At 42.3% G+C, this 51,046-nt stretch overlaps 1 protein-coding gene and 1 pseudogene across 1 annotated transcript; both read right to left on the bottom strand.

Moving 5' to 3' along the window:
• Nucleotides 1-370: 370 nt before the first annotated feature.
• LOC114686381 (arylacetamide deacetylase-like 4) lies at nucleotides 371-11,827 on the bottom strand. Its single transcript, XM_028861059.2, has 4 exons — nucleotides 11,504-11,827; nucleotides 8,935-9,151; nucleotides 4,449-4,512; nucleotides 371-1,553 (listed from the first exon to the last, which is right to left on the bottom strand). Exons 1-4 carry the CDS (start codon nucleotides 11,669-11,671, stop codon nucleotides 782-784), a joined length of 1,221 nt encoding a protein of 406 aa, XP_028716892.1. The 5' UTR covers nucleotides 11,672-11,827; the 3' UTR covers nucleotides 371-781.
• A 7,583-nt stretch (nucleotides 11,828-19,410) lies between these two features.
• On the bottom strand, nucleotides 19,411-28,945 carry LOC114686378 (annotated as a pseudogene).
• Between the last annotated feature and the right edge of the window lie 22,101 nt (nucleotides 28,946-51,046).

Here is a 51,046-nt window from a genome sequence, read left to right as displayed (position 1 = left end):
GAGAGAGAAGAGAGAGAGAGAGAAGAGAGAGAGAGAGAGAGAGAGAGAGAGAGAGAGAGAGAGAGAGATATGAGAGATGGATACATACATGTAAAATGACAAATGCTGATGCAGATGGGGGGATGTAGAAAAAAAACTCATATATTGTTGGTGGTAAGGTTAAATTAGTGCAGCCACTACAGAAATCAATATGGAGATTTCACAAGAAGCTAAGAAATAGATCTTCCATGTAATGCAAATATACCACCCCAGGGTTTAAACCCAAGGGAGTCTAAGCCAGCATACTATAGACACAATAGCTCATGCATGTTAGCTATAGCAGTATGTACAAGAGCTATGATTCTTATCAACAAACAAACAAATGCATAGAGAAAAAATGTCACACACACACACACACACACACACACACACACACACGACATACATACATGGCTTGAAAATAGGAGGGAATATAGGGATCAATTTGGGGATTTGGAGTGGGGAACAAGACATGGTATGTACATCAAAGAAAAGCAAAGTTTAGAATATGTGTGTATGAAATGTAACAAAATTCACTATCTTATACATTAAAAGAATAAAAGAAAGGATTAAAAAAATAAGACTCAGCCCTAGCCTCAGTTGTGGCAAAATTCTCCTTGGCCCTTCTCATTCAAGGCACCAGGGATGATGTGATATGTCCTATCTTTTGTTCCTTGATTTTTTTTTTTCATCTTTCTTCCCTGCTGCGGATTAGAGTGGGGTCTTGTGCATGCCAGACAATTGTTCTCCCATCATGCTGCAGTCATAAGCCCTTTATATAACTGACCACAGCATTTACGACATCCAAGGAACAGGGGAAAGAGAAAAACTTATTATCAAAAAAAATAGCACAGCCATGGAAGCCATCTACATGGTACCAGGTCACAGGGACCCCTTGGTCTTCCAAGCGCTTCTTGTAGAGCAAAGCATCATCACGGATAAAGTCCCACTGAAGGGTCACTATGAATGCCTCAGGAACCTGAGCAATGATTTTGTCATCTGCTATGAGGGGAGAAATATCTGTATTCAGAGTGTGTTTGGTTTCTAGATAGGCAGCCTCATTAAAAGGTGCCGGTGACTCGGGTTGCTGGTATTTGCTCCTGAACATTTTAGGGATGTTGTCAGGGCCTAGCCATTTCTCATACTTCTTCCAAACACTTGGGGGCATACAGGCACCTGTCAACATGGCGTCTTTCCAGGAGGGGTCAATGGCCAGATATTTACAAAGACAGTTCATCATGAAGTCTTTGGTGAGGAATGGAACATTTGCATTCTGCAGCTTTGATGGGGATTGGAAATACAATGTCTGGAGGACTGGATAAATCAGGATCTGAGCCCGGATCTTGGGAAGATCTGCTCTGCCCACCAAGGTCTGGGAGATAATAACTGCAGCCGCGCCCCCAATGCTGTCTCCGCAGAGCACAACCTGGGAGGGGTCCACCCCATAGGCTTCCGGAGACTTCAGGAAGTGAATGGAGGCATTCATGCAATCCAACAGAGAGGCGGGATGATGGTAGTAAGGAAGCTTTCGGTACCTATGGAAGGAAGACAGAGGACAGCACATCAGTATTGTGTAACATGAATCTTAAAAGGTCTTATAAATAGAAAAAAAAAAACTGGAGCCAGATAATGGGGTAAATTCTGAAAGATCAGAGAGGCAGAACAAGCCACACAGCCAACCTCACCTTGCTAACTCCTCAGCTGATCTTTTTTCCTCAACTGAAAGCCTCTGAATCCTCACTGGAATGGATCTCAGCTGAACTGCTCAAAAGTCTCTGGTTCCTGGTCCTCGCTCCTTAAGTGCTTTTCTGCTTCCTGCCATCACTTCCTGGGATTGAAGGTGTGTGTCCTTCCCAAGCAAAGACAAGAGATCTCAAATGCTGGGATTAAAGGTGTGTGCCACCATGCCTGGCTCTGTTTCCAGTGCGGCCTTGAACTCACAGAGATCCAGAGGGATCTCTGTCTCCCAAGTGATAGGATTAAGGGTGTGTGTCACCACTGTCTGGCCTCTATGTCTAATCTAGTGGCTGGCTCTCTCCTCTGATCCCCAGATAAGTTTTATTTGTTAGAGCACAAATAAAATATTACCACAGCACTGCAGAAATTTCTGTGAATTGCATCCTCTACTCACCCAAGAGTCTACTTGATTAAATCTTCCACATGACCCTAGCAATTGAAGACACTCATCCCTATTTCCCCCATGTGAGTTTGAAGAAGCTGCCAAAATTCAGTTACTGAATTTTATCCTGTTAAGATTCCCTTATCTTGGCATAACCTTGTGGTCCTAAATGGTTATGTAATATTGCCTAATATCACATGGTTCAGATGACCACTTAAAAGACTTCTTTGTTCAAATCTTAGTGCCCAGGTGGTTGATTCAGTTGCCATTGAGAGATTATCATACCATGAAGTTTCTAACATTATTAATGGTTCAGTTACTGGTGGAGTCATAATTTAATTCATTTTCCAGTAGTTATCAGAAGTTGTACTGCTTTGGAAGTAAGCACTTTTACCCTCTGGGATATCTTGCCAGCACACTTAGCCAGTGAGAACTATGAGTGAAAAATAGAACAGAAAGAAAACGTATAGTTTGGCAGAAAAACTGTAAACTTAGAGGATGAGGTTGTAAAAGGGTTTAGCACATTGAAAAACAAATCAATGGACTATGGAGACAACTTAGTGGGTAAGAGTGAATGCTGCTCAATCATAATGACTGGAGTTCAGATCCCAGCATGAACAGTGGGTGTCCTGCAAATGCCTATATCCTCAAGGGATCTGATGGCCTCTCCTGGCCTCTTTGTACAACCACAACCACATGTGTGCATGCACTCACAGATATACACACACACACACACACACTAAAATCTTAAATAAATTTAAAAAATCAATCAAATGCTTTTTACTGGAGTCCTCCAGGGCTTCTTAGATATTAGATCTACCTCATCCTTGACAGACCCTCCAGGATAAAATTGTAAACTCACTTGAGAGACTTTTGCTTGAAAATATAGTACTGCCAGGGTACCCAGCTTGCACTAGTCCACCTAGAAAACCGTCTTCCCGGGACTCATTTCCTATTTTTAGTTGCCCAGACACTCAAAGTCCAACATGGCCATGTTCTAAGGGAGCCCAGGTAGTGTTGCAGCTGATGGCAACCAAGGCATCATCCACAGAATACTGGGCATGCAAGCCTGTGAAATGTAGTCACTGGGTTGTGGAGGCTTCCACCCAGGTTCAAAGGTAAGCCTGGGAGGCCAAGTAAAGCATGAGGTAATTGGTGTCCCTGCACCATGCCGATGAGAAGGAATATGTAAACCTGCGTGGTAATGACTAAGCTCCAGTGGAGACCTGAGGAAATAGGAGATGCCATGACTTTGAGCAATATGCCAAAGAACACCATAGTCAAAGAGCAGATGGAGGCTGAGGGAAGCCAAGTAGACTTCAGCCAGCAGGACTATAGAACTATGACTGCCCAGATCCTTTGGAAATGAAACTGGAATTGGAAGACTGAATGTTTGCCCTGCTGTGGTTTTGTCTTTCTTGGTCCCAGCTTTTCCCTCTATGACACTTAATTAGTCCTTTTGTGAATGAGGATGTTTGTTCTATGCTGTTATATGTTGGAAGAATGCAATTTGCTGTTTTAATTTGTGACAATTCACAGCTGAGAATCGGGCCAAGGTTCAGAAGACTATAGACTTGAACCTTTTAACAGGGCTGAAACTATTAAACTTTGGGGACTCTTGCACTAGATGCATTTTATATGATAAGTTGACCATGACCCTTGGATGTGCAGGGGTGGGATACTATTATGCAGATATATAAAGTACCCCTCAAAAAGTTTATGCTGGCAACTTATTCCCTGGATATGGATCAAATCATTGAGATGTAACTAGACTGTGGAACACTGACATCATTGATAGAATAATTCATTTAAGGGTTTATAATTTGATGGCATTATTGGAATGTGGGCCTAATTGTAAGATATAGATCTCTGGGGGTGGGCTGTCTTTGAATGGTACCTTGTCTCTAGCCCTTTCTGTCTTTGCTTCCTGGCTACCACAAGGTGAGCATATTTGATGTATTATGCTCTCTTGCTTTGAGAATATTCTGTCTTACAGAATAACAGTAAAGCAAGTTGGTCATAGACTGAATGAAGTTTCTAGAATTTGTTGTAAAAATAAATTCTTCCCCTTTTAAGTTATTTCTTTGTTATTTGCAATAGCACGAAAAAAGTGAATAAGAGTAATTAATTGCCATCATTCAATTGCCTCACTCAATTCTCAATGATGAGTGGCTTTCCAGACCTTTCCTCATTTGTATGATACTATAGTCACATGTGAGAACTTCTCTAGGGGCAAAGACATCTAGGACTGCCACTCCTTGTATTTTCCCCTGCTCTGTGGATAAGCTACCCACCGTCTGAGACTACTCACCCCACTGACAGCAGCACTGAGTCTGTCTCTCGAGCCAGGAAAGTACACAGGTTATGGTAACCGTCTGCAAGAGAATACCAGGTATAGTACACTGTATGAAGAGTGCCCAGAACACCCCACCACAGCCCCAGGGAAGCAGCTGATATGAAGATCATGGAAATGATACTTCTGTTCCTAGATGTGTCCCCTCTGAAGTGACTCAGGCCACCAGGACAAGGCAAAGCCAGACATCTGACTTAATTTCTTGAATGTTGGGTGCATACGTGGACTTTGAGGCTCATAGTTTAATTTTACAGTGGGGAAACTGAAGACCAGGAAACTTTGAGGTTCTAAATGAACAAAAACAAGGATAAAGCACTTATGGAGGATTAGCCTGGGAATAATAAGAATTTCATATATTGAGCTGAGTATGGCAGCACATGCTTGTGATCCCAGCTCTTGGAATATAGAGTCAAGATGATCAGGAGTACAAGTCATTCTCAAATGCATAGTAAATTGGATGCCAGTCTGGGCTACAAGAGACCCTACCTCAAAAGAGATTCGTGTATTTATTTGATTAGGAAACAAATGATGAGTAGATGGGCAATTTGGATTAGTATGGTGCTACATTTGAAGTTCTAGGAGGTAGGTCCCCTGGCATTAGTATGTAGTGTATCTTTACACAGGTCCCCAAACAGAACTTCCTTTGATTTAGCCCATTCCCTTGGTATACAAGGACCCTTATCAGTCTGTGTTCATCTTCTGTCCAGGCTACCACAACTCATTGGATAACAATCTCTGAGCTGTGCCAAGCAGGCATCATGAAACTCTAAGTGACCCCAGACAATTCTAATATTTATGGGTGCTTATTAGGTAAGTACATACCAGCTACATTGTTGGGCAGAAGATCAAAGTAGACTTGGAGGCCAACACTCCTGAGAGGAGAGGGTCTGATCTGAGCTATCTAGTCAGCTTCTCTGTCAGTGACTCTGCTCCACAAGGTCTGAAGACTGCACATCAGCTTTATCTGAGGACTTTTAAAGTAGGGATGGCTGGATCCATCTAGGAGAGGAACTGCGTCAGGCTAGGGAAAGGGTCTGTGATGTGAGTGCCCTTAAAGGCTTCAAGAGGAGTTTACACAGACAATATGGAGACTCTGCTAACTCTGTCCTGAATCCTAGGACCTGCCTAGACATCTTTTTCTTCAAGTCCTACATGTAATTCCTGTTTCAGAGCTTTGCATATGTTACTTGCTTTTTTTAGATTTATTAGGACAAGAGTGAGACAGATGAGACATCACAGTGGGTGCTAACTCATGGGGCCAGGTAAACAACATTTGATGTAGCATTTTACAAAGTCAAAATTAGTGCCCAAATATGCCATGATGAGCAAACTTTCAGAATTATGTTTTGTTGCACCAGGGGTCTCTGGTAAGGTCAGTGGAAAGAGCTTACATCTTCTCCTCCTCCACTTGCCCACGCTTCATTTACAACTCATAGAGAAAAACATAAGGAAACTCTTTAAAATATCCATACAGACAAGGACATTTGGAGCAAGGCCCAGGTGCTCAGAAAATAATGTCAAAAACTGACAAATGGGATTTCATAAAATTAAAATTTAAAAAGTTTCTGCACAGTGAAGGAGACAAATGTAGAGACCGCCTACAAAATAGGAGATCTTTCCTAACTGTGCATCTACTGGAGAATTACTATTTAAAATATACAAAGAGTTTTTAAAAACTGAATGAGAAATCAGCCAAGCCAGCCAATCCATGGGCTAATGAGACAGACAGTTCAGAACGAGAAATACAAATGGCCAATAAACATGAAAAAATGTCCAACTTCACCAGACATCAGAGAAAAGCAAATTCAAACTTCACTTGAAATCCCTCTTCACCTCAGTCGGAATGTCCATCATTAAGACAATAAACATAGAAACAGGTGTGGTGGTGCATGCCTTGAAACCCAGCACTCAGCCAAGGCAGAGGCAGGAGGATCTCTGTGACTTCAAAGCCAGCCTGAGCCACATAGTGAGATCCAGGATAGCCAGGGCTACACAGTAAGATTCTGTCTCAAAAAAGAAAAGAAGAAAGGGGGGCAGCAAGGAAGGAAGAGAGGGGGAAATGACAACAAATACGAGAGAGGATGCATGCAGACAAGGGACCCTTGAACACTGTTGGTGGGAATATGAACTAATCTGCCTAGTATGGAAATTACTCAAAACATTAAAAGTAGATCTTCTATATGGCCCACTTGTACCACTCCTGGGTATTTAGCAAAGATGCTTGCACACCAGTGTTTACTGCAGCATTATGTACGATACCTAAACTAGGAAGCCAATCTGGGTGTCCAACAGCAGAGGAATGAATAAGGAAAATGAACTACATATACACAGTGGGATTTGAAGTTATGCTGATTGCAGGAAAATGAGTACAACTGGAGATAATTATATTAAGTGAATTAAGTCAGTCTCAGAAAGGCAGATGTCACCCATTGCCTTTCATTTGTGAGTACAAGGTTTTATATAGATTTATAATATATATCTATAAAATTGGAAATTAAGTTAAATTTAATTAAAGTAGCCTAGGGAGCAAATGAGACTAATGAGAGGTGTGAGAGGGCAGAAGATAGTGGTATACAGAGGGGTATGCTCAAAGTCTATTATATAGCCGGGTGTTGGTGGCGCACGCCTTTAATCCCAGCACTCGGGAGGCAGAGGCAGGCAGATCTCTGTGAGTTCGAGGCCAGCCTGGGCTACCAAGTGAGCTCCAGGAGAGGCGCAAAGCTACCAGAGAAACCCTGTCTCAAAAAACCAAAAAAAAAAAAAAAAAAAAAAGTCTATTATATAGTTGTATAAAAATGGCCTTATGCAATCCAGTATAATTAAATAAAAACTAAAAATATTTAGAATAAGCTCCTACTCTTGGCTCTTTGTAGAATTTTCCCCCCTAGTCTTTTCAAATGAGTTTGTTGTTTTAATTATGTGGATTTGTGGAGGGGTATCTGAACGTGGGGAGTGCAGTGGTCAGAAGAAGGGGTCAAGTCTCATGGAGCCAGAGTTGCAGGTGCTCATGAGCAGCCTGATGTACTCACTGGGAGCCGAACCAGGCTCCACTGTAAGAGCAGTGAGTACTCCAAACCTCTGAGCCATCTTTTTCTTAATATTGTTTTGAAATGTAATATTCTTGGTCCTAGTGACTGACTTTCTGGAGTCCTTTGTCTTTCAGTCTAGGGTCCAGGCCTTCCTCACCTCACCCAGATCTCCAGTTATGTAGCACTGGCTCCTCCCATCCCTTGGTCCTGGCCTCAAGGCTCACTTTATTGGAGAAACTGTTTGATTAGAAATGATGAGGTGCTGTGACTCAGTCAGTTCCTATTCTGGGCCTACGTTGTCCCATCTGAAACCACCACCCTCCCATTTGTGTTCTGCAAGGTCCAGTCTCCTACTTTGGCAGGTCAATGAGGGGAGGGACTAAGTCTTGTTCTCTAGACTCCGAGACTCCACTGATAGCTACAACACAGGTTTCCCTTACACTCTTGATGTTTCCACTCTGGGTGGGAGAAGACAGAGAGCAAGCAAGGAAGCATTTCAGGGACCAAAATCAACATGGGCAATGTAAGCTTTGTGACAAGATACCATGAATGGACCCATTATTCCAGGGTCTGACTTCAGAGTGTCAGAGAGAATCTCTAGATAAAATGTTCCCTTTTCTCTTCCCAACACCCACCCCCATCTACCCCTTCTTGTTCTTTAAAATATGTGGCCTATTTTTTCATGAATTGTTGTTACATACATGTATGTATATGCATATATATTCATAAATATTAATACAGCCTGCTTGGTCTGTATAATGCTACTTGTATGTATGTTTTCAGGGCTGTCCACTTGGTATTGGATGACAAGAGACATGCTAACCTAGATTGAGGAAAGCCCACAAGGCCTCAACCCTACACAAAACACTACAGGGAGTTAAAGAATGCTGAGATCAAGAGAAATAGTCTTTTCCAGGGAAGAGAACATCAGTTGGTTATCCAATGCCAAATGGTCAGCCCTGAATTGTATTTTTAAAGATCTGTTTGGTGTGGGAAGATGACCAGCCAGATTGTTGACAGTGGAGCAGTGGGACCACTCTTAGATACAGGGCTGGAGGGGGTGAGCAAGGGAAGATGGGTTTGGACCAAGATGATCCAGAAGATGTAAGAACAGTAAATGGATTTGGGACCATTGTGGGACAAAGGAGATGGGAGGTTGGCATCATACCTAAATCCCTGGAAGTCCCACTAGGCAATCACTGCCCTTGCCTCAACAGAGATATCAAATTGTAGAAAACATTGTCATGGAGGCAACAGTCCCTTTGGCTGACATGACCTTCAGTCTTAATCTGCCTCTCACAAAAGGAGCTCCAATGGCTGCTTCCTTTGACTCCCTCCAAAGAGATGGAAAAGTGAACGGGGTTGTGGAGGTTGTGAGGCCCCTCTCTTTTCTGTACTACAGGGATGTTTCTCACCTAGGCTGCCCAACACGGCGCCCCCTCCATGGTAGAAGATGATGCCTCTCCGGGGCTTGGAGGAGGCTGCTTTGGGCTGAAAGAGCCTCACAGGGATTGTGCCGAAACGCAGGTCCTTCACAAACACACCAAGGCTCTTCTTTGACACAAAGGTGTCTTGCATAAAGCAGAAAAAGGAGGGCATGGAGCAAATGTTCATCTTCTCAAGTATAGTCCCCTGTGGGAAAGAGAGAAGTTGGGGGCTTTCATGACTCCTCTGTCCTTTCCACCTTTCAGACACTGCCCATGCTGCTGTCTATCTCAACTGTGGACTTTCCATTTGAAAAACTCCCATTTGAATGTGGTAAAACTGGTTTCTCCCAAGATTCATGAATATCCAAAGCTGTTCATGAAGATCTAGGGCATGGGAGATGTAAGTAGTAAGGAAAGAAGAGCCATGCCTCCTTGCAGACAGAATTTCCTGGTTGCCTTTCTAGAAGAGACCTGTGGCCCAATAGCTTGCTTCTATTCCAATCAGATCATTTTTACCATGCTGCATCTGATTTCCATGCAACAGTGGAGCCTTTGATGATAGCTTTGCCCATTCCTTCAAAGAGTATGAGGAAAGCCATTCTTTCTGGTCCTAGTTCCATATGACTCTGCTAGTCTCTTCTTCAGAGTCCACAGCAAAGCCTAGGCTTGGTCCAGAACTTACCACAGCACCCTCTTCACAGTCTTTGCAGCTATAAAGCCTGTGTCCAGCCCTTACTGCTTCCCCAAACTTTGTAAATCAGGGAAATTGGTTATACCCTTCCTTATAGTTCCCTCACTCTTGAAGTAGAGAGCAACTATCATCTGTTTCAGGCTTGTCTGATTGGAATAAAGGGAGTAAGTTTTAGAAATCATCACAGAATAAACCTGGCAAAGGTTGGCTGCCTTTCCCTTCATTTCTTGACCATCAACCATGTCCTTGGCAGTGACACCATGATACTCTTTAAATGTGACGAACACAGTTGATGAGGATGGGGCTACCAATAAGCCTGAGGTCATGACCACTGTAATTCCCAAGGGGACAAAAAGTGAGCCTGGAACCTAAGAGCTATGTGTGTCTTTCCATAAGAAATAGATCAGCTTTGTGACCACTGTAGGGCTGAGGCTGTCACTGAATTAATGAGTTAGCTATCACTTCTTAACACATTCATGGTCACTGAAGCAAGGCATAGCAGTAGACTTCCTTTGCCATATTTGATCCACATTGTACTGGCACGTGCACTCTTCCCTCTGTAGGAGCAGCACTGATGACTTGAGAGGAGAGTTGGGGCTTTGGATGGTCCCTACACAAAGCTTCCACAGTCTCTACTGGAAAGATGGCATTTGTCGTCTTTCCTTGGATGTACTGAGGGCAGCAGAGTTCATGAGCCTGGTCGTCTGGGAAGTTATCTCAACATATTCCTATACAAGGAACAGAATGACCTAGATTTACATCCATCTGCACTGATGGGAAGCTGCACGAACTCAACAAATACTTCCAGAGTTCTGCTTAATAAACTATTGGGGTTTATTTGCCACACTCAAATCTTAAACTCCTTTGCCTTTTTAAATTCAACTTTCTTTGTTTAAATGTCTTTTTAAGTTAGAAAAAATCTTATTTTATGTGAATGAGTGTTTTGCCTATATGCATGTATGTATAGCGTGTGCATGTTTGTTTCCCATGGAGGCCAGAAGATACCCTGGAATTGGAATTAAAGATGATTGTGAGCCACTATGTGAGTGCTAGAAACTGAATCCAGGTCCTCTGCAAGAGCAGCTTCTGCTTCTAACCACCAAGTCACCTCTCCAGTTTGGTGCAAAGGTCTTCTAAGCCCTCAGGCTAACCACTTCTTAATAGTTTGCACAGTAGAAAGCCTCCACTCCTTGTCCCAGGTCACATAAAGCTATTAATATATCAAGCTTTTTTTAAGTTAAATTTTCTTTTGTGTATTTAGTTTCCTGTAACCCAGGACTGAACTTAAGACAGGATAAGACTTTTCTTCTGCCCTCCCCAACTCTATAACAAACTAAGTTTAACTAGCAGCAACCCTTGCTTGGGAGATATTAAAAACCCAGGCTCTAGCTCCTGAAGGCTGTCCCTAACCATTCCAAACTGATCAAAACCATAGACTCTAACACACCTCATGGGCTCACACATCCCTAACTGAAAGCTCTTGTTTTACTGATGAGGATTCAGAAGTATTTTAGCCAGCCAGGTAAGGACTTACTGACCCATGCTGCTTGACCCAGACAGTCACCAAAGACTCCACCTTCCCAATCTAATATCTGGCATTTGTAAGGGTCTCAGACTGTTTCTCATTAGAAATCAACTCCCTGGTTTCTTCCCTGCTGCTTATTCTTGTTGAAAGTAAAGAAAGGGTGCATACAGCTCACTTAATAGCCATGTTGTCCTTAGCAAGCCTTCAATACCATGCCTGGCATAGCATTACTGACTAACACACACTGGCTGTTAAACTATGTGGATCTTGGCAAAATTCTTTCCTCAGACTGAAGTTCTGTCTACCCTGGTGGGAAATGATTATTAAGAAACAAAATTTACCCATGTTATTGTCAGATGAAAGAGATAGTGCAGAATCCGAAACTTCAGGGGGTGCGTGATGGTGGGAGGCACGTCAATAGTAAGGAGATGGTCGACGAGAACCCACACGTGGACTCCCAGGACCAGGAGACACACAGTAGCGAGGAGAAGTTCCATCCAGGAAAGCATGGTGCTCTTTCTTGTTCCTTCAGAGTGAGCCGAGGAAAACCTGTGCCCTAGGAGGACTTCATGGAACTTCTCATCCACAAACTCAGGCACCTTATAACTGTCAGAGAAGCACCATGGCCTAATCTCACCTTTTCAAAACCCCTCTGGATATTGGAAGTATCCCCATATGATCTGATTGCAACAGATCCCAGCCCAGAGAGGTTCCTGCCCAGCAGCAGTGGAGCCCTTGTACCTTGTCCCCAGGTCATAGCTATCCTTCATCACACCACCCAGAAAGTCACCAACCTGGTTACGAAATGGACACTATTGAAGAAGGGGTTGTCTGGAAAATGATGCCAAGTGGCAATCAAGGAATCAAGGACAATTGAGAAAACTCACTGAAGTCATGTAAAGTACTCTGTGACTCTCCTCTCAGGTGTGAAATCAGAGATTAGAGAGGTGGTATATGTGCCAAGGTGAACCACAATGAGGAAGGGCAGAATGAGGTGTCGAGAACAACCTATCATATCCCACCCTCACCTCTCCTATGTACTCACTAGCCTTATTTACTTAATATCAGAAATGGGTTTCAAAATTGCTCCTTGTATTAGCCCTGACCTTATGTCCTGCAGTCACATATTTTGAGGTCTAAGGTCATGCAGTTATAAACATATCGCCCTAACCTGGATAAGCCAATTATGAGAGATGTTAAACAATGTTCATGTGAGCACATTTTTGTATGTCTGTTTACACACAAGTGTGTATTCATAATGTCATATATATGAGTATGTGTGTGTAGAAGCTGAAATCAGGTGCTGTGCTCAATTGCTTTCTACTTTATTTATCAAGACATGGTCTTTTCCTGAATCTGGAGCTCACTAATTCTAGCCAACTTGACCTGGGGATCCCCTGAGTCTACTTTCCTACCATCATACCTGCATAAATGTTAAGTGATCAGAGCTCCAATTCTCACATTATGCCTTATGAGCTGAGCCATCTTCCCAGCACCAAGAACAGTTTTTACAAGATAAAAGGAGAACTCCAAACCCTGAATCCACAGCCACTGCCTTTGTTGGGTTTTTAAGGTTGTGCACCTTCTACCTGCCACGCCCTGGTACAGGTTTTCCCCTCCTCTTGGGACTATTATTTTCACTGCAAAAATCGTTTTGTCTAAGTAAGCTCACAAAGCTTAAAATACTCATTAATATGTTACATTTTAAAGCAAGCAGAGAATAATGGTCTTTGTAAGGTGTATGATAACATGCTGAAGAGTATGGATTTCCCTCCAGTAGCAACAATAAGACAGGTTTTTCCTCTTCTGATGTTAGTATTTCTTGCTGGTGGGTTAGAGAAGGGAGTAGAGGGACAAGGTACTATGTGATTGCCTTCTTGCTGAGACACAGGTAAAAAAGGACCTATGTTGCACTAAGCATATTTCTAGGTACCAAGTACACATGAATGGACGTACAAGTTGCCACTGGCAAGGTGCTGATGCTGGCCTTCAAAAGATGTATCACTTAGAATATCAGGTGAGCATCATTCAGGTGATGGTCATTGTGCATGTCATCAAGCTGAGTTAATGTAAGGATCTTGAGATAGGATTGTGGTGGAGGGGATGGAGAGGAATGCACGCAAGGAAGAGAGAGAGAGAGAGAGAGAGAGAGAGAGAGAGAGAGAGAGAGAGAGAGAGAGAGAGAGAGAGAGAGAGACTACACAGAGATAAGGAAGGAATGCAGGCAGGGGAGAGCCGAAATGGGAAGAGGTGCTATGGCTATGAGCCAAACCGCACTGTGTCCTGCAAGAAGCACAAAGAAGAACAGGAAGGAGGGCACCAGATCCTACACACCAGTGCTGTGCTTGCCTCTCTCCTGCGCTCTCCCTCTCCTTCCCTGCACTGGCACCTTGAATGTGCGTGGCAACATCCTAGAAGTTGTAAAGGAAGTGGAAGAGGAGAAGGCCCGTGTTGGGCATTTTCTCTCGCTGCTTCTCCCATGTGATTAGCTCTGTTCTGCCACAGCCTCCTAGGCATGATGAATGGAAAAGCCTCATTCTAAAATACATCTCTACTTCCTTAAGTTGTTTTCTTGGGTATATTGTCACAGAAGCAACAACAACGACTATTAGGGTGTTGGTCTCAGAAAAGCTGTGGTTGTGCAAAAGGGACAGCTACATGGCTCCAGTGTCATCAGTTCGTTACATCTGGAGAGCAATGGGGCTTGGAGTTTCCATAGGTGCATAGAAAAATCAGGCCTTATGTAAACTACTGGGCCCCCTCCACCATGGAGTGCAGAATTCATTCCCTTTTCTTGTGATGAGAGAGCTGTGTTAACCACGCAAGGGCAAAGATTTTTCTAGTAACCAGGAGGCTCTGTATGCTCACTAGTGAAAGAAAGCTAACATGTTACTTCATTTTCAGCCTGTTGCCATGGTGCACACCATTATTCCTAATGCTCAGGAGGCAGAGGGAGGAGAAACTTTGCAATTTTGAGGCCAGCCAGAGATATATAGTGAGACTCTGTCTCAAGAAAGGAAAAAGATTTCCTTTTGAGACAAAGGTTCACATAGTGTAGGCTGGCCTCCAACTCAATATGTAGCCAAGGATGACATTGAAAATGCATTTCTTGAAATGGTCTGGAGACCATCTGGGGACATGAATGCCTTTTTCTTTTAAAGAAAGAAGCTGGCTGGCTCCCAGCACCCATGTAGCAGTTCATAGCTATCCTCACCTACAGTTCCAGGGAATCCAGTTCACACACACAAATATACAAGCAAACACGCATGTATATAAAATAAAATAATAAATCTTTAAGAAAATAGAAAAAATCATTTTTATATGCCAGATGGCCTCCAGAGCTTCCCAGAACAACCTTGGATCTGACCACTTAGTAGCTGGGGATCTAACTTTGAATATCTAACAAAAGTCTTGAGCCCAGGAAAAGCTTCCCATAGTTCACCTTTTTTTTTCTATCCCTCTCTTCTCCTTCCCCTGTCTCTCTTTCCTAAAAATGCCCTTTTAATATTATAATCATGCCCAAGGGTAGCTAAATTGGGGATGGGGGTTTGTCTGAACCCAAGTGAGTTGGCCTGTCACCAGTGACCTTGACCTTATTAACAAAGCCGTATAGCCTCCTTCCATGGGAATATGGCCCAAGATGTGTTGTTGTTGAGCACAAAGACTTCACTATTGACATTCTGACTGTTCTTTCATATTTATTCATATAGAATATAAGTTAAAATTCAAAAAAATGTAAAGACATTTTCTCTCTTCTGTAGCAGTTATCTTAGAAGGTCTTATTAATAAAATCAAACCTGAGGCTAGTTATTGGGGTGAACACTGGAAGGTCAGAGAGACAGAACAAGCCACAGCTAACCTCACCTGGCCAACTTCTCAGCTGATCTTATTTCCTCAGACTGGAAGCCTCTGTGTCCTCATATCTAAATGGCTCTCAGCTCAGCTGTGCTGCTAGAAGCCTGAAAGCTTAACTAGCCAAATGCTTAACCAGCCAAATGCTTAACCAGCCAAATGCTTCTAGTTTCTGGTTTCCATGCCTTATATATCTTTCTGTTTTTGCTATCACTCCCTGGGATTAAAGGCTCACTTCTTGGGATTAAAGGTGTGTGTCACCATGCCTGGCTGTTTCCAATGTGGCCTTGAACTCACAGAGATCCAGAGGGATTTCTGTCTCTGGATTGCTAGGATTAAAGGTGTGAGTACCATCATTTTCTAGCCTTTGTATCTAGTGGCTGTTCTGTCTCTGACCCCAGATAAGTTTATTAGGGTGCACAATATTTTGGGGAATACAATACCATCACATTTCCCCTCTTTTGTCTAAAATTTAAAAAAGCTTATAACTAATACAAGAAAAGTTATATCCAATAAGTATATACAATATACACAGTCAAGATTACATTAACAATGTCTAGTCCATTAACATTTGACAGATTCAGGCAGAAAATCCCATTAATATATAACAATGTCCAGTCCAGTAACATTTGTTAAACTCAGGCAAAACAATTTCATTACTTGTCTTATTTAAAACAAGTAGTTCCTTTTTAAAAGTATTTTTTCTTTTCATCATAGATTCGGTAATCTACCTTTTGTCATTTTTATATCTTCCCCTTTTTCTTTTTAGTGTAGATTCAGTGATCTACCCATTTATCCTATTATTTCTTTATCTTTTTTTAAAACAAAAACTCTGAATCTAATCTCCTTGTTCAGTTTTTTTCCTGACCATTAACAATTAACAACTTATAACCAACTATCACTAACAATGACAATATCTAAAACTCATTAAATGACCGAAAAACTCCCATCCCATCTCTTGGTGGGCATCGTTTTCTCAAAATTACTTCCTATTTTCTAGGGGTAAAGACATCTTTAAGGAATCCTGAAAAGAAAATTTTGGAGTTAATTAACAAGTCCTGTATCATTTGTCCAGTCGCCGCATAGTGAGAAAGTTCAGGGCTTGTTTCAAGTCCTTGTTTAAGTAGTCTGTCAGGCTGGATCATCTTACCTAGCCATCTCGAAATTGTCCTGAGCAGTTTGTAGTCCAAAGTCGATCTTTCTTTGGTGTTAATCAGCTTAATGGCTTTACCATAGTCCATATGGAATCATCATTGTGGGATCCTGTGATCCTTTTGAAGATTCCAAAGTCGCTGTTAGGCATGGTCATGGTTTCCTGCAAATTTTTTTTTTTGTGTGTGCCTCCTCTGTGGTTTGGAGTGATCACAGTTTGATAAATGTCTATCTTGGAACTACGAATGGTCTTCCCTAGAAGAGAATATCTTTACAGCAATTTCTCCCCATCATTTGTCTTGCCAAACTTTTCCAAACTGACCTTTGCTGATGCTTTCTTGTAACACGATAGTCCTGGCAATTCTTCTCTGAACCAGCAGTAGTAAATTCTTCATCCCAGGTAGCAGCATCACCACAGTCACCAACACCATGAGAAGGAGCGGGCAATTCAGAGCAGCAGCCGCTGCCTCCATGGTCCCACCACTGTTTGTGGTTTGGCCCAGGCTGAAGCTTCTCCCAAGCCTCCTAGGCCGGCCTCAAACTCGGGATCCTCCTGCCTCTCCCTTCTTCAGTAAATCCTACTGGCTTGTGCCACCACAACCGGCCGAGTGTAGCTCGGGCCTGAGCTGGGGCCCACAAGGCCACAGACAAGCAGCTTTTTCATGAATTCGTACCATGAATGTTGGGCGCCAGATGTAGCATGAATCTTTTTTTTTTTTTTTTTTTTAAATCATGCCAGGTATAGGTAACTTTATTCAAGATTTGACAAAAATGATCCCCAAAGTAATATAAATTTAGACACTTTAAAAAAGTCTAGATGTAAAATTTCAAAAGAAAATTGTTTCAGTTTCAAATCAATTTCAAGTCAAAAGCCAGACAAATTTTACAAATCATAAATACTATTTTCATTCTTAAATTCATTATATTTTCAAAGACAGGTCACCAACATTGCTTTGTTCTTTGATACTGGCCATCTGGACTCAATTAACATGATTTATATCTTTTAAGTTCTGAGTTCGTACCTATCCTGAATATCTTGATATAATTAAAAATATAAATCCAGAAACCACAGTTCTTCCTTCCAGAAGGATTCCAATTATTAAATATAGAGGAGAGGAAAGAAATAGAAAAATCACCATTTGAACACCACAGTAGTAAATGCCACAAGCAAGGCCTGCCAGGAGACAGGAGAGGCAAACTCTAAGCAGAAACAGGGCATTTGCATAGTCTCAAAGTACCTCTAGCAAACACTCAGTCATTACAAAGGAAAGCAGGGTAAGCTCACAGTAGAGAGTCCTAGGAGACACCACCTCAGCAGAGTGCTCAGAGTGCACCACAGAGTGCACCACACCGGCAAAACCCGACGACACCGGCCATCCTTCTGACACAGCGTCACGGAGTGAAGACTACCAAGACGGCACGGCTAAACGCAAACTGGGATCTGGAACGATTGAGAGGATGCTAATAACAAGATTAATAAAATATCGACTTTTAGCTTGCTACTTTAGCTAATATTAAGAGCACTATAAAAGATTCACTCTTTAATTTTGACAACTGTTTTAGTTAGGGAAGATGTCAAAACAAGGGGGTGAATGGAGGGCACACAGGAACCCTACTGCTTTTACGACTCTTCTGTAAGTTTAAAACCATGTTAATAGTTCAAAAAATAACTTAAGATATATACATATACACATATATGTACATGTGTGCATAACGTGTACAATATGTAAAATTGAAGAATGTGCAGAAATTGGCATCTTGGGCAGCATAGCTAAGCAAAAAATGTGTTCTGAATCTGTCACTGTCTTGCTGGCAACACAGTTTTAAGGTTTCTCCTCTTAAACTTTTAAGTATAATTGTCATATTTTATAGAAAACTTTTCTTTGGAGGGTGGTTAAGTCTCACTACTGGCTAGTCTGGCACTCACTCTGTAGACCAAGGTGGCCTCAAAATCAGAGAGCCATCGCCTGCTTCTGAATGCTGGGGTTACAGGTGCGTGCCACCATGCCCATCTTAGAAACCCTTTAAAGACATTTCTGTATTAGGCCAAAAATAAGAGAATCAGGGCTACAGCTGTAGTTCAGTACAGTGCTTGCCAGTATACACAGCCCTGAGTCTGATCCTCAGCACCACAGAAACCAGGCACACACCTGAGACAGGAAGATCATAACTTCTAGGTTGTCCTGGGCTACATACAAAGTTTAAGGCCAACCTGGGATGAAATTCTCTTTCAAAAATAAAACTTGTAGATATAAAACACACACATCCCATAAGTAGGTAGGTAGGTAGGTAGGTAGATAGATGATAGATAGATAGATAGATAGATAGATAGATAGATAGATAGATAGATAGTGTGTGTGTGTGTGTGTGTGTGTGTGTGTGTGTGTGTGTGTGTGTGTCACTATGTACCCCTGGCTGGCCAGGAACTCTCTGTAGACCAGGTTGATCTTGCACTCAAGAGATCTACCTGCCTCTGACTGGATTAAAAGTGTATACCACCAAACCCAGCCAAATAAAATCTTTTAAAAACAAGACTCCTGGATAAAATCATGACATCTTGAATCACTTATCCTATTAGTTTTTTGAGACAGGATCTCATGTGGCTCAGGATGGCCTTAAATTTCATTATATAGCTGAAGATGACCTTAAACTTGCAATCTTCCTGCCTCAACTTCCCAAAAGCTGAGACAGGTATATACCACTATGCTTGGTTTATGTAGCATGAATCTTAAAGAGTCTTATTAATAAAAAACCTGGAGTCAAGTATTGGAATGAACACTGGGAATACAATACCACTCTTCCTTCATATTCACTCTGTGAACAGGGATGGTAGAGAATGTTGCTAGATGCAGCAGTGGACGTGGTTAGGGCTGCAAGCTTTCAGTCAGTAGACCTTTATTTCCCTCTTAGTCTATATTCCTGTACTATGCACTCACTCACCATCTTCTTCCATGAAAACTGGAGATCAGTTAAGGTTGCAGCTGGAGCAGAAGCCTTCCTTATATTATCTATCTGTCTATCTGTCTATCATCTCTCTATCTCTATCTATCTATCTATCTATCTATCTATCTATCTATCTATCTATCTATCTATCATCTATCTATCTATCTATCTATCTATCTATCCATCCCTTTACCTCTCTATTTCTGTCTCTTACTTTGTCAGTCTACTGTGCTAGATATTTAATTCAGAGCCTTATGTGTGGCAGGTAAGTGTTCTTCCACTCATTCCTATGTGTAACCCTTCAAATTCCCTTTATAAAACTCACAATGGCATTGATTATATTCTAGGAACAAGAGAAAGAAAAAAATCTTCTTATCAAACAATAGCATTCATCCATGAAAGCCATCCTCCACATTGTACCAGGTCACAGGGACCTTCTAGTCTTCTAAGAGCTTCTTGTAGAGCAAAATGTCATCTCAGAGAATGTCGCAGTGGATGCTCACCAGCAATGCCCCTGGAAGCTGGGCAATGCCCTCATTATCTGTTACAAGGAGTGAAACTCTTGTGTCTAGAAAGTGTTTGGCTTCTAGATAGGCAAACTTATTAAAAGGTCCAGGAAACTCAGGTGCCTGGATTTTGTTCCTGAACCTTTGGGGAATATTGTCAGAGGAGAGTCATTTCCTGTATTTCATCCAGGTGTCTTGGGGAATGAATCATGTCAATATGGCAGCTTTCCAGGAGATGTCAATGTTTAGATACCTAAGAAGGCAGATCACCATGAAGTCTCTGGTGAGGAATGGGACATTTTGGTTCTGCAGATGTGATGGTAACTGGAAATTTATTGTCTGAGGACTGGATAAATCAGGACTTGAGCCCAGATCTGAGGAAGATCTGGTCTACTCAGTAAGGTCTGGATGATGATGGCCACAGCTATACCTCCTATATTTTCTCCAAAGACCACAAACCTGGTAGGGGCCCACCCCGTAGGGACTTCAGGAAATGAATTGAGGCATTCTGGCAATCCTAAAGACCAACAGGGTGATGGTGGTCAGGAAGTTTTCGGTACCTAAAGAGGAATGAGGACAAACAGCATACCAATATGTGGAGGGGTGGGTGGAGTCCATTTAAACATGGTCCTCCGTGTACCTGAAACTGAATTTGATTAAATCCTGAAATGACTGAACAAGTTAAGAATAGTTATTCCTCTCCTTTCCCCTATGTGAATCTGCAGAATTTGTCCAGTGTCAAAACAGCTGGGATTCTCTATTCAGACCCACCCAGTGATGCCCACAGATGATCAAGGTCAGAGAGATTAAGGAACCTGTTTCTAAGCTTCATAGTCTGACCTGGATTGCTGGAAGCCATCTGGTGGCAGGCGTGAACTGACTGTGGCAAGTTGTCCTCTGACCTCCATATTTACACCACAGAATGTGCACACACACACACACACACACACACACACACACACACACACACACAAAATAAATAAAAACAGAAAACAAAACATCTGTCTTTAAAAGCAGAAAAACCCGAATTGACAGAAGAAAAAAAAAAATCAAAATCAAAAGTCCTGCTGGTCTGCCTGTCTACAGAGATGGGGAGTCAAGGTTAATGGCAAGGTTAAGTTGCTTGTGTTCAGAGAAGAGAGAGTAAAGAGAAAAAGAGGGAAGTGATGAGGAGAGGGGAGGAAAAGGGAAGGGAAGGGAGGAGAGAGGAGGGGAGGGGAGGAGGGGAAGGAGAGGAGAATATCTCTCCATCTTCAGATTCTCTCAAGCATCTCCTCCCAGGCACTGCTCACTGATGTCCTTTGGTAGTACAGATCCCCTCCTCTGGCTGAGTCATTTCACTAACCACTGTATCACAATCCAGGTTTACAGGCCAGATCTATTCAAACATCAGGCAAAGTGATGTACTGAGCAGTATCAGAACAGATATTCATGCAGCCTATGCATAGGCCTGGTTTGTTAGATCTTCATTGTTTCGGAGGCTTTTGGAGACATGGATTCTAATGGCAATGTGGAGATCCACTGTGGGTAGGTTACTGGATATCAAAAAATGCTGCCTTTCTCAAAATCAACAGAAAGATTCAGTCTTATCCCAGTGATACAGCTGCCCTGTGCACCAGCCTGTGGATGTCAAAGTTGAATGTGTTTCTCAAGAGTCAGATGTGAAAACTGAGGATTTAAATTCTCCTTCCTCTCTTCTCTAATCTGTGTCCTGCTGAGTGGTTTTGGTTTCTTTGAGAAGGGTCCTAGACTGTAAAGAGATGCTGTGCTAGCTAGCTGTATGTCAACCTGAAACAGCAAATGACGGTTTAAAGGTGGGAACCTCAAGTGAGAAGATACCCCAACTAGTTCAGCTTGAGAGCAAGGCTCCAGCTCATTTTCTTGAATGAGGCTTGATGTTGGAGGGCCCTGACTATTGTGGATGGTATCACCCTCGGCTAGTGGTTCTGTGAAGGAGGGGACTGTGGGAGATCAATTCCAGCCTACTCCCACCTTTTCTAGGGTTCTTAGGAAGAAGAGAGAGGGATAAGCAATATCAGGTAGAAAGAGAGACCTAGCTGATGAAAAGAAAGACAGAAACACAGGATAGCTTTGGGAGGGCCTGAGTCAATACCTAATAGTCTCATCATTTATTGAAAAGGGCTTTTTATAATATGGCAAGGGGAGAAGATCAAAGAATACCATACACCCAAGTGTAGACCCTTCCAAACACCTGGTAAACACGCCTATAGCCAAATCATCTCACTTAACTAAGATACACCCTGGTGGCCCTTCCATCCACTCAAAGGTCTACTGAGTTGTTTGTTTGCTTGCTTGCTTGTTTACAGCACCCTCATAATTGGTCCCTACACAGTGGACTTTTAGTGGGTAGATTTTTTTTTTTACCATGCAATAAACTTAATCATGACCTTCAGCCAGTTTGGGCTGCCTTTATCATCTTTGTTCCCAACTCTAACTGACTGAAGAGATACCCTGAGTCCTGGACTCCTTATTCCTTCTACATCCTTTATACATAGCTTTATTTGTACCTATATGTTTTTAGAAAACATTCCTGAGGGGTTGGGGGTGTAGCTCAATTGGTAGAATGCTTGCCTAGTACACAACATTGCATAAACAGGGTGTGGTGGTGTAGACCTGTAATCCCAGAACTTGGGAGCTGGATGGGGGGAGGGGTACAAGGGACAGAAGTTCAGTGTTATATAGTTATGCAGCTATCTGTGGAGTTTGAGGCAAGCCTAGGCAAATAACAAGATGAAGGGATGGAGGGAGGGAGGGAGGGAGGGAGGGAGGGAGGGAGGGAGGGAGGGAGGAAAGAAGGAAGGAAGGAAGGAAAGAAGGAAGGAAGGAAGGAAGGGAGGAAGGAAGGAAGGAAGGAAGGAAGGAAGGAAGGAAGGAAGGAAGGAAGGAAGGAAGGAAGGAAAGGAGGCGGAGAGTAGGAAGGAAGGGAGAGAAGGAAGGGAAAAAGAAATCTTGTGATTACAACTGTTTTTTAAAGAAATTACAAAGCTTTAGGGGGAATGGAGAGGAGGATATAAAAGAACAAAGTGTAATTACATATCTGTGTGAAAGCACCACGATGAAAACCATCAGTTTGTATGTTACCTTATAAAGTGAGCTTAAGAGCTAGAGAGATGATCTCAGTTAAGAGCAGTTAAGAGCACTTACTGGTCTTGCAGAGGAGTAGAGTTCAGGTCCCAGCACCCACAAGGTAGTTCACAAACCACATTTAACTCTAGTTCCAGGGTGCTCTGATACCTTCTTCTGGTCTCTATGGGATCCTGAGTCTGCATATGGTTGACATTAACTCATACAGGCACACACATATACAAATAAATTGTTTTAATATATAATTTATTTTTATTTTATTTCATTGGTGTTTGTCCACATGTATGTCTGTGTGGTGATATTTTATTTGTGCACCCCAATAAAGCTTATCTGGGGATCAGAGGAAAAAGTCAGCCACTATATTAAACATAGAGGTCAGGCAGTGGTAGCACATGCCTTTAATCCTAGCATTCGGCAGGCAGAGATCTATCTGGATCTCTGTGAGTTCAAGGCCATACTGGAACAGAGCTGGCATGGTGGCACATGCCTTTAATCCCAGGACTAGTTAACCGTAGAGGTCTGGAGGTCTAGGAACAGACAGGAAGTGATAAAGCTGGGAGGAAAGAGGAAGTGAGATGGCAGGACACAGAAAGATACATAGGAGTGAGTATATGGGAAGTGGCTCTCTTTGGGGCTGACGATTTCCTAGTGGTAAGAACTTGTGGCTTGGCTTGTTCTATTCCTCTGGTCTCTCACTTTTCACCCCAATATCGGGCTCCAGGGTTTTTTTTTTTTTTTAATTAATAAGGCCGTTTAGCAATTCATCTTACATGTCTGTGTGAGGATGTCAGAAGTCCTGAAACTGTCCAGCTCTGTGGGTAAGAGTGTGCCTTTGAAAGTGTCTTGTCCCTGGACACTTTCAGACTCTCTTCCTTCTGGCTGGCATTGGGGGGAGCAAGTTTCCACTATTACCCTCTCCTACCAGCAAGTCTTCAACGTCACTGCTGGTCCACAGAAAGAGCCCAGAACTGACACTTAATAAAGCCTCTGAATCGAAACATACCCACTTCCCTCATGGCACTTCTCTCACTTATTTATCACATCGATGAAAAAATTCAAACACAAAATAATAGTAGAGAGGTGGAGTCATTGCTTTGACTACCTGATGGTAGGCATGGCTATAAAACCTTAAAAAATGTTGTGGGGAGGGATTTGGAAAAGTTTAGAGATGTGATTGAGAAAGCCCCAAAGTGCTGCAAGTAGTGCTAAGCTGGAGATTATAGGGCAAATTCCAGAGACCAGACTGTTTATAGCAATAGAGACAGGAAAGAAAGTTCTCGTGAGGTTTTCAGTGGAGATAAGAACTGTTTGGGGTTAGACTGGGGGCTCTTTGTGTGATATTGTGGCAGAGAGATTGTTTCTATCTTGCCCATATTCTGGAACTTTGCTGGAGGTTAAATTTAAAGATGGTCAACTTACCTGATGGAAAAACTTTTAAACCAGCCCAAACATTCAGGCTGTTACAACTGGATTACTGCTGACTTCTCTTAGCTGCACTTTCTTATTTATTTGTCTGTTTGTTTATTTTAGTTTTTTGAGACAGAGTTTATCTGTGTAACAATCCTGGCCTTGCTTTATAGACCAGCTTGGCCTTAAACTCATTGAGATCCATCTGCCATTGCCTCCCAAGTGCTGGGATTAAAGGTATGCATCACCACCACCCAGCCTTTTAGCTACATTTATAGTGAGAATTTGGAACAAAAAAAAAGATAAAAATAGGATTTGAAGATAAAATGTGCAGATTGGTCAAAAAGTAGCTTATTGAAAATTGTGAACATAGAGTGTGGTTGTTAAAGAGAGTGGCATCATTAAAAATAAATTCAGTTGCGACAATGGGAATTGGTCAAATCCACATCACATGCTCCAGGGTGTAAACTCAAAACTCATCTGAAAGACTCACTCTTTAGAAGAGAGCATCACCAAGTGCCCTTCTCAGAACGGGCCACATAAAGTTTTCTCAGGGACAGTTAGCTATTTTCACCCACCAAGATACTCAGACAACTGCATTCATGGTCTCAGCCACTGTTTGTTCTCACAGCAGGCCTTGGCACCTTCCATAACTCATGCTTGCATACTTCAGTAGTTTCAGGGTTTGGGAGGCTTCATAGAAATTTCAAAGGGAATTCTGGGAGACTGGGTGATGTATGAGAGAATCAGACTCCCTGCAGGAAGCCCCCGAAAGGGTAATATCTGAAGGTATAATAGTAAAGCCTAGGCTGTAATGGAGGTCCAGAGATGGTGGTGATGGCAGGGATGTGAAATGAGGACAGAAGAAAAGTCTAGCTGAAAACCAAAGCCACCCCAGTAGAGGGGCCGCGAGAGCGGCTGCCGGCAAGGAGACAGAAACAGAGCTGCAGAAATCCATCGGAGTTCACATCACACCACCAGATGGCGTAGATGCTGGACACAGAGCTACAGGATTTATCATTTGCCTGTCTTTCAGTCTTATTTTAAACCCATTTCTCCTTTCTCTACCTTCATTTCCTCCCTTCTGGAGTAAGAATGTTTGCACTATGTATGCCATTGTATATCAGAATCATAAACACTGATTTTGAAATCTTGTAGAAACTCAAGGCTAAGGATTTGGCCTGCGTTTCAGAGACAGCTTTGTACGTGAACTTTTGAATAGCTCTGGGACTACTAGGAAATTGGCGACTTGGAGGAAATTGGAGGTTGTCTTGATGTACTTTACATTTTGAGATTACCACCATAAGCCTTTGGTACCCGAAGAGGAAGGATTGTCTTTTTCATATGAAGTGTCCCCTACACAAAGGTCATTGGGAAAGCTCAGTGCCCTGCTGGCAGATCTAGTCACTGAGAAGTGATTGGATCACAAGGATTTTGATGGATGAATTCACCGATGGATTTAGAGTTTGATGACTTTGCTGGGAGACAGTTGGAGGTAGCTCACTGAGCTTGTACCTTGAAGAGAACCCCGTTCTTAGCCATCCAGTCTCTCTCTGCTTCCTGACCATCATGGGGTGAGCAGCTATACTCTGCCAAGTGTTCTTGCTGCCATGATGCTTCATTGCACCAAAGACGCACAGCAATGGAGCAAGCAGACCGTAGACTGAAACCTTTGAATCCAGGAGTCAAATAAATCCTTTCTTCCTTCACTTTCATCATTCAGGTAGAAGTCATTGCAATGAAAAAAAATGAATAACCAAGTGTCCCAGGCCACTCACCCCACTGCCAGAAGCACTGAGTCTGTCTCCCGAGCTAAGGAACTGCACAGGCCATGGTAGCAATTTGAAAGAGAAGACCAAGTGAAAGTCAGCTCACAAGGAGCATCCTCCACAACCCCAGGATGTCACCTGCTATGTGGCCATGAAGTTGAGGTCCTCCGTCTGTCCCTATTCTTACCTCCTCTGAAATGACCTCACCAGCTCTCCCTTGGCAAAACCAGCCTTAAGATTCTGAGTATCTGAGCTTCAGTAGACATGGGGGCTCAGCTTATGCAGGATGGGGAAACTGAGGGCCAGGAAGGGTCAAGCTTCTGAAATTGACAATGCCAAGACTGGGAAAACAGGATTGACTACCTGGAAGTATCAATATTTTCCCATATTAGTATTAATTGGGAGATAAACAATAGTTGGATAGTGCATTTAAAAATCTATCTTTATTTTTATTTATTTATTGGTTTTTCGAAATAGGGTTTCTCTGTGAAACTGCCCTGGCTGTCCTAGGACTCTCTCTGTATACCAGACTGGCCTCGAACTCACAGAGTTCTGCCTGCCTCTGCCTCCCAAGTGCTGGGATTAAAGGCATACACCACTACCAACAGGCTAAATTTTATTTATATACATGAATTATTTTCATGTCTTCATGAGTTGAGTGTGTGTCATATGAGTATCGACAAAGGCCAAGCTGGAGTTACAGGAGGTTGTGAGCCACTCTTGTGGATTCTGGGAACCAAATCTGGGTCCTCTGCAGGAAGCGCTCTTTACCACTCTCCAGCCCCCATGAATGGTACCTTCTAATCAGTAGGTTGGTGCAGCTGAAGTTTTAGAAGGTTTGTCTTTTAGCATTAGTGCGTAGTGCTTCCTGGCCCCGTGTATTGAACACTCCTCTGACTCAGTCCCTCTGGGCCCAGCCATCAGCATGCAGAGACTGAGCAGTCAGTACACATCTTCTTGGCCCACTGGATCAGCATGATTGCAGTGGGAAGCCTCAAAACAGGATTTTAAAAATGATACCAGACAATTCCAGTATTAGGGGGGCTTTGGGTGAAAGAACAGACACAGAGGCTTAGGTGACACAGTCTCAGCTCTCTGGGCGTTCAGCTTCTGTGTCTAAGGTTCTTCGTACATAGTCTCAGTCTCCTGGCAACTAGTTACAATAAAGATGCCCGGTTCCAAACCAGAGGGGGCTGAAATGACTCAGGGGTGGCCCTGGGTATGGCTTAAAAAGTTTGAACTTTTAAAAATTAGACTCGCGGAGAGTTTAACTCTAGCCAAGGGAAAGACCCCTACTCACCCTGACCTGGGCTCTGGGCCTATGAACTGTCCAGCTTCACTCCCTGCTCGGTCACCCTGACATCTTTCATTCACTCCAGGTCCTCAAGTTGGTCCTGGTGGGGAGTTTTCCACACAAGCCCCTCCTTTGTAGACTTCACAGGAATGGAGCAAGAGTGAGGCAGGTGAGGAATCCCTGAGTGCTGAGGCGAGGATCCACTAGGACCCTCAGTCTTCAAGATAGGTAGTGCTTTCAAATTTATTTCTCTGTAGATGAATAGTTTTGCCTGCATGTTTTCCACATCTGAAACCACTCTTCTTTTGTGTTCTCCTGCGTGGTCCATCCTTGTCTGTGGACTCCTAGGTTCATATGTCAGGGACGGGGTCTTCTTGTTTTCCAGTGTGTTCCCTGAGCCTGGGGAGGGTCCGAAGCTAAGCATGTGGTCAGTAAATATCTGCTTTTACCCTCTCCAGTTTACCCTCTACTGGCAACGTGGGGGTGCAGTGGGATTCCTAGTTGCTTCTGATGCGGGAGAATACACTTGAACACATCATAGTTTGTGACTAAGAGAGAGCGTCATGGCAACACCTCCAGCTGTAGAACCACTGTGGATATTTCCACCACCAGGTGGCAGTAAGTGAACCTTGTGAGTCAGGGAGAAGGGAGGGGAGAAATTGCTCTCTCACAGGGGAGAATTTGGACATGTGTGTGCATGCAAGCACTCATTCCTCCAACCCATCCAACTACACATCTACCAATTCATTTACCAATGACTTCTTTTATGTGGTAACTTGTCTAAACTTCCATTTCCTCATGCGTCAGTTTTTAAAAGGTAAAAATGATAGTTAAGATGATAGGGGTCTCTCCCAAACCACAGAGGCGTCCGTAACAAGGACAGTGAAGGGAATTTAACAAAGCAGCCTCAGGGTGAGACACAGGTGACCAGTTCAGAGAGGTCACTGGGGGACATAGGAGAGGCTGAAGATAAGCAATGATAGGTTTCAAGCTGTATCTTCAAAGATCACCCTGGTTCATCGAGAGGTGTAAAGTAGAGCTGTGACACCATCACTGGGATATAGAATGGAAAGGCCAGGCATAGTTGGAAAGGTCCCAGCAGGAAAGATACCAGCAGAATTAAATAAAATGCATGGAATTGGGATCCTTGTGAGATAGACTGGATAAGATGATGGCTGTGAGTAGGAAGGGGAGGAAAGGGGAGTGGAGGAAAGGGATAAGAAGGAAGGGAGGGGAGAGGAAGGGGAGAAGAGGGGAGGGGAAGAGAAGGGAGGGGAGGGGAAGGAGAGGAAGAGGAGGAGAAGGGAGGGGAAGGGAAGGGAAGGAGAGGGAAGGAAGAGGAAGGAAAGGGGAGAAGAGGGGAGGGGAGGAGGAAGGAGGGGAATATAGGGAAATGAATAAGTCATACCCATTACCCTGGAAGCTTTGCTTGGACATTGTTGTTCACTGTTAAACTGAGACTACAACATAGATGTGACTCTCAACTTTAATCTATTCACTATGGAAGGGTCTTCAACTATTGCATGTTTTGACTCCATTCTGAAAGGACCTTGTGGGAATGTAGTTGAGGTTATGCAGGTCTTGAGGTACTTCTTGCCCCATGCCCCCGGGATGCTTCTTACACAGGCTGCCAAGCGCTGTACCTCCTCCATGGTAGATGATGCCTCTTTTAAAAGAAAAGAACAAAGAAAATCTCATCACAGAAGTTGTAGCGTGACACAGTGAATCATATGGCAATCCCTTTAGTTCATACATCTTTACTTGCAATTGCTCATTGCAATGAGTCATTGGTCTGGTTTGAGGCCTCTGGCTTCTGCTACACTATGGATACTGGGCCCTCAATGGGACTCTTGGATATCCTGTTGTTGTCCTGTGTCATGCAGATCCTGCAGCTTTGGGTCTGCAGGACCGGCCCCAACATATATTCCAACAGATGTAGATGGGATGGATGTTGTGATGGACCAACTCACAGTCCCAATTCTGGGTCTAGGTGGTTGCTGGGTTAGTCAACCAGTCAGCTCTCCCTCATCCTCACCACCAGGGTGAACTCTCCAGCACTGCCTCAGCTAGTTAATTAACCCTATGCAGCAATGAGCAAGAGGCAGGGCTGGTTCTCCTGCTCTCACACACTATGGACTGGCTTACTCACACTATACCACCAGGGCCAGCTCTACTGTACTGCCCAGACAGGGTGCAGGGCCCACTTTCCCAAGTCCTGCAGCTGGTGAGGGGCAGGGTCAGCTCTCTTGCCCATCATAGGTAGCGAGGGGTAAGGAGGGTGAGCATCTTTCCCTTGCTCTTGCCAGATCTCCCTCTCTCGTGATCTCAGGGAAGGCTCACCCAAGCTGCTGCTAGCGGGTCAGCTCTACTGTGCTGCCCAGGCAATGGTGAGTGCTGGGCCAGCTCTCCTGTTCTCATGACCTCAGAGCCACCTTTCCTGTCACAGGCAGTGAGGGGTGGGGGTTGGAGAGAGAATTTAACTTTCTTAATGGTTCTTGCCACTTTCAAAAGAATCCAGTATGAATTATTTCTGTGAAGTATCAATTATGAAATTTTTTACCTGTTCTTTTAATTACACTGGTCATTAGTGCAGTAGGAACTAGAAATGACTAATAAAGTTACCAAACATGTTGGTTTGGTTGAATTGACCTATTTGGGAAAAAATCATTTTGAAAATGTGTTGGGGGGATTCTGTAATTTGAAAATTTTCTTTTTCTTCTGTTTAAAACTATAAGAAGGGCTGAAGATAGGGTTCAGTGCCTGAAAGGTTAACATACTCTTGTAGAGGACCCAAGTTTGGTTCCCAGCACCCACATCAGGCAACTCCAATTTCAGCTCCACTGATGCAGGTATTATGCATGAACACACACACACACACACACACACACACACACACACACACACAACACAAACATGAGCATGCATGCACCCAAACCCTTGAAAAATTAAATTTATAAAAAGGAAAGGAGAGAGAAAAACAACTGTACCAGATCATTCTATTATAATGTCAATATGTAATTGTATTTCTATACATAAAACAAAATGATTTTTAAAATAATAAAGAAAAGAAGAAACATATGAGCACAGTTTACTAATCCTCAGGTGTAGCTCATACCTTTGAATATTCACAGCCACAGTAGGATCTTGAAGTGTGTCTCTTTTTCTTAATGCCCACTCTCAATTTTGACTGTATACCTGTTGTTTAATAAACTCTGACTATATTCCATACTGACTCATCCTGAAATTTGTTTCTGTGATCTGAGTTAAGATCCTACTACACGTCAGCGGAGTCTCTGGCAGGAACTCCTTAGGCTGCATAGATCACAACAACTAGCTTTATTTTATACCACCCCTGATATCCTTCTAGGGGGAGGGCTTCATCTGAGATCATTTGAAGCACTGCATTTTTCCTTGATCACCACTTTCCCTAAAGCATTTTCTATATTGCATTCTTATGTCAAATGGAATCATCATGGATACTTAAGGAAACATCATGGTAAGGAATGATGCACCAAGACTCTAAGTCACTCTGATGCTCGCAAGAGAGCTACCCAAGAGCTGGTTGAGATAAGTCAATTGTGGATTAAAGGACACAGAGAAGGTAACCTCAGTAAGCCACACATGCTGCATTCTAAACACATTTAGATGATCAATGATTTAGTTCATTTAAAAGTTTCAAAAGTCCATGTCTTCTTTCCATCCTTCCTCCCTATCCTTACACACTAAGTGCCTGTGCAAAGCTCAGAGTCCCATGAAGAAGGAGTCTTCCCAGCACTGTGTCTAGAAACCTCTTTGCAAAATTACACTGGCAGCCTCAGTATTTCCTCTTAAACTCTGACTTTTACTATTATTTTGAATTCATATTCAAATGACTGTTTTATTAACCCCCTTCCATTTTATTCATTTCTTCAATGTTTCTTATAACTATATCCTAGGAAAAAATTCCCTATGTCATAATGTTCTTCTAAAAAATTTTTTGAGCTGGGTGTAGTGGTGCACACTTTTAAAACCAGCATTTGGAAGGCAGAAGCAGGTGAATCTCTGTGTTTTTGAGACCAGCCTGGTCTACATAGTGAGTTTCAGGCACTCAAGTCTATGTAGTGAGATCCTGTCTCAAAAGAAAAGTTTTAAATAAATGGGCTGGAGAGATGACTTAGCAATTAAGAGTACTTGTTGTTTTTATAGAGAATCTAAGTTGGGTTTCCAGCACCTAAATGGTAGCTCACAACCATCAATAGCTCCAGTTCAAGCCTAAATGAAATTGCACCATATGGAGTGATAATGCTCCCCATGAGAGTCATGCATTATCTAACACAAACCCAAGAACAGGTATGGGAAATCTCCCTTTAAGTTGTAGGTCAGGGGAGTCCAAGAGACTTCCCAAACAATATAAGCTATCGCCAATATAAATATAAACAATATAACAATATTTACATTGTCTTTGGTTGTCGCCCAGAACTTGAAGGTAAGACCCTATTGCTGAATACACCACAGGACTTGGAGGAATTGAGTTGGAAGTGACCTAGGAGCTTCCTCCCTGAGAATTAGCTCTCATGGTATCAGAACATGTTATGTCAACTGATGAAGTAGAAAAGCAAACAGTAGTCCTCTCCAACTGTAAAGCCTATGAATTGCAGCAATGACTGGCCTGGCAAAATCTCTCCAATGGTGCAGTAGTGGTTGTTATTTCTTGTGGATAACCAACAGCTGTCTAATTGGAGTTTAGGCTCACTCAATATGAGGGACTTCATGCTTGGTGTAAACCTAGCCAGCTCTCCATGATTGGAGAGGTCATAGACCTTAGTGGAGAACCTACTACTGCTGCTTTCCTAAAAAAAAAAAAAAAATGTATTTCTCACTGTATTCTAAATACTTATCCTTATACCTACAGTTAAATGTAGCGCTCATCCATCATTAAAAAACTTCTTGTAACACACAGAGACCATTACAGGAACCCACAACTGGTCAAAATTCTGAGAATAGGTGATTGTTGAATGTCAAGTTGATACAACCCCTAAATCTAAGGTGCAGGGGAAATGTGGAAGGGTGGTGGTGGAAAGATTGTAAGAGACAGAGGACCAGGGTGTGTGCTGCTAGACATGGTCTTCTAGGCATGACAGGGAAGCTGTACCCATGAAATCTCAACAATATGATTGCCTAAACAAGATCTACATGATGACAACAGCAATTGACATGCCAATATGGGTGGGGTGGATTTCACAAGGCTCCACCTAGATAAAGAGCTACAGGCAATCAATGGCTGCTGAGAGAGGGAGGATGAGTTTTCTCTAGGGATGAGACCCCTGATAGGTTATCTAATTCCAAGTGGTCAGCCCTAAACACACGTACATGTGAGCAACACCAAATGGACTCAGTAGGATACACACACCACACACACACACACACACACACACACACACACACACACACCATGAATTTAAGAAGGTGTGAGTGCCATGAGAGGAGCTGGAGCAGGGAGGGTAGGGACAGAAATGATGTAAATGCACCCCTAGTATTCATGTGTGAAACTGTCAGAAACAAAAAGAAATTAATTGAAAAGTAAATCTCTAGAAATTGTATAGTGTATATTAATTATAGACAAAAATAGCTTTCATTAGGACATTTAATGCTTGTAAAATTTTCTTATTCTATTCTACTCCCATTGCCTACTTCTACTGATCACCTTCTTCCCAACTTCTATTTTCTCTCTTTTATTTCTTTGTGATCCAATGAATTTCATTAGATATATTTTCAGGAATGTGGGTGAGTAGTTATTTACAGGAGCAACTTATCACTGGCTATATCACTAAAAAAAAAAATGCCTCTTCCCAGCCCCATGTACACTAACAACCTCAGCAAGGGGTGGGGCCTTGTGAGGCCCTCCCCTGTCCATGTTGATGGACCCAGTCTTGTGGAGATCTTCTCACAGCTGCTGTGAGTGTTTTTCCACTTCTGGTTCTTACATTCTTTCCAACCCTTCTTCCACAATGGTCCTAAGCTTGGGATAGTATGATATAGATGTCTCATTTATGGCTAAGCATCCAACAATCCTTTATTTTCAGTATTCTGACCAGTTATGAGCCTCTGTAGTCATTATTGACCATTGCTTCTCCTATCAATATATAGATATACACAAGCATAGTTATAAAAAGTAATTTGATGGGCATAGCATGTGTATTTATCAAAACAAGATGATAGCTTACTCAGTAGGGTTTCTGACCTCCTCAGCCTCTGACTTTTGGACAGGTTTTGCAGTACCAGATATGAATTACCTCCTGTGGAATATACATCAAATCCAATCAGGAGGTGACTGGCTACCCCAAGATTGGTTACCCATGCCACTATAGCACTAATGGGTACATCTTGCCTGGCAGGTTGATAATGTGACACACAGGATCCATAGTTGAGTATTACCATTAACAGTTCTCTCCCTCAGCAGCCTTCAAAAAAACTTCCATCATTCCAAAAACTAGACAACATGTGTGCCCTTCTTATTGGCAACATTTACAATGTAAGAAAATTCACCCTCTTTCCGACTGATTCCATCTTTTTAAGGTACATTATTTTCTGTGCATTCAAAGAGTAAAAAGAAGGGCTCCTCTTTCCTTGTCGTGACACCAAAAATGCCTCAAGATAAGATTTACTCTCTAACATTATTCCTGCTTATGATACTAACAGGACATCCACACAATATCTTTTGTGACAGTCTCTTCAAAGGTCTCACAAACAGTAGGATCTCAGTTTGAAACATATAAACAGACTCTACAGGGCTTCATTTCACAAAAGGTTCAGACACAGCCACTGTGTGGCGCTAGCCATCACTTTAAGCCTATTCTCAAGAGACACCCTGTGGCTCATATACTCACTAGATTTCCAGGGACGCCTCCAAGAAAATTAAGCACCTAAGGCAAATTCCCAGTAGATGGCAGTAAAGGGATGGCCAGCGACATTTAGTCCAGGAACTCTTTCTTGGATTCTTTTGGAATATTTCCTTTAACTTCTTTCTTTTAAATACACAAGTAGGTACAAGGGCAACAGTAAAATGACTATGGAAAACTAGTCTTCTACTCATGAGAACTCATCTTTAGTTTTCATTTCATGTAACTGGACAACTTTAAAGCAGTTGCCTCAGGAAAGAATAATGCTTTTCTACAGTGTAAGCTGGTAATGAGGTAAAGGAGAAAGTAGGGGAAATTAGCCTCGAAATGGAACTGTAAACTGCAATACAATTTCCCACTTAAGATTTGTTCTGTAAAATGGAAAGTAAATGGTCTGACATTTTTCTTTAGTAGAAATAAACTCCTGAGCATAGTCTATGTCTAAGCCCCGCTTAGGTACCTCTCCTATGCTGTTCCCTAAATTTCAATTGTATGATGCTATAAAAAGAAAGATATTTTCAACTTAGGACTGATTACACATGGGTCACTCCTACAACAGGCCTGCTCAGGCAGCCGACTCAATTTTGTCTAGAACAAAAGAATCATTCATTTGACTCATATAGAAATTGTCACCTGGTGATGAGGATGGATTTGTGTTACTGGCTACAAGTCAATTTTAGTAGAAAAGGACACCTCAGGGCTGAAGAGATGGTTCAGCTTTAAGAGCTGTTGTTTGCCCTCATAGAAGTCTGGAGTTCCATTTCCAACACCCATATCAGAAAGACTGTAATTCAAGCTCCAGGAGATCTAATGCCTTCTTCTGACCTCTGTGGGCCTTTGGTATCCAAGATTTACATTTCGAATCAAGCTGATGTCATATTATGCATTAAGTTTTAATTATTTTTAGTAACATGGTTCTGAGACACCTGACAGTGGTAATTAGTTTTTCTGGTTTTGGTTTTAGCCAGGATTAATTATGACAATCTTCTGTGTATTTTACTGATGATGTGATACGATATCTCAAGTAATGATACTTTCTTCAAGATTTCTTATCAATCAATGATTCTCTTGATTTCCAAGCTCAGAACCCCCTGGATCAGGCAGGCTGAGAAATTTGATCCCTGAGTAGATATGCTCTCATCCCTGCTCAACTTGAAGAACTTTGGAAAGTTAACCAACTTGGTGTGTATGTGTGTGTACATGTGTTCTTTGTGTCTGTGTACATTTGTATGCATGTCCAGAGGCTAATACAGATGTCTTCCTAAATCATTTTCCACCTTATTTTTTGAGACAGGGTCTCTCACTGAACCTGAAGGACATCAATTTCACAAACTAGCTAGCCAGCCATCTCCAGATATCATCCTGTCTCCACCTCCCAGCAGTGGGGAATACAAGGGCACACAGATCTGCTCAGCTTTTATGTGATTACTGGGGATGCAAATGGGTCCTCATGTTTTGTAACAAGGACTTTACCAACTGAACCATCTTACCATCCCCTGAATAACTCTTTAGATTAAGGGATAAAAGGTCTCTAAAGGGGGAAAGGTAGCATAGAAAGGCAAGGGAAATTAAGGGGACATGGGACACAAAAGGAGATTAAAAAAAAGAATATTCTGGATCCAGTTCTTGTCTCTCATTGGCTGAGAGTCAAGAATTCTAATACTATTGTACTGTGGAATAATCCCTGTGTACACATTTGTTGCTGTGATTGGTTTAAGAAAACAGCAGAGGAATTCTGGGAAGTGGAAGGCTGAGGCGGACAGATGCTGCCAGCCAGTCGCCGCCATGAGAAGATGTTAAGATACTGAAAAAACTGGCCGGGTTGTGTACAGCCAGAGCACATCAGTTTTGAGGAACTGCTCAAGGTCTTCTGGGAGAATTATTACCCGACCCAAGGTATGCACCAAGGCAATGGCTATGGCACCCAGTACCAATCATCAGTCTATCTCATCTCCAATGCACAGATGGAAGCAGCCCTGAGATCCAAGGAGGAATACCAGAAGGTCCTTTCCAAGAGTGGCTTTGACCCCATCACCACTGACATCCAAGAGGGCCAGGAGTTCTACTGTGCTGAAGACTACCACCAGCAGCACCTGAGCAAGAACCCAGATGGCTACTGTGGCCTTGGGGGCACTGGAGTGTCCTGCACAATGGCCATTAAAAAATAATTTCTCTCCACGAAGTTGGCCCTGGAGGTTACAGCAAAACCATGGTTGCTGGATGGAGTGGCACTGCTGTGATTCACATCAGTCGATTTCCAAAGAGCGCACATCACACGGAAATTTACATTAATCTGGTTGTCACTGGGGTTTGATTTACCGGAAGTGCTATGACAAGCTGTTAAATTATAATTTGTCTTCTGATCAGTCTGGGTGGAGGCTGAGCATGACATTTTAGTGGATCTTTTGGGATCTAAATGGAGATAATAAATGCCTTGTGTCCACTTGCTTGGGCTTGAAGGGATGCTAAGGGTTCTGAAGCAGGGAGGTGGTTGGGAGGGCAGGGGGTACTGGGACTCCTTGGTCTATGCTGACATACCTCCCTCCACTCCCCTGCCCTTAGGTGCTTAATTCAGTAATGTCTACAGGCTCCATGAATCATTTGCTGAAACACTTCGCTCCACTGACCCTAGACGTATGTAAGGGGTTTCTCTCCCTCCTCCATCCTCTCTCTGGAAGAAAAAAGACATGAGTGACCTTAATGAATTCTAACATTCTGCTTATAGCTATGAAAAAGCTATAAGCAGAATGTTCTAATAAAAATCTTGTTCTAATAAAAATCTACAGTTGGTAATAAAAAAAAAAGAAAAAGAAAAAGAAAACAGCTGACTGTCTGAAAGCTGAACAGGATAAAGTTAGGTGGGAGAGCCAAACTGAAAATGCTGGGAGGAAGAAGAGCAGAATCTGGAGTCACTAGCACATGCAGAGAGAAGCAAGATGGGCATGCTGTGCTGAGAAAAGGTATCAAGCTATGTGACAAGGCATAGATAAGAAACGGGTTAATTTAAATGTAAAAGTCAGCTAGTAACAAGCCTGAGCTATTGGCTGAGCATCTGTAATTAATATTAAGTCTCTGTGTGATAATTTGGGAGCAGGCTGGTGGAACAGAAAAACTCCTACCTACAAACGCACCCAATGTGGGGCCAGAATTTCCACATAAGACCTGACAAAGCTTAAAAAAGGAGTCTAAACACATAAAAATAGAGTCAAGTGCAGCTTCTTGGTAACCAACTTTTCTCAGGTAGGCTCTGTTTGCTAGCAGCAAGCAGAGATGCAGCTCCTTTAAGAGCTGGCTAGCAGCAAAAACTTGTGTGGCTCTTTTAGGAGGCCCTGATACTAAACACTTATGGGGTTTATGAGCAGTGGGCTAACATACTACTCGGTGACAGTGTGGACCCAAAATCTCTCCGGGGTGGTAAATGTGGCTGGCTCCCACAGGTACCTCTGTCATGAAGCTAGGCTCTCAGGGAACCAAGTAGGCAGAGCCAAACACAAAAGCAGGTGGAGGTCCTAGCCATGCCACTTAGTAGTTTAAAGACTCATGGGGTCAGAAAAAGATTATAGATACACAGTAAAGACAGATCAGATTAAAAAACAAAACAAAACAAAACAAAACAAAAAACCTCTGAATGGGTTACAGTGTGTTTGAAACTATCCATAGGCTTGGGAGAGAAAAAAAGAAGGTATAGACAGTCATAAAAAAGAAATACATAGTTTTAAAATAATATGGTAAAGCCCTTAAAAGGAAGTAAAGTGATATAAAAGAAATAAGCCACATAAAGATGTACACAGAAAGTCTAGATACTGTATGTTATTGTGTTGTCTTTGAATTTTTTGACTGCTGAGGAAAGAGTGATAGCTGCTAAAAGACATTTGGTTATAAAAAGCTCCTGGATTAAGCCAACCTATATATTTTAAAAATGCCTTGACTTCAAAATAGAAGTCAAAAGATACGTTACTTTGGAGAAGAGGTTATACTTTTATTTCCTCAGGAGATAAAAAGCTGTAGATTTGTTCAAAGATGATGAGGTTTGACTGAGAAAGACCCCCTGAAAATCCTGGCTACAGACATAAAGAAATAAATCAAGAAAAACTACAATACATGTGATGTATATTTTACCTACTCAAACACAAAACAAAAAATCATCTTTAGCTGAATTGTGTACAATGCACAGTCCATACTTGTATTAATGCAGATACATATGTTACCTTTAAAAGTTTATTTTCAGAACAAGGGGACCAGACACCAAAACAAACAAACAAACAAACAAAAAACAGCTGGCTCAGGTGATCCAGCATCCAGAACAACTTCAGGCTGCTGACTGAGATGATCCAGCCTCACAGAATACTCCAGCCAAAACTTAACAATTATCCTGATTTTCTCAAGGTTCTCCCAAAGATTCCAAACAAAAGGAAGTAGTCTAAAGAATGCCATCCATATTCCTAAAAGATGGTTATGGATGTTTATTATCATTTAGGGAGGGGCTGGTTACAAATTGCTATTGATCTTAGTTAAAAGAAAAAAAGGCTAGGCAGAGGAATTAAATTCAAAGGTCTCTTTCTAAAGAAAAATGGGGATATAATATAAGAATGATGAGATAAAAGGGTAAATTATGAGCCGGGCGGTGGTGGCGCACGCCTTTAATCCCAGCACTTGGGAGGCAGAGCAGGCAGATCTCTGTGAGTTCAAGGCCAACCTGGGCTACCAAGTGAGTTCCAGGAAAGGCGCAAAGCTACACAGAGAAACCCTGTCTCGAAAAACCAAAAAAAAAAAAAAAAAAGGTAAATTATAATTATTGAATCTTCTTTAATCCAAAAACAAATATTTATTTCAAAATATTTTACATTGGTATGGATTTTGGTTTATTGATACAAATTTAAAGCTAATTTTGTTATACTGTATGTATGTTTATACTGTTGTTTAGGATATTATATTTATGTAACTCATTTAAAATATAATATATAATTAAAAATACAGATTAATAGACATTTATAATAGTCAAACATATACTCATGTTAGGTATGTTTTCAAGGTTATACACAGCTATATTTAGATAGATAGATGGTCTTCAAATACTTCAAAGACCTACAGAATATGGTATTTAATATGTTTAATAACCTAAGGCTTTTCATGATGGTGAGACACATTTGCTCCTGACAGCATCAATTTACTTCAAAAGAATATGATGGGCATTGAAGAACCTCCATATGGAGTTTGCTTTCTTTATGGCAAAAGCTAGACATTTGGGCAAAGAAACTGCCCTTTCCTTGATTGCTGACAGAATACTGTCCAAACTGGACCAGCAGGATGTAAAAAAGGCAACTGCCAAACTTTGTCAATACAAGGTAGGACAGTCCTTCAAAATTCCCTGCTTTGAGATGGAGAGATGGCTCAGTTGTTAAAAGATAGGCTCACAACCAAAATTCCCTGCTTCTCAGAAATGTCTGTCAGATATACTAGGCCTGTAGGCCAAAATTGGATGCCCCAATGTTATAGAAGAACCTATCGTGACTGTCAGGCAGCTAGATGTCCCTGTTGTTAGGTAATATTTCACCCTTCTTGGGTCTTTGATCATGTTGGAGACTAGATAGTCATAGTTAAAGTTTTCCTTAGTTATGATAAAAGGTAAATTAGGTATAAAACTGTAGAGTCACAAAGATAAGATAAATAATAGAGTATATTCTCTAAATTTGCCAAATACAAATGGACTGGATATTGTAACTGTAATTCTTACTTAATAACTGTTTTGTTGTATATAATTTTATTATGTTAAAGTTAAAAACCTTTCTTTTTAATTAGACAAAAAGGGAGAAATGGTATGGAATATCCCTTTGTACACTGTGAAGATTTGTTGCTGTGACTGATTTAATAAAGAAGCTGACTACCTGATAGCTGAACAGGATAAGGTTAGGCAGGAGAGCCAGACTGAGAATGCTGGGAATGAAAAGGGCAGAGTATTTGTAACTAATATTAGGTCTCTGTGTGGTAATTTGGGAGCAAGCTGATGAGAGAAAAACTCTCACTTACAATGTTTAGCTGTTGAGCAATCCACTGCAATCCACTAGCACAGAAAGATTATTGGAATGGCCAATGAAATGCACTTATACACCCAGGTTAAGACTATACTCTCACGTTCTTGTGAAGTATAATAATTATTTGGGCTGGTGGGGGCAATTCTTTTTTCCACTGGTTGTCAAGGAGTTTATGTGCTGGAAGAAATAGAGTTGCAGAAGGGAATGGGTGATGAATAAGTGGACCAATTTTTAGGGCAGTAACACTATTCTGTATAATAATAAGACTGTGATGGTGGATATATGACATATATATCTTTGTCAAAACCTACAGAAGCAGATAAAGCAATGAGTAGGTCCATATTCTCTTTTTATTTTATTAACATTCCTTTCTCATATGGAAACCACTCAGTATGTCCACATCAGTCATCACAACAATCCCATTAAAGAGAGCAACTTCTGTTTATAAATACACCATTGCACTCTGCCTTATCTTTAGTGGTAGATAACCAGTTTGAAGACACTTAGGTATATTTTTCTTTTTCTATTTTTTCATGCATGGTATTGGATTCCCTTCAGTGTTTAGTTTTTTGTTTTTCTTTCCTTTGCCTAAAAATTCCAAGTTTGCTTCAGGCTAACTCATCCTGAAATTCTTTTAGGCTACATAAATTAAGTAATGAGTTCCTGACTACAGCTACATAGATACCCCACCTCCACCATGGACTGGGGAGAACTCAAGCCACTGAGAAGACCATTTGGTTGCTGTTAAGATGTCATGTCTTCTCAGCTGGTTTTTCCCCTTCTGCCTGTCTCAGCTGATGGCTTTACATGAAGCTCCCATTTGGATGTGATAAAGAAGGGCCAGTTACTATGAAGCAAAGAACTTTCTAATTGTAGTAAGAGAAATGATTTATGGCAATGAGCACAGAATGAGATTTGCAATAGCTGGTTGCTTTTTCTGTGGTTTCTTGAGCATCTACCACATGTTTGGCAGTGATGGCATGAAATTCTATAAGTACTACAAACACACTTCACAGGAAGCAAGCCTGTCAGTGATCCTGAGGTCATGGCAAATTGATTCCTAAGAGGCAAAAAGTGTGGCTGGAACACAGTAGTCACTAAAATCTCATAATAATAACAACTGTGAACTCTATAGCTACTCTACCAGCTGGGGGTGGGGGCTATAGCAGTGAACAGAGCTAGCTATCACTCAACAAATTCATGTACATGTAGGTGAGAAAAGGGAGCAGATGCTACCAGGCAAATCAGAGAGCTGTAACCTGCTCTCTGGACATCCCATCTCACCGGGGGCAACACTGATAATCTTAGAAGACACCCTGGGCCTTACATGGTTCCTGTGCACAGCCCCCTGAAGTTAACTTCATCCTGTCCTCCACTACTCTTGTAAACATATTGGACTCTCTGTTGCCAAACATTTAAGCCCCTAGACCACAGTTAACTGTACTCAAAACCTGAAACTCTCCCTACTTTATTTCTCTACAACTTTATTAGTCTTTGATACATGGCATATAAACCCTCTGGTCTAACTCTTGACCTAAGGTTCTCAATGTTCATAGGTCTCATAAAGCTATTAATATAGCCAAAATTGGTTCTCAGTTATTCTGTCCTTTGTCTGGGAGCCTTAGGAAAGACAAAGGGTAAAAGACAATTTTTCATCTTCCTCAGACTCTGTAATAGACTAAGTTTTCACTGGTTGTCTCCAACTCCCTTCTAGGAGATGATAAAAGCTAGTTTTATGGTTTGTGACTGATGGTTCCAACTGTCCAAAAAGCTAAAAGACCATCAACTCTGAGATCTGTCAGCATGTTGGACCCCAGAACACCAACAGAAGGCTCTTTTCTTACTAAAGAGCAAAAGGATATATTTAACCAACTCAGTAGGGACTGAAAGATTCATGTTACCCTAGGCATGGTCATTATGAACTACTCATTGCCAACTCAAAGCATACAGACCCCAGATGATTTCTTACAAGAAATAGACTCCATAACTTCCTCCCTTGCTAACACAACTCCTGAGTGGAAAGAGAAAAGATAGGACAGTCAGTTTATTAAATGGACACAATACTGGCCATTGTCTAGAACACACAGAGTCTGGCATATCACTACTGAGCAGTGCATACAGGCCACTCTGTGTGGTAATCGACTATGTTGATTTTTTGCAAAACACTTTCCCCAAGGCTTGAGTTTGTCTACACTCGCAGGACATAGTCATTAAGAAACAAAATTTACCCATGTCATGGTCAGATGAAATAAATAGTGTAGAATCTGAAACTTCATGGGATGTCAGATGGAAAGAGGTGCATCAATTTTGAGGAGGTGTTCTAAGAGAACCCATAGATTGAACTCCAGGACCACAAGACACATGGCAGCAAGGAAGAGTTCGCTGGAACCCAGTGAAAGCATGGTACTCTTGCTTGTTCAGAGTGAGATGAAGAAAGCTTGCCCCTTAAGAAGGCTTCATTAAACTTCTCATCCACAATCCTTATAACCTGCAGAGAAGCACCATGGCCTGACTGTACTTCTTTTAAGTTTTTCTTGATACTGAAAGCATCCCCTCGTGAACTGATTGCCTCAGATTGCAGTTTGGACATGCTCCTACCTAGACGAGCCCTGGCAATCTGTCCCCAAGGCAGACCAGACTTTCATCATACCACCCCAGCATTGACCATCCTGAGTAGTAAATGGACTTCCAGTGGAGAAAAGACTGTCTGGAAGGTGAGGCCAGTCCAAAGCCAGATCTCTTGGAGGTTGAGGAAACTCATTGAATCCATGTAAGGTGTTCTGTGACTCCCCTCTCAGGTGTGAAATCAGAGGTTAGAGCAGCAGTGTGTGTGTGTGTGTGTGTGTGTGTGTGTGTGTGTGTGTGCCAATGTGAACCACAAAGAAGAACACAGTGGAGGGAGAGAGCAACCATACATTCTCTTTCCTTACCTATCTGTTCCCTACTCCCTAACCTGATCTGCTCAGTGTCAAAACTCATGGTTCCTTCACTGACCTTGTTCTCTCTCTTCTCCGTGTAGATAAAACACTATAGTATCCAGGAATAACTTGTTTTATCCCTTACAGCAACTCTGATATCAATGTAGAAGTATCTCTTACATAGTCTCCAAATCTGAGTTAATTCAGAGATATTTGGATTGAAGTGGGGGTCAGCTCTTCTTGAGAATGGACTATGACTCTTTGTACCAACTAAATATTTGATTTACATTTACTTTATTCTTTATGTCATGGTCTTCTTATGTTGCCCTGGATGGTATCAAACAGCCCACTTTCCTACTTCAGCCTCTTGGCTCATTCCATGTTTATGCTTTAAATCTTCTACCAAATGGTTCCTAGCCCACCAGGGATCTACAGCCCTTTATCAAATGGACCCTACACAGCAAAAAGAAAACACTATTTTCCTAGGGATCACTGAACATCTGTTTTGAGTGGATATTAATCCTAAGGAATAATATTGCTGTTGTGGCTCCTGAGGTCAGAAGGACTTATTGTGGTCAGGGGACAGACCAAGACTAATTTCAAGAAGGCTTTGTGGTCCACAAACACATTCATTTCTTATGGCCTTTTTGCTGGAATGCATCATGTAGCAGGTGCATTTAAAGACCTCCAAAACCCAACATGGACTCTGACCACAAATTGAGACTCACTGTGGTTAAGATGGGCCATGGAGAAGTCACTTGGACCTTCTTCTTCTGCCAAGATAGTAAAGTGGAAGTCACACTGCATGCTACAGGGCACTGTCAAACTTGGAGTGATTAAGAGAGACATATCTATCACACCCCCATTCTACTCACCTGACTGGAATGTTCAAAAGTCAGATGCACCTTGCAGAACAGCCATAGGTGATCCTAAAACTATTCAGAAGGTGACTATAAGATCAGCTGGTCCCCAGCTGTAACTTGTTCACTGAATCATGTGAACACATTCCATGGCATTTGGGAAGCAGTCATTCATCTGCCTAATGCCTTTTTCTCTAGAACAGCTGGTAAAGACAGAAATCACTTCCCTCTTACCAACAGGAACAACAGGAAATCTTTGCAGCCCTACCTCGGGGCTTTCTGCTTTCTGTTCGAATACAGTGTAGTTCTCAGAGATCTGGCTGTTTTAAAATTCCGGAGGGGACCACTGTAAGTCACTGTGTTTGAGTTGTTGGCTTATGGTGTCTAGTATTCATGAGTACATGAGTGCAGAATGCCACAGGGAGACTTACACAAAGTGGAAGAGGTAAAGTCAACCAGAAGCTCTCAGGGGACAGCCACCACGGCGAGGCTCCTTGTGGTTCTAAAATGTGAGCAGTGTTGAGATGTATCATCTGGGTAGAGGATCAGCCACTACACATATAGCTCTTCCCATAAAAGCCAGTGCTGTGTGTGCGTGTGGTTGTTATATGAATGTGTTGGTGAGTACATGTGTAAGAGTGAGTACATTCGCCCATGTAAGTAAGTGCATGTGAGAGTTAGAGTTTGACATGGAACATCTTCCTCCATCCGTTTCTACCTTACTTTTTGAGACAGGCTCCCTCACTGAACCCTGGGGCTCACTATTTTGACTAGACTGGTTGTCCAGTGCAGTTATGAGATCAGCCTTTCTCCTCCATGCTCCCATGAAGAGACTGCAGCCATATCACTGCACCAGGCTTTTTTATGTGGATGCTGGGCATCTGAACTCAGATCCTCGTGCTTCTGTAACAAGCACTTCACCCAATGTGCCATCTCCCTAAGCTGCTGGTCAATGTTCTTTACACCTTTCTAGTACATGTTGGCTGCCTCAAGCCGACAACAGATCCCAGAGTCTTCCTTCTTGTTTCAAGTGGGAACCATAATGACGGGAGGCCCTGTGATGGTTCTGCATACCACAGAAGCTGCGTGGCTCCCTGAGAATTCCACATTAGACAAACCAGTGTACTCACTGGATGCTCTGTCAACCTTCTTTTCCTTTCCTATGTACATCCCTGGGTTTGGACGTGGTAGTGCAATGTTTTGACAACATCTCTTACAAACTAAGAGACTGGAATTTTGCTAGACATCACAGTCAGAGTTAACAATGCACACTTTAAGAGAACAACATAAACCGGGCGGTGGTGGCGCGGCGCACGCCTTTAATCCCAGCACTCGGGAGGCAGAGCCAGGCAGATCTCTGTGAGTTCAAGGCCAGCCTGGACTACCAAGTGAGTCCCAGGAAAGGCGCAAAGCTACACAGAGAAACCCTGTCTCGAAAAACCAAAAAGAGAGAGAGAGAGAGAGAGAGAGAGAGAGAGAGAGAGAGAGAGAGAGAGAACAACATAACAGCCAACCTAACTTGCCTTGGGTTTCCCATATGGTCAACTTTTATAACCTAATCCAATGCATAGCTATAATCTTAACTTACATACTCTGAGTCAGGTATCATTTTCTGAAGGCAGAAAATATAGAAGTTGAGAGCAACTTCCCAAAATCTGCCATAAAGGTTGAAAGCAACAATTTATGGATACTGGTTGATAAACAATAATGTTTGTTGTGTGGGTCAGTTGGGATCAGTTGGATCCAGTCAGTGACTTAATCCCTAATAAAACTCTATTAAAGGTTTCTATAAAGTGTCCCATTCTTTCTTCATGTGATTCCCTTCTGTGCTGTCCAATAAATATATAGTGAAGCCCTATGTGAGGGACAGGCAGTCACACTGCCCACGTACAGACACTATACTCACACATTCACACACACACATACACACATACACACACACACACACACACACACACACACACACACACACACACACAGTCCATATAACAGCCAGCCAGCCATTGGGATAGATACACAGAGATGTGCCATCATGACTATCTAGATAAGTTTTTATACATATCAAGTATTTAGGGACAGTTGACCAGTGTGTGCAAAAACTAACAACTGTGGCTTCCTCCTCCTGGATGTTTACAACCTGAGACTTCCCACCCTCAGACACCTCCTATGCAGACTAATAATCCTTTCCTCTTGCTGCACATAATAAACATGCTGAGGTTTCAGATTCCCAATGTATCAGTAGTGTTAGCAGAACCCCATCAGACCCCAGTTTTGTTGTACATAAGTCTGTGTGTCTGTCTTTTCTTCACTACCTCTTTACTGCTAGCCAGGGTTCTGGGACCCAAGCCATTTGGGTCTTGTCAGTTCTGCTATAAGTTAAAAAAAAATGCTTTGAATTTTTAGTGTGTGATGTAATTAAGTATGTTACTGACCCCACCCCACCCCAAATTATACATTTAAAACTTGGAAAAAAAGCTCATATGACTAAAATACATTCTCTGAGCACTGGCATTTTTCAGAAGATCATCAGAACAGATCTGCTCCCTTTACTTGTCATTTTGAATGTGCTAATCCAACTCTCAGATTGAGAGCCAGGGGCACAGTATGAGAAATGGAATTCTCTCAAGTATCTCTCAGCACACAATATCTGCTCCACCATGACTATGCTACAACGGTGAAATACTGGCTCAAAGACCTCATCAGAAATAAATTGTATTCACCAGAATAGTGGCCAAAACACCTTGAATCCCAATGGCCTCATAAGGGAAAAGTTACTGCTCAGGGAAGCAGATGCTCCCGATTCTCTGGACTCCATATATCATGTGTACAATTAAATAAAGTAAATAGAAAATCCACCTCATGGGGTGGCTTCTGGGAAGGGCCTGCTGCATGGGGGCAGCCTGACCAACTTGGATGCTCTCTGGGCCCAGATCCGGTGCTTCGAATTGGTCAACCCAAACACGTACTCCATCCACGAGCTGCTGTACTGCAAGGAGGGGCCGGTGTGCTGCAGAACCAGACCCAGGAGCACATCATTACCACAGAAGATGAAGACCTGAAGCATAGCTGTGATCAAAGACGTCTCGGTGATGGTCCAGTGTTTATGGCGCTCCAGAGACCAGAGACCTTGAGCTAGACCAATGACTTGTGGCAGTAAGTATTTGCATGTGTGGAAAAAATTTTTTTACTGAGTGATGCTCTGCAGTTTCCAATGCCACTGCGATGAACGAATTTGCGATGGAAGAGTGAGGAGGATGGTGGAATGGAGCAGTGCCTGTGTAGTGGAGGGAGGCTGAACCATGTCGAAGTCTGAGGCCTGAGATATAGCCTGTAGGACACGGTGGTATGCTTATACATACATAAAATACATACTTGTTGTTTTTCATATTCATAAGGCAGGAGAGGGATTATTTCTGCTTTGTTTCCTTAAAATATAAATACATAAAATTCTGCATGAGGCCAAGCATGGAGATACATGCCTTTAATCACAGCAGAGGCAGAGGCAGGAGGCAGAGGCAGAGGCAGAGGCAGAGGCAGAGGCAGAGGCAGAGGCAGAGGCAGGCAGAGCTCAGTGAGTTCAAAGCAACCCTGGCCTACCTATCGAGTTCCAGACCAGTCAGGGATACACAGTCAGACCTTGTGTGGTGAGGCAATATTATAAAAATATCTCTTCCTTTCTAAGAGACTGGAACTTTTGCTTGTCATCAAAGCCAGAGTTAATAATACATCTTGGGATCACTTAAGATTTAAGGCTGAGATCCTATTGTGTACTCAACCTGGTTTTTGTTTTGTTTTGTTTGTTTGTTTCAGATAGGATCTCTGTATATAGCCCTGGCTGCCCTGAAACTCACTCTGTAGACCAGGCTGGAATCAAACTCACAGAGATCCACTGCCTCTGCCTCCTGAGTGCTGGAATTAAAGGTGTGCGCCATTGTGCCCAGCCTCATCCTATTTGTTTAATTTGTCTTAAGAGAACAATGTAACAATCAGCCTGACTTGTCTTGAATTTTCCTTGTCATCTGCTTTTACAACCTAAGCTAATGCACAGCTCTAATCTTAAATTCTATAGTCTTCCATGCCTCTGACCCAAGGTGATGAATGTGTATCATTTGCTGAAAGCAGCAAATACAGAAGATAAAAGCAGCCTTCCAAAATGAATGAATATCTACCATAAATGGATAATGATGAACACATTTGGATATTGCTTAATAAACAATGATGCTTGTAAAAAAATGCTTTGAATCTGATTCTGGTTTCCATGTATTCTCAATGTATCTCTGAAACTGTAGTAGTCTAATTTGATAGCTTGCAAGTCAGATAAAAATCTCAGACTCATTTGGAGGTTCTTTGTCACTGCCTTGAAATGGTTCTCCCTTGACACTCAGAGCATTGTTGAGTTTCTTCAGGGGAGGAAGCTAAAGGAGTATTAGGAAGGATGGGATAATCTTTCTGATTCTGGTGTGCTGATACCCCCAGGTATCTGTAGCACATGGTTCTAAAGCATTGGGCTCTGCTCACAATAGCTTCTCTAACTGTACAGTCTACATAATGAGCTCTTTCTAAGTGTCTGGCTTCTGACATCACACCCAAGGGCAAACAACCTCTCTTGTGTGATGGTTAGTGCTAACTGTCAACTTGAGAGCTCCAGAATCGCCTAGAAGCTGGGTTTCTGGACATGCCAATTAGGGAGATTCTTTTAATTATATGAATCGATGTGGAAAGATTGTCTTAACTGCCATGACCATTACCTGGGGAGGGGATCCTGGATGGTGTGAAGTAGAGGAAGCAAGTTGAGTTCTAGCATGCATGTGCCCACGGCTCTCTGCCTCTTGATTCATTGTGACCAGCTGCCCCAAGATCCTGTTGCTCTGATTTCCCCCCACCATGCTGGGCTGTACCTTGAACTGTGAGTTAAAACAAACCCTTTCTGCTCTAAGTTGTTTTTATTCGAGTGTTTTATCGCAATAGGGAGAAAAAGTGAAATGCTTAATAACCACTCAGCCAGGTTTGCGGCAAAGTCAAGCTACTATCCCAAGACACTCCTAACACCAATGACATGATGCTGACTTATTTATGGTCATTCTCCAATATAATTGCCACTTCTTTCTCAAGAGCATCCTCTGTGCCTTGATTCTAAGAATCATTGTCTCCATATGTCTTCTGGCTGGAGCCTAATTACTCCACTCTCTAAAGCACTTTCTAATTTCTGTTCATAAGATGGAAACTGCAGAAGGTCTTCAGTGCAGCCGGGTGGGATGGGGTTTGGAAAATGGCTGTCATGGTTTCTGCACAGTGTGTCAGGGCACAATACAGGACAGACTGTGTCTACAATGGTGAAGCGAGACTGCAAAGGTGTGCTACTTGCTGGCCCCGCCACAGAAAGGCAGATAGTTTTGCTCTTGCTGACTGATACGGAGAAAAGGGCACAGAGTAGGTGACCTGGTGCTTTTCCAAGTGTCTGGCACTGTGTTTACCTGATTCAGTGTAGACAGTACAGCTGGGGAACACCTATAATTGGAGTCACCAAGTGAGTAACTTCCGGGTCATCCACGCTCATTCCTCAAGGTCTGTCTGACTTATGAGCATTTCAGATGGATGAGTTAGAGCAAGGAACGATGTGTGCTTTTTTGAAGTCTTTTATGGTGATCTTGAGGTCCACAGTGCTTTGTGAAATACAGCATGGCTTTTCTTTATCATTTTTGCAAAGGGTAAGGTCCACAGGGCTCCCCACAGTGACTCCCATTCTGTGGCCAGAAAGTTAGTGGGCAGGTCTTTGAGTTTCTCAATATACCTATTGCATGGACAATAAAGCCAGCAGGTGGGCACACCAAAAAGAACTGTCTATGGATCAAGGAGCCCTGTTGAGGCTGGAGGTTGTCTGTCAATCACAGTAAGCCTCAGGAGCCTCAACAGCCATGTTATTCCTCAGTATTAATATTCATTCAGAACAGATGCCTAGTGATTCCTGGAAAATGGAGAATTTTCATTTTTCCTGTGTAGAGTGAGTCTAAATTTCTCAGGATCTTCAGTATAAAGTTTTGGGGAAGACTTAAAACAGAGATAGAGCTGGATGGACAAGTTAGTCCTTATATGTAATATTAGTTCCCCAAGAAGCAAATCAAGGTTCCCAAGTTCAAGTCCAGGCTTACCATCATAGTAAGATCTTTCTCATATAATAAACCAGTTAATTAAAAATTAAATATATAGTTGTTGCAAAGATTCAGGGTCCTTCCTTATGGAGACTTGGTCTGTACTCACCTGTGTGGGATTGAGCAGCTCATGGCACTAGATTTGGATCATTTTTCTCTTACATACAATGATCCTCTAAAAATTTGGTAAAGAATTAATTTTAGGGTTACTATGGTTCTTCACTCAGTGCCAAAATCCCTGTGGGCAGATCATAGTGACTGCTGGTGCATCCTTCCTACCTCTGAAGGTAAATTGTCTCTACTTAGCCCTAGTGAGGTCACTCCCCATTTTACTCCATGATCTCATCTTTTTAGCCCCCTGTCATCAGTAATGGGAAAGGACTCATGGTGGAAAAGACAGATTACTCACACCTATTGTGATGAGAACAGAGTCTGGGGGTTAAAAATGGGATTAATGAGGGGTCTGGAGGCACATACCTTTAGTACTAGCATCCAGGAGGGAGACAGAGGCAGATGGACAAGCATCTCCATCCTATTAAGGAGCCTATTTTGATGTGGTATTCTACCATGATTACCCCTGACTTACAAGGATGAATACTCAAAAGATGTAGGTGTCCCCACCATTATGGTACAAGCAGATCTCTATGAGTTTGAAGCCAACCTGATCTTACATAGAGAGTTCCAGGCCAGCCAGTGCAGCACAGTGAGACCTTTTCTCAAAACCAAACCAAAACAGCAATAACAACAGAGAGCCTTGTCCTTGTCTGGCTGGAGAGACTGATTAGTGGTTAAGAGCACATACTGCTCTTATAGAAGACCAGAGTCAGGTTCTCAGCGCCTGCCTATGCCAGGTAACTCACAACCACCTATGATTCCAACCCCCTTAAAAAGAACTGTGTCATTGGCCTCTTTTCCTCTCTTCGATCTGAGGAATTACTATTAATTGGAGACAATGCATCCAAAAATAGTACTTTTAGTTTTTAAGGAGTGTTTTGAAGGTTGATCTTGCAACCTCAAAT

The sequence above is a fragment of the Peromyscus leucopus genome, chromosome 2 (genome assembly GCF_004664715.2).
Source record: "Peromyscus leucopus breed LL Stock chromosome 2, UCI_PerLeu_2.1, whole genome shotgun sequence".
In the NCBI taxonomy this organism is placed as follows: Eukaryota; Metazoa; Chordata; class Mammalia; order Rodentia; family Cricetidae; genus Peromyscus; species Peromyscus leucopus.
Note: the sequence above shows the minus strand (reverse complement) of the source record. Positions and strands in the feature narration are given on the sequence as shown.

Bases quoted from the DNA above. Each gene is read 5' to 3' on its own strand.
- LOC114686381 (XM_028861059.2), bottom strand. From the start codon at position 11,671: ATGCTTTCCTGGATGGAACTTCTCCTCGCTACTGTGTGTCTCCTGGTC. The intron at 4,513-8,934 runs GTGAGAAACATC...ATTCTCTTGCAG, and splicing joins CGCCGTGTTGGGCAGCCTAG to ACGGTTACCATAACCTGTGT. The intron at 1,554-4,448 runs GTGAGTAGTCTC...TTCCTTCCATAG, and splicing joins TCAGTGCTGCTGTCAGTGGG to GTACCGAAAGCTTCCTTACT.